This window comes from Bidens hawaiensis, unplaced genomic scaffold (assembly GCF_021521415.1).
Source record: "Bidens hawaiensis isolate Kalapana, Puna unplaced genomic scaffold, B.hawaiensis_p1.1 tig00023286_1, whole genome shotgun sequence".
Taxonomy (NCBI): domain Eukaryota; kingdom Viridiplantae; phylum Streptophyta; class Magnoliopsida; order Asterales; family Asteraceae; genus Bidens; species Bidens hawaiensis.
Window position 1 is genome coordinate 107,930 of NW_027493654.1, and position 72,089 is coordinate 180,018.

The 72,089-nt window shown below is 36.9% G+C and overlaps 5 protein-coding genes and 2 pseudogenes across 9 annotated transcripts in view; 6 read left to right on the top strand and 1 right to left on the bottom strand.

The window, feature by feature from the left end:
* Nucleotides 1-22,732: 22,732 nt before the first annotated feature.
* Nucleotides 22,733-25,487, top strand: LOC143567256 (cytochrome P450 CYP749A22-like). The gene is made up of 5 exons (XM_077053721.1): nt 22,733-23,032; nt 23,128-23,351; nt 24,281-24,513; nt 24,607-24,988; nt 25,059-25,487. The coding sequence occupies exons 1-5, from the start codon at nt 22,759-22,761 to the stop codon at nt 25,485-25,487; spliced, it is 1,542 nt and encodes a 513-aa protein (XP_076909836.1). The 5' UTR covers nt 22,733-22,758.
* Nucleotides 25,488-39,514: 14,027 nt separating this feature from the next.
* LOC143567273 (cytochrome P450 CYP749A22-like) lies at nt 39,515-41,357 on the top strand (annotated as a pseudogene). Its single transcript, XR_013141384.1, has 4 exons — nt 39,515-39,663; nt 39,888-40,120; nt 40,202-40,580; nt 40,670-41,357. The product of XR_013141384.1 is annotated as a cytochrome P450 CYP749A22-like (transcript).
* A 665-nt stretch (nt 41,358-42,022) lies between these two features.
* Nucleotides 42,023-44,215, top strand: LOC143567275 (uncharacterized). The gene is made up of 5 exons (XM_077053740.1): nt 42,023-43,191; nt 43,270-43,451; nt 43,565-43,773; nt 43,854-43,899; nt 44,096-44,215. The coding sequence occupies exons 2-5, from the start codon at nt 43,380-43,382 to the stop codon at nt 44,213-44,215; spliced, it is 447 nt and encodes a 148-aa protein (XP_076909855.1). The 5' UTR covers nt 42,023-43,191; nt 43,270-43,379.
* On the top strand, nt 42,175-43,319 carry LOC143567274 (receptor-like protein kinase FERONIA). Its single transcript, XM_077053739.1, has 3 exons — nt 42,175-42,373; nt 42,463-43,191; nt 43,246-43,319. Exons 1-3 carry the CDS (start codon nt 42,175-42,177, stop codon nt 43,317-43,319), a joined length of 1,002 nt encoding a protein of 333 aa, XP_076909854.1.
* A 2,930-nt stretch (nt 44,216-47,145) lies between the features above and the next one.
* Nucleotides 47,146-54,510, top strand: LOC143567276 (ACT domain-containing protein ACR4 pseudogene; annotated as a pseudogene). The gene is made up of 3 exons (XR_013141385.1): nt 47,146-47,244; nt 47,327-47,925; nt 53,691-54,510. The product of XR_013141385.1 is annotated as an ACT domain-containing protein ACR4 pseudogene (transcript).
* Nucleotides 54,511-55,764: 1,254 nt separating this feature from the next.
* Nucleotides 55,765-59,335, bottom strand: LOC143567257 (ACT domain-containing protein ACR4-like). The gene is made up of 9 exons (XM_077053722.1): nt 58,506-59,335; nt 58,098-58,143; nt 57,951-57,996; nt 57,696-57,871; nt 57,568-57,613; nt 57,367-57,481; nt 56,607-57,271; nt 56,417-56,521; nt 55,765-56,292 (listed from the first exon to the last, which is right to left on the bottom strand). Exons 1-9 carry the CDS (start codon nt 59,209-59,211, stop codon nt 55,939-55,941), a joined length of 2,259 nt encoding a protein of 752 aa, XP_076909837.1. The 5' UTR covers nt 59,212-59,335; the 3' UTR covers nt 55,765-55,938.
* Nucleotides 59,336-71,476: 12,141 nt separating this feature from the next.
* LOC143567266 (uncharacterized) overlaps nt 71,477-72,089 on the top strand; it is a 4,714-nt gene continuing 4,101 nt past the window's right edge. For all 3 annotated transcript variants that reach the window (XM_077053731.1, XM_077053729.1, XM_077053732.1), the window contains exon 1: nt 71,477-71,866. The gene's annotated coding sequence lies outside the window, so the exon portion shown is untranslated. The remainder of the gene's footprint in view (nt 71,867-72,089) is intronic.

Below are 72,089 nucleotides of genomic sequence, written 5' to 3' on the forward strand. Positions count from 1 at the left end.
TCATCTAGACGGGTGCCTAGTGCACTTTGCAGCGACTTCCAAAAGTTCGAAGTGAAACGAGAATCTCGATCAGAAATGATTGAGACAGGCACTCCGTGTCTAGACACTACTTCCTTCATGTAAACACGAGTCAGTCTTTCCATTTTGTCCGTTTCTTTAATTGCTAGGAAATGTGCCGATTTAGTCAACCGGTCAACGATCACCCAGATGGTATCGCATCCCGTCGGTGTCTTAGGTAAACCCGTAATAAAATCCATTGAGATGTGTTCCCATTTCCACATTGGGAGTTCCGGTTGTTGCAGTAGACCAGATGGTTTCTGGTATTCTATCTTGACTTTGGCACAAGTCAAGCATTTGCTCACGTAGGTGGCAATGTCGGCTTTCATGTTCGGCCACCAGTAAAGTGCCTTTAAATCATGATACATTTTATCTGAGCCAGGGTGGATAGAATATCGGGACTTATGTGCTTCGTCCATCACTAGAGTTCTCAACTCTCCGTATCGTGGAACCCAAATCCGGTTCTCAAAATATCGGACCCCGTCCGATTTGGTTTCAAGTTGCTTGTTCATGCCCCGCATGAGTTCCGATGGAAGATTGTCCTTTCAAAGCTTCAAGTTGCGCATCGCGAATCTGATCGGGTAAGCTGGCATGAATCGTGAGTTGCAATGCTCTCACCCATCTGGGTTTATCTGTTTCTTTTCTGCTGAGGGCGTCGGCCACCACATTGGCCTTGTCAGGGTGGTACTTGATGGCACAATCATAATCTTTGAGCAGCTCGACCCAACGACGCTGTCGCATGTTCAGCTCCTTCTGATCGTAGATATGTTGGAGACTCTTGTGGTCGGTGTAAATGGTAAACTTGGTACCGTACAAGTAATGCCTCCATATCTTAAGGGCGAACACCACAGCTCCAAGTTCCAAATCATGGGTCGTGTAGTTCTTCTCGTGAACCCGTAGTTGTCGAGAGGCGTAGGCTATAACCTTCTCGAGTTGCATCAGCACACAACCGAGACCTTGTATAGATGCGTCACAGTGTACCTCAAAATTTTCCGTTCCCTCGGGGAGGGCTAAAATAGGGGCGCTGCAGAGTTTGGTTTTCAATAGTTGAAAGGCGGATTCTTGCGCGTCACCCCAATTGTACTTAGTGCCTTTGTGAGTTAAAGCGTTGAGGGGTTGAGCAATCTTTGAAAATCCCTCGATGAAACGCCGGTAGTAGCCGGCCAGTCCTAGGAATTGTCGCACCTCAGTCGGAGTCTTAGGTGCTTCCCAGTTTTTGATGGCCTCTACCTTACCGGGATCGACATGGATACCATTCTCGTTGATCACATGCCCTAAAAAGTGAACCTCGCGAAGCCAAAATTCACATTTCGAGAGTTTAGCATACAGTTGTTCCCTTTTCAATAATTCCAGAATTACCCTTAGGTGCTCTTCATGGTCAGCTTCGTTCTTGGAGTAGACGAGAATATCATCAATGAAAACAATCACAAACTTGTCGAGGTACGCCTTGCATACTCGATTCATGAGATCCATAAATACAGCTGGTGCGTTGGTTAGGCCAAAAGGCATAACCGAAAACTCGTAGTGACCATACCGTGTTCTGAAAGCCGTCTTTGAGATATCTTCTTCGCGCACTCTTAGTTGGTGATAACCAGATCGCAGATCGATCTTCGAGTAGTAACTCGATCCTTGAAGCTGGTCAAATAAATCATCGATTCGGGGTAAAGGATAACGGTTCTTGACCGTCACCTTGTTCAACTCCCGGTAGTCGATACACATGCGGAAAGTCCCGTCTTTCTTTCGGACAAACAAGACAGGGGCTCCCCATGGCGATGAGCTAGGTCGGATAAAACCCTTATCCAACAAATCTTGCAACTGAGTGGACAACTCCTGAAGTTCCGCCGGTGCGAGCCGATACGGGGCTCGTGCTATGGGTGCTGCACCGGGTGTCAACTCGATTTGGAATTCGACTTGACGAATAGGAGGGAGTCCGGGCAAATCCTCCGGGAAAACTTCCGGAAAATCTCTCACAACCGGTATATCTTCAATTCGTTTCTCCTCCGCGGGTTTCTCAACAATCTGCGCCAAAATTGCCGGATGACCCTTTCGTAGATACTTCTGCGCCTTCATAAGGGTAATGACGCTGGTGGTCATGCCGCTTCTCTCACCTCGGACCGAAATGATCTCGCCGGAAGGGGTGGTAATGTGCACTATCTTATCGTGGCATATAATCTCCGCTCGGTTCTCGGATAACCAGTCCATGCCGACAACGACATCGAAACTACTAAGCGTAAAAGGAATAAGGTCGATATCAAAGACATGACCTGACAGTTTTAACTTACATCCCGCAAGTACATGAGTCGTTACTATAGTCTTACCGTCAGCTAATTCAACAGGAAACTTAGCATCTAACGGAATTGGAGTTAAGTCTAAGAGTTGACTAAAGGCTTCCGACACAAAACTCCTATCAGCTCCAGTGTCAAACAATACAGAAGCAAAACAATCGTTTACAGGGAACTTACCAGTCACCACGTGCGGATCATTGCGGGCTTGACCCGACCCAATCACAAACGCTCTTCCCTTGCCATTGCTTCCACCATTACCGCCACTTCCATTACCCCATTGTTGTCACTCTGTTTCAGTTTGGGGCAATCTTTTCTGAAATGACCTTCCTGCCCACATTCAAAGCATCCCTTCGTCGTCATAAGTGGCTTAGGAGCACCCTTTGCCGCAAGGTCTCCTCTACATTCTTTCGCATGGTGACCCATCTTTCCTCATCTCTGACACTTGGCACGGTCACACTGGCCAACATGATGATAGTTGCACCTGTTGCACTTTGGATATTTCCCAACATATCCGCTCGAAACCTGCCCGCTACCGTTGTTGTTGTTGTTGTGATTCTGAGTGTTAAAGCTCCGAGTGAATTCGGGCTTACGGTAGTGTTGTTGCGGTGGGAGGTTCGAGGATGAAGATTTGGTGTTGTCAAACTTCCTCTTCCCGCTGTTCGGGTTGCTGTTGTTGTCATGAATCGGGTTGTCACGGGCTTTAACGGTCGGACCCCTAGGTGGTAACGCACCTTGGGTCACAGCCTGATCCGTCAGTTTGTGAGCTAAACGGATCGCTTGTTGTATCGTGGCTGGTCTGGAAGACGTCACCATGCCCTGAATCTGCGGTGCTAATCCATCAATGTACATTTCTATCCTCTTGCTCGGCGGATCCACCATCCGCGGACACATCACAGCCAACTCGTGCGAACGGGTAGTGTAGGCTTCGATTTCCGAACCCACCATCTTCAGCGACCAAAATTCTGACTCTAATTTTGAAATTTCTTCCCTCGGACAGTACTCCTCTCGCATCATATTTTTGAACTCCTCCCAGTTCATCGCATTAGCCAGTTCCAATCCAAGGATCTGGATGTTCGAATTCCACCAAGTGAGGGCAGAATCCTCAAGTGTTCCAGCAGCGAATTTGACCCTACTGGCAGGGGGACAATTACACATCTCAAAGGCCGACTCGGCCTTCTCAGCCCAACGCAGGAAGCCTATAGCTCCCTCAGTGCCCTTAAACGTACTGGGCTTGCAGTCAAGGTAGTTCTTGAAGGTACACGTTCCACTTGGACTTCCAGTTTGGTTCTGAACGTGTGCGGCTAGAGCGGCTGCCGCATGGTCGTTCAGCAGAGTTTGGAGTTCAGCTGCAGTCAAGCTGATGTTACCACGTCCTCGTCCAGCGTTTCTTCCAGCCATTTCCTAGTATCACAGTATAAAGTGTTAAACATGAATTTTTCTTTCATATACAACCCACCATACATGAAATAAAAAGATAGGTAAGAAAGAAATAAGAAACAACATCACATCACAACCACATATTAATCTAAATAAAAATTCATGATTAAAACCATTGTATTCGCTACAAAGTATTTCCAATCAATCCTTAAAATCATAGAAAATTAATAGTTCGGATGGAGACAACCCCTCCATCTAAGTGTCATCATCACTAGATGTCGTCATCTGAGGACACCTCCGAGTGTGCCTCCTCCTCAGCCGGTTCCTCCTCCGGTTCTTCTTCGGGTTCCTCCTCGGGATCTTCCTCGGGATCCTCCTTAGGCTCCTCTTCGGGGTCTTCTTCAGGTTCCACTTCAGGCTCTGCCTCAGGCTCGGCCTCAGGCTCTGCCTCAGGTTCGGCTGCGTTCTGAGCAAGTTGCATTTGTAAGACATCGCAACGCTCTAGAGCTATCTCGGTTCGGGTCCTTGCTTCTTGGAGTTGCTCTTGCAAGTCTATCATCTCAGCTTGCATCTTCATCATAACTTTCATCTGTTGATCACTAGTCTCCTGCATCTCTTTCATTGCCACTGCCATGCGGGCAATCTCCTCCTTAGTCTCGGTTCCGTCCTTCAATAGTCCGGAAACGTTGGATCTCGTATAGCGCATGTAACCCACATCACGCTCCAAACAAGAAACGACAGCTGCGAGAACTCGCTCTACAGGTTCGGTTATGGGTGGTAGGGTGTTGGGATAAGCAGGGTGGTTCGGGTGAGGTAACGGGGAACTTGTTCGCGATAGACCATACGTCTGATCATGTTAGGGTACCAATCCCAGCTAACGTCGTTTTCGTATATGCCTCCGGATAGGCGGTACCTCTTCGGTGCGGGAGCTTCGAGTTCCGGGACTACTCGGGGTGGTGAGGCGGTAGGTAACTGCGGTTCCTTCCCTTGAGCATGCGTCATCGAATCGGATGATGATGAGGGTGGCGTCGACATTCCTACAGGTAAGCCGTGTATGCGCGCGCGTATGAGTGAAAGAGGTAAAGAGATAAGATTACAAGACTACACAAATCTATGCAGTGCGTATCATTATAACTAATGGGTCGTCGCGGTTATAGTCTAGTATGCATGCAGCTTCTAGTTCGCTATAACCAATGGCTCTGATACCAATCTGTCACACCCTCAAAATCCACTAACGGAGTTTTACCGTCAGAGGGTGTGAACTAACAGGATCGGAATCATCAGTTATAATCAAACCATAAAATAAAGTTTCAAAACCATGAAAACGTTTACGAGTAATTAAATGCGGAAGCGTAAAAACCTTTAATCAAAAGTTGCGTCACGCAGGACGACTTAAAACCAATGGTAACCGTTAAAATAAGTTTGCATAACAAAAGCGTTTTCAATCAATGCATGTTCCTAAACCGCGCGCCCGCCTCGGCTACCTGAGAATAACATACTAAAAGTGTCAACACAAGGTTGGTGAGTTCACAAGTTATATAAAGATAAATCGTTTAGCGTTTGCGTTCAGCGTTTTGCGTTAAGCGTTTTGCGTTACAGCGTTACAGCGTTTTGCGTTACAGCGTTACAGCGTTTTGCGTTACCAGATAGTGTTATGTCAAATTATATATCGATAGGTAGCTAGTCTATACAACAAGTATTACTAAGTGTTCGACACCGAAGCTGACTCGTTTAATAAGTGCCTTGTCACCAGGTCCTCCAGACCATGGTACGTGTTAGCCAAAATTACACCCGCTCGACCTCCAGTCGAGTTTAGCGTTGGGTGGGGTTTGTCAAACCCAGTAGTACTACTCAACAGTGACTCGCTATTCTAAATATTAACCGGTTCGATGTGTAGGACTTCAAATATTTCGTTTGCCACTTAGCCTTTACAAGTGATATATAATTTATAACAAAATCTTAAGTGCGTTGTGGAGTATGTTATCTCCCCCAAGTGAAAAACGTTTGAAAACAGTTTAAAGAGGGGAAAGTGAAACTCACTGTTTGCGAAGAATTTCCCAAAATAAATCACCAAGATGCGCGTCACCGAAAAACTCTCTCTAACGTTCTAAAACAACAAAGAGATTTTTCTAAGTGTCGGAATATTATCGAGTCTCTAGACCCGGCACATAATACCTATGCACATAACATGTTTCGTGTTTCGTTTGTGAATCGTGGGTGACTTAAACAAGTGTTTTTGTGACACATTACATGTGTAAGCAATCATATACGTGTCATGTATTCATAACGTATGTTACTAGCAATTATTCCCCGTAAGGGCATTTTGGTCAACAATAACAATTAACTAGCCATTATTCCCCATGAGGGAAATTTGGTCAAATCATGGCAATCAATTAGCAATTACACCATTGTAAATGAAGTTAAAACATAAAACATGAAAAGAAACAACGCTTTCAACAAAGATTAACAAATATATAAGAAGACATACCAAAGGTGCAGGTGCGTTGAGCAAGTCGGTCCCTGTAGAGAAAACAAAAAATCCAAGAAACCATTAGAAATAATGAAGTTTAAAACCCAAAAAAATAAAAGAAACGAAATAGTCCGGCAAAATTTAAATTGTGTCATAAATTGAGAAAATGTGTTTAAATTTACCAATATATGTACACTCTATTTCCCTTTTATGGTCTCTAATTTTGGTAATCTTAACAATAACAAATAAAGATTATTCATAAATGCATATAATCTATTAATCAGTTTTCTGGTCAAATTATTAAATAACTTACAATACTAATTTAAGATTCCTAAATAATGATCTTTGATATCATTTTAAATTTTAAGGTTCATTACATGTGTTGCTGAAAGTATGCAAACCACATTAATTAAACTCAAAACATATAAAGATATTGAAAAATCACAAAATACTCATATTCACCTCAAAGAATAACAGCTAAAGACAAAATTACGAACACAAAAACAACACTTTTATCACCGTTGTAAAAGCACAAAAGATTAGCACAAACAACACTTTTCACACTAAAATAATAAAATTAAGTGTTATATAAGAAACCATACCGATGATACATATGGCTTGAGCAAGTCAGATCCTGTTCAGATGACCTAAAATTAGAGAAGCATTAGGAAATTAATGAAGTTTAAAACCATAAAAATTAAAAGAAAAAAGAAACCCACACAAAAACCGGCGGATAGACTACCTGATTTCATGACCGGCGGTGCCTCGGGACAAATGAGAAGTGAGGAGACAAAATGTAATCAATTTATAACTATATTTGGATTTTTTTTTAATTTACAAAACTTATTTAATTTTTTGTATCTTATCTTTTCATGAAACCCGTAGAGTGCACTTAACCAAAACAACAACAAATGTAGTAACTTATTATTGTATATTTTTTAATTATGTTATACACTACTGTACAATAGCGTCTCTTAACAATGTATGTTAAATTTATAGATTTTTGCATATTGCTTAATCATTAATTAGTATTATTCTTTCTATCAATTACTCACGTAGTATACTACACCGGTCTAAAGCAAGTAAAGCAGGAACAAATCTAATTGTTGTTAGAGGCTGTAAGTTGAGAAAATGTCTGACTTCAAGTATCATGTAAGATTGTAATCTAATTTTCATCTCAAACTCAGCCTAACAAGGTACAATCTTGTCATTACTAGAGAAGAGTAATGTTTCCTACGAAAATTTTCAACACATTTCATACAAGCGGTGTTTCCTACACATTTCCAACGAAATTCCTACCACAAAAGAGAACCCATAATTTGCAACGCAATTGTGACAAGATAGCAACAAAAAGAAATTGTGTTGGAAATGCGTAGCAAATGTTCCAACACATTTCCAACAAAAAGATAGTTAGACTCTTTTGTTTAACATTTTTGTGAGAAATGTGTAACAAAAAACTAACCAAATTAATGGATAATAAATTTCGTCACAAATGCGTAGGAAATGTTCAAACGTAATTCTTATGATGTTTTTTTTTAACTATGCAGGTTTTATTTTTTTTTTTAAAAGAAATTATTGTAGAAAAACTCATGATTTTTTTTTTAAGTTTTTGTAATATTTTTCGTCATAAATGTGTAGGAAAACATAAAAAATAAACAAATAATGTTTTTTTTAAATGCGTTGGAAACTTGAAAAAATAAATAAATAAATGTTTATAGTTATTATCAAAAATGTCGAGCATGAGTTATGCAATGGTAGTGGAAGAAGATCAATGGTCTTTGTACATCGCGAGTATGGGATTGTGAGCGCCGCCATAGTCCAGTGTAAGTGAAGCCCGCGTGTTTGTGTTAAAACTCTAAGGTGCGGCATGCCGTAACCAGTTTAAAGTCTCATAACTAGGAGAATGTGAATGTCGGTGTCACCAAGTTATTTCTGACGAATATTAGACTCGTGTAATAAGTTTACATTTACGTTGTTTCGATTACGTTTTTTTCGTTTATTTTGTATTGGTCCAAGCCAAGCCCATTGGACCATTATATGAAAAAGTAGAGCCTAGGGGTCACATCAAACCCTAACAACTCTTGGCACTCTTGAAGGTAATTTCCAATATTCTACTCGTTTTTGCTCGTTCTACCAAACCGATTTGAGATTCGAGTGATGTCATTGCATTATGTGTTATTGTCTAATAATTTGATATTTATTTGCTAGTTTGATCTTAATTTGTTAGTTTGATACTTGTACGAGCAGAATTCAGTTATGGGCTTAAAAATTGAAGGTAACGTAGGGAAGACCGTGCCACCACAGGTAGATTCCGTGTCTTTGTCGCCGACAACCAAAGGGAGGGGGTTGAGGAAGTGGCGGAGGATTCACGGGGGATTCGGTTATGGTGAAGCATATGGAACATGTTGGTGTGTAGCTTATATGATGAGGAGTTAATCAAGGTTTAGGATTTGAGAAAAGGGGAAACGATTAATGAGGTGTTATAACCCATATAAATAAAGCTAAAACGGGTAAAACGAACGAGTGCTCATTATAAAGATGAAGAAATCTAGTGGTGCGATTGTGTGTGGGGGTGGGGGTGGGTGGGGGGGGGGTTGACTAGAGAAGCAGTAAATCATATAGAGTATAGATATATTAAATTTGTTTTATATTTAAATAATCAAAGTATTATGTGACGAAGATCATACCCAAAAAGAGAATAAAACGATCACCAACAGAAGGACCATCGGGGGTGACATGGTAGAGAACAAACTGAATAAGAAGAATTCCCACGAAAGAACCGATTGCTATCAAGTCGTTAAAGGGTGGACCAACAAAATATTCCCTTCACCTAGTATAAATACGATTGTACTTGGATACAATGTGGCATGACGTGAGGAGTGATTTTATGATTAGACTGAGTGAGAAATCATTTGTGCAATGCATTACCATTCAATATAAGATCATAATAATTATTATGTATATCTACTTCGTGAGCTTTACTAGCTCTTCATTAGCACCATACATACTATAACCCACCAACGATCCCTTGTTGGGACAAGTTAGAAGGGATTAATAAAAAGAATTGAATTGAATTGAATTGAATTTTAATTAAATGTATTTGATCATAATTAAATTTTTAAACCCAAAATTTATTCATCTCCCGCTCAATTTTCACTTTCCCTCATAAAAAATAATTTCCAAACCCACCAAAATCACATCCCTCCCAATTTTCCCTCCTCTCGTCCCTAAAATTATCAACTCCTCACAGCCGATTAACCACCACCACCAAAATCGTGTCTCAAACTGGCTACACATTGTAAACGAGGTGTGATATTGCAAACCTCGTCTTCGCTGACCTTCTTTACTCACTGAACTGCACAGCACCGACGCATTTTAGACCTCCGTCACCACTCTGGCAGCACTTACATATATACTTTTTTGCTATAGTTTATGCGTTGTCTACCACCGTTTGCTAATTGCTACTTATGCATCTCAAATTAATCGATTTGTTTGCCAATCTTCATAATTTGAATGTTTTAACTCATATTTCATATTCTCTTTTAATTCAAGACCTTGGCTAATAGACAAAAAACCTGGATGCAGGCTATGAACAGATGCTGACAGATCAAGAACTACTCTGTACTAGTATATGATATATTTAATTCCGATTCGTTAAAGATAAACCGAGGGATGGCTAGGTTGATCTCATGGGGAGGATAAGGAGGAGATCAAAATTCAAATATATTTATTATTTAAGTTTTATTTATTTAAATGTTTATGTTTATCTTTTCAGTTTCCTAGTTCTAGTTAAAGTGTGATTGTTAGGTTTATAAATACTTGAGTTGTTTTCATTATATTAATAAGAGAAAAGAGAGAAAAGTTTTAAAGAAGTTGTTGAGGTTTAACAACCACCTGCTTCCGATCTCAGTTATTAAAAAGCATCATCATCCTGTTAAATATTCTTTCACATAACGCCACAATTCCTAGCCGATTTAAAAGTCCATCGTCGACTTCGACGTTTCCGTTTTCATTATTATTCAAAGAACACAATTTAGTTTTAAGGTTTAAATCCATTTGTTTCCAACAATTGGTATCAGAGCGTAGGCAATCTACGATCTTTGGGAAAGAGCGGGGTGAGGCGAATAGCCACATCCGACCAACGGGAAATAATATAACCGTAAGGAGTACGGCTCACGTTTTTCCGATCAATCAACGAAGAAGACGGTGACTATGGGAGACGCGGTATTGGGTGCGAACCAAGTTGTGCAACCAAGGGAACCAAGTTCAACTTCGTTGTAGTGTCCGAAGTTAACAAAAACTAACTACAACACGTGGGTTGTAATTATGGAATCGATCCTTGATGCTCAAGGATTATGGGAGGTGGTGTCCAGAGAAGCCCTAGACGATAGAAAAAACAAGGTGGCTAGGGGCTATTATTTTTCAAGCCTTGCCGGAATACGTGTTGATGCAAGTTGCAAGAACCCGTGATGCTCATGAGATTTGGGAATCACTACGGGTTAGATTTCTCGGTGTTGATCGAGTGCAACAAGCTCGCTTACGATCGTTAAAGCGAGATTTTAATCAGTTGAATATGGGAGAAAAAGAATCCGTTGAAGACTTTGCCGGGAAGGTAACGAAATACGCCTCGCAATTTGATAGTTTGGGTAGTCCGATGGAAGAACATGAACTCGTAAAAAAATTGCTCGATAGCGTTCCGGACCATTTTATTGCTATTGTAGAAACTATCGAACAATGGGCCGATCTTATAACACTATGGTGTTTGAAGATTGTATAGCAAGGTTAAAAGCTTTTGAAGAGAGAATCAAAGGCAAGGAAGCTATGGCCGAGATGGGAAAATTATTGTATGCCAAAAACGATAATCAAGGAAAAAAGGACACCAATCATGACCGGAAAAATTATGCTCGGGGTCGTGGCTCCTCGGGTTATGACTTACGGGGCCGTGGAAGAGGCCGTGGTCGAGGTTCGAGTAGAGGACGGGGTCGGTTTAATCAAAACAGTGATAACCGAAGAGACGGTAACCAACCGAACACGAACAACCAAGGCAGAGATGGCAATCAAGGTAACAATCAAAATCATGGTAGAGATAAAAGCGGTGTTCGGTGTTGTAATTGCAATGTTTTGAGCCACTTTGCGTGGGAATGCCCGAGTCCACCGACTCAAGAAGCGAATCTTAACCAAGCCGAGGCTAAGCCGCCAACTCTTGTGATGGCGTCGGTTGAAGTTGATAAAGAACAAGTTATGTTAAACGAAGAGAAGGTTCATCCAATCCGTTACGCAAACGACTCGGTAAGCGATTCAATTTGGTATTTAGATAATGGGGCGTCTAATCACATGACCGGTTGTGAAACCCACTTTGCCCAAATTGATTATTGAGTTAGCGGTTTGGTGAAATTTGGAGACGGGTCCAAAGTGAATATTAAAGGGAGAGGTTCCATTATTTTCGATTGCAAGAATGGTGAGCAGCGGGTTATGAATGATGTTTATTACATACCCGACTTATATAGCAACATATTGAGCATCAGTCAGTTAACCGAATAAGGGTGTAAGGTTTGGATAGCAAACAACCACTTGTGGTTATACGAAGAAGGAGATCGCTTGCTAATGAGAGTCCCGAGAAGTCCAAACCGTCTTTATAAGATCGAGCTTAGAATCAGAACCCCGGTATGTCTTTTAGCTTCTGTTAAAGACCAAGGATGGTTATGGCACGCTAGACTTGGTCATGTTAATTTTGAAACATTAACTAACATGAAGTCTAAAAATATGGTACGTGGTGATATTCAAAATTTGCATGGTAAGCATGTTTGCAATGCATGTATGCTAGGCAAACATAGTAGAAACCCGTTTCCTAAAACCACCATGTTTTGTGCCACGAGACCATTCGAGTTGGTTCACACTGATTTATGTGGACCAATCTCACCTCCTACCTTGGAAGGAAATCGGTATTTTATGCTTATTGTAGATGGTCATACGAGGTAATGTGGGTTTATACCATTAAAAATAAGAATGATGCTTTGGGTATTTTCAAAAAGTTTAAAGAAGAAGTGGAGTTAGTGCATTCGTTAAAGGTTAAAGCTCTAAGAAGTGATCGAGGTGGCGAGTTTCTCAACAAACTTTTCACCGAATATTGTGATCAAGAAGGAATAAAAAGAATGTTTACGGCTCCTTACTCTCCTCAACAAAACGGTGTAGTCGAAAGGCGAAACCGAACTGTCCTAAATGCAACAAGAGGTATGATGAAAGTTATGGACCTTCCACAAAATTTATGGGGAGAAACGGTGAGACACTCGTTTTACGTATTGAATCGGGTACCAACTAAAGCGTTGAAGACGGTAACCCCCTGTGAAGACTTGATGGGTCGAAAGCCCAACATAACACACTTACGAGTGTTTGGGTTCTTAACGTACATGAAGATACCCAACGTCAACTTTCAAAAGTTAGATGATCGGAGTATGGAGGTTGTACATCTCGGAACCGAACCGGGATCAAAAGCTTATAGATTGTACGACCCGGCTCAAAACCGTATTTATGTGAGCCGGGATGTCTGTTTCGAAGAAAGTCAAAAGTTTGACTGGTCTCGACATACCGACTCGTTTCAAGTCGGAACCGGACCTGAATGGGTTAAATTTATAATCGAGCATGTTCAAGAAGAAGTTCAACAAGAAATTCCAGTCGAAAACGAAGACCCAACGAGCCTGAATTTGAAGACCAACCGGAAGAAAATCCCGAACCTGAGTTGCGAAGAACTGGTCGCCAATCGGTCCTACCGAAAAGATTTGAAGATTATGTAATGTTGAGTGAAGGAGAATCTTCTCCTAGATGAAGAGCCAGCTACCTTTAAAGAGGCAAAGAATTCAAAGAAATGGCGAGAAGTAATGAGATCTGAATTAGTCTCGACTGAACAAAACAATACGTGGGACTTATGTAACCTACCAGTGGGTCACAAGGCGATTGGTTTGAAGTGGGTGTTTAAAACCAAACGTGACGCAGACGGGTCAATAACAAAGTACAAAGCACGACTAGTCGTGAAGGGGTACGTGCAAGAGCACGGGGTAGACTTTGATGAGGTTTTTGCCCCGGTGGCGAGAATGGAAACCGTACGCTTGATTTTAGCAATTGCAGCGAATTATGGTTGGTTCGTTTACCATTTGGACGTTAAATCAGCGTTCTTAAATGGCGAGTTGAAGGAAGAAGTGTACGTAAAACAACCTGGTGGTTTTGAAGTTCCCGGGAAACACAGTATGGTTTATAAGTTACGAAAGGCTTTATACGGTCTTCGCCAAGCCCCACGAGCTTGAAACGAAAAACTCGACAAGACGTTGAAAGGTTTGGATTTTACTCGATGCCCAAGAGAACCCGCGGTGTACAAGCGGAATACGAGAACCGACATTCTCATTGTTGGTGTTTATGTCGATGATCTTATCGTGACTGGTTCGAGTCAAGCCGAGATTGAGAAATTCAAAAGTCAAATGAAGAATGAGTTTGAGATGCAAGATCTCGGAATGTTATCATATTACTTGGGCATTGAAGTAGCCCAAAAGAAGCATGAGATAAAGTTGAAACAAGAAGCTTATGCTAATAAAATTTTAATGAGTGCAGGTTTAAGCGAGTGCAACCCGACTCGATTTCATATGGAACATCGGCTGCAAGTGACGAAAGATGAAGAGGGAGAACCCGTTGATGCAACCGAATATCGAAGAATAATCGGTAGCTTAAGGTATTTGACACACACAAGGCCCGATTTGAGCTACTCAGTTGGAGTTGCTAGTAGGTTCATGCAAGAACCAAAAAAATCCCATATGCAGATTCTAAAAGTATATATTAAGATACGTACAAGGCACGAGTGGATATGGTTTAACGTATGGATGCTGTAGTAGAGACTTGATTGGTTTTTGTGATAGTAGTTATGGTATGGATCAAACGGATGGACGAGGTACCACCGGAATGGTGTTTTATTATGGTGGTGCATTGATCTCATGGCTCTCACAAAAACAACAAACCGTAGCCTTGTCATCATGTGAATCTGAATACATGGCAGCAACAACCGTAGCTTGTCAAGCTATATGGTTAAGGGGATTGTTAAGCGAGTTGACCGGGCATGAAGAAAAGGTGGTGACTTTACATGTGGATAATAGATCTGCTATTGATCTGATGAAGAATCTCGTGTTTAATGGAAGAAGTAAGCATATTAATATTAGATTCACTTCATTCGTGAATGTATTGAACGTGGTGAAGTCCAAGTTGAGCACATTAGTGGAGAGAAACAAAAGACGGATATTCTTCCAAAAGCACTACCGAAGATAAAGTTTGAAGAGATGAGGAAATTACTCGGGATTGAAGACCTGAAAGGAACGAATCAAGATTAAGGGGGTGAATGATATATTTAATCCCTATTCGTTAAAGATAAACCGAGGGATGGTTAGGTTGATCTCATGGGAAGGATAAGGAGGAGATCAAAATTCAAATATATTTATTATTTAAGTTTTATTTATTTAAATGTTTATGTTTATCTTTTCAGTTTCCTAGTTCTAGTCAAAGTGTGATTGTTAGGTTTATAAATACTTGAGTTGTTTTCATTATATTAATAAGAGAAAAGAGAGAAAAGTTTTAAAGAAGTTGTTGAGGTTTAACAACCACCTGCTTCCGATCTCAGTTATTAAAAAGCATCATCATCCTGTTAAATATTCTTTCACATAACCCCACAATTCCTAGCCGATTTAAAAGTCCATCGTCGACTTCGACGTTTCCGTTATTATTATTATTCAAAGAACACAATTTAGTTTTAAGGTTTAAATCCATTTGTTTCCAACAGTATATCATACTCGTAATTCTATAACTTTAAAATTAAATCTTTATTTATATATGTCCATAATCATCCTTGTTGGTGTCTTAAAAAGAATTATGACTTTTCATTTATTATCACTTTTACAATTTCATGCCTGCTATTGTTTCCCCTTGCAGTCAATTGTTGTTGGATTGAAAGTTGTACAAGAAATATGTTTGAGAATTCCTTTGGTAAGCCTTTTGTTGTATATTCTTGCTCATGTGTTTTATATAGGTTATATAACATGTTCGGTTAAACAAAAAGAAAGTTTATTAGCTTTTCTTCTTGTTTTTTATCAGCTAATGATAGAAGACTTGCTGCAAGTCCTTGTGCTGTGTAAAAAATTACATGAGAACGCCTAACCCATGCTGGTGCGAGCGTCTGTGGCTTTGTTTTCTTAAACAATATGACTTGTTGACTTGTATTGAAGAAACAACATTCTTAATTTAACAAAATTTTAACAAATGTTTAGGTACAATTGCACAAGTAATTCAAGCACAGATGGAAGAACATTCGGAAAGGGAACGAAAGACAAGAGAATAGTTGAAACAATGACCAAAACAAATGGAAAATGAGCGTATGGAAAATGAAGAAATGATGCAAAATTGTGATGAGTTATTAGGAAGTTTTAGGCTCCTTCAAATTAGTATGACCTTCTTAAGATTAATACTATACTGTAAAATTGTTTATTTAAGTTGTATTTATAGTTGATTTGTAAACACGTTTTGAATTGTATTTACCATTTTTTGCATTAATTTAAGTTATAGTATTTATGATTTATTTTTTGAATTTTTGATTTTTTAAATATGCATAAAATAAAAATAAAAATAAAAACTAATACTAAATCGATGTATTGAGAATGAATATAAAATAAAATAATTACAGTAAAATAAACCTTTGTTTTGGAACGGGTGGGAAAATAAAAACAAAATATATCTGGAAACGGGTGGGAAAATAAAAGCAAAATATATTTGGAAATGGGTGGGAAATGCTTAAGAAAATATATTATATGCGTTGGAAATTCGTAAGAAGATGAAATAATTTTATTAATTATTTGTGTTGGAAATGCGTTGGAAACTTCCAACGACATATTTTTGTAGGTAACGTGTTGGAAAATGTGTAAGAAAATATTTCCCGAGGCTTTTTCCCACAAACTTGTTTTTGTTGGAAACAATGATTTCCAACGCATTTCCAACAGAAATTGATGTAGGAAGCCGGGCAATTTTCTAGTAGTGTGTCCATTTTGCTACTAGAAATAAAAATCGTTTGAATTTGAGATACAGTTATCTTTGATGTTCTTGCTTGAAAGAACAGGAAGAGTTCTAAAAATACATGCAACAATACGTTATAAACCGTCACATTAGTTTTATATCATATTCAAAACTAGCACACATTTTCCCACAACAACGAACATTCATAAAACCGCCACATCACCTACTTCAACAGTTAATTTTTATTTGATCAAATTAATTTATGACATATTCACATATAACTAGTATATATTTAAATAACAAAATATAATTAAAATTAAATAGAAAATTAAAATAAAATATTAAACTAAATATAAAAGTTAAAAGTAAAAAATAAAATGCTACATGAACTAAAAAAACAATACATATTTAAGAATAAAACGTTAAGCTATTGAAAATTTACAAAACCCTGATCTGGAGAGAAGTTGTAGTTCCATAGAAAACCATCGCCATCCTGAGGACACTGTGTATTTTTTTATGTTTTTGTTGCACTTCTAGAATTAACCATGGTTCGGTATAATGTCATTTGAGCGTCAAATATATCTTCTTGGTGTTATCAGACATCAATTCCTCAAACTATTATGTGGTTAATACCTAAATTCAAGTGTATGAGGAATAACAAGACATGAGGTGGAGATTGAAAGTTTTTGTCATCAGTAGAGCTCATGCTTGAAGTATGTAGACATGTTTTGAATGAAATATGGTTAGGAGGTTTGAAGTATGTACGATTATTTATTTATAGTACTGTGTTTATAATTTTTTTTTAAATTCTATAAACTAGTCGTTGGAGAGATTTAAAAGTATTTATTTATCATTTGTTAAAAAATAGGGATATAACCATTGGACGACGGGGAGACTTGCCCACCTTGCACATCTACCCATCGACCCGTCAGCCAGACTTTAAGCCCATAGCGGGCCTTTTTTCACTTCTTCTCATCCACTCATGGCTAGTTTATCCTAACGTCACCCACAAACGCCTTGCTATGAGTGCGCTATAAGGAGAAGAGAATGTTAAGGAATAGGAGAAATATATAGTGCTATTTTTAGGGAGTCTTTATAACAATATGGTGTTTTGGCAGGCCGTCTCTACGGACATAATTGTACATTTTTATTTCAGATTTGGATTAATATGTGTGATTTGAGTGATGTTTAAACTGAATTTGATTTGAGAAGGTGCGAGGAATTGAATTACTTATGTATTTATCACAAATGATGATAACATCTTGATTTATTTGAAGTGAAAATAAGATATTTTATTTACAACAAGGCGTCATTTTTTAAATATCGTTTTAAGCCACTAATATGATTGAGCGACCTTGTGTTTTGGTTAATAATAAAGTTAACGATTTTAGTCCTGAGACTTGATGAGACTTGGGTGGATTTAGCATGCAGGCCGGGCCAAAACCTATATAGGATGATATAACAAATAATAGATATTAGTTTTTATGCATTTTTTATATTAATAAATAACTCATTATCACCTGGTGTCGCAAGAATTAATTATTGGGGCATGAATCGAACCTAGGTCATATGAAACACCACCATTATCATTAAATCACCAGCTCATTCGCCTTAGCCGAGAGTTTTCCCGGACCGAAAGACGATTGTATGGATATAGTGAATTTAACATGTAACACATTTAAAGAATTCATCGAAGGTTAAAAGAAAAGTTATATCTAAGCGTGACGATCAATCAATTCGACTTTTCAAGTACAACATAAATTATTAAACAAACACATGTGCACATGATGCATACATATCAGAATCCATCAATTTTTTAGCAAAACTATGGGTGATTGATACAAGCGGACTAAAAAAATTAAAAAAAAATTACATACAAAATACAAAATAGTACAAGGTATAAAACCCAAAAAAGAGAGATTAATAAGTTTATATAATATAAATGAAAAAGAAAAAAAACAAAATTTAAAGAAATTAAATATTGTACCTCATCTTAATGCATAAATTAACAAATAAATATATAAATATACTCACAAAATGAAGGTATATGAGACTAGACCATAGTGTATTGTCGTTTGTAAACTTTATCGATCTTCTTAGAGTACCAATAAACCACCACCACCACACCCTCGAACACATGACCAGAGGGTTGACATCTAACGTATGAACCACACAAGCCACGAATTGAGTATGCAAACAATAAAACAACAGATAATTAATAGAATATGCAAACAATAAAACAACAGATTTTATAGTTTGGGCTTGAGAAATAAAGTTGGATCTTTCTTTATTAGAGTGTGTTTGGGATTGTGTTTGAAAAATGCTTATTTGCTTATTGGTTTTTTCAAAAAGTCATTTTAAAAACCCAGGATTTTGGGCCTTTTGAAAACTGTTTTTTAACTCTTTCAAAAAGCTAAAATAAAAAGATTTTTGTGATTGTCAAACACATTTTAATTTATTAGTTTTTTGAAAACACCAATAAGGCAATAAACATTTTTCAAACTTAATCCCAAACATACTCTTATTAAACTTTCAAAACCGTTCATGAGAATCAATCACTTTTGTGACGTTCAAAATAAATCATATAATAGTATTTACAACAACAATATAATAGTGGAGCGTGTCTAAGAAGTGTAAGAAGTATTCTGGTGCGTTAGATATGTTGATCTGATGGTAGATATGGAAAGTATATTTATTGTGCAGTGTGTTTTATTTTAGTTACAGTGTGTTTATTGTGCGCTGTGGTTTATCATATCTAATGGTGAAAACACACATTCTACACTTCTTAGGAAGTGTAGAATTGTGATTGTGGGGTGAAAACACACTTCGTGTTCCATATAACCTAGGTTCGATTAATATATGTTGTGGTGAGGGTGAGTGGAGACAAATAGCTGATTTTAAATGGCAGACGTAGTAGGTTGCGGTGCGTTATGATGAGTTTAAATGAGAATTGTGATTGTAGGGAGAGTGGAGACAAATAGCTGATTTAATAACTATATATTAATTAATCGTTAAACATAAAAAAAATTCTAAATCATCGTCTCGTCTCATGCCCGCGAGACGCTCAACGCTCCCGCTCTCGTGTCTTCCTTTCTCCAGTGTTGACGTCCGCTAGCTGTGTCACCGCGCATCAGCACAAAGCCCTCTCTCGAAAACCATGACACATGGCCTTACAATCCATCAAAAGCTTAATGCTATAAAGCAACTTTAAAAATGTAAATATACATGCAGCTAGTACATATAATAAACAAAAATAACATTATTAAGTTTATTATGGTTTCTTGAGGTAACGATTTTCAAAATTTAGCAAAAGTTTTTTGTTAGCCATTTTAGTATAATTTGATTAGTTACGCTCATCTGTTGTATAAAGAAATATTATATTAAAAAAAAGATTATCGGATTAAAATAATCTCACCTTTAATGGGTTGACAAATAATAATCTCACATGAGTTATTTCCCTCTGGCAGTCCCACATTTTCCATGTTTTTTTGTTTTATGATCATCCGTTAAAGATATTTAACGGGGTTAACTTTTTGCTGATGTGGTTAGATGAGTTGGCACACACACACCCCAAAAATCCTACATGGCTTTTCAAATCGCACCCCCCCCCCTAAAAAAAAAACACATGACTGCTCCGACGTCGTTTTGCACCTCACCATTTCACACCGGAATATCCTCTAACCACCATCGGAAAACTCTACCGTCTTCAACCTCTATCATGACCTTCACTGGCCGCTCACCTACCTCTCTCCGGTTATCAATACATCGCCCGACGGTGGTTGCGGCAGCTTCCAACGCCGTAGAAGTCGAGAAACCGGCGGTTTCGAATTAGGGTTTAGATGACATTAGATCGTTTTCTTCGAATTAGGGTTCAGATAACATCAATTTGTTGATCATCTTCTTCGAAATAGGGTTTAAAAGATATCGTCTTCAACCTCCATCCCGACCTTCACCAACCGCTCACCTACCTCTCTCCAGTCATCAATACACCGTCCGGCGGTGGTTGCGTTAGCTTCCAACGCCGTAGAAATCGAGAAACCAGGGGTTTCGAATTGTGGGTTAATAAAATCAAAGAAAGAAAGAAAGAAAAAAAGCCATGTAGAATATTTAAAATGCCAACTCATCTAGCCACATCAGCAAAAAGTTAACCCCGTTAGTTATTTTTAACAGGGGATCATAAAACAAAAAAACAATGAAAAGGTGGGACTGCCAGAGAAAAATAACTCAGATGAGATTATTATTGGCCAACTCATTAAAGGTGGAATTATTTTAATCCAATAATCCTAAAAAAACAAAACAAAGCAACGAGATAACAAATGGGGTGGATTCACATGTGAACAATATTGGTTCCCATACAAATTCAACAGTTTTAGATGTGAAGTCGTGAACTGATATTAGTTGAATATGTAAATCAACGTTATAAATTTGCGTTGAGTTAACACTAAGAACATATTAAAGCAGGAAAAAGTAATAACGTGAATTTACTAGAGGTGTCAAATCCTGACACAACCCTAAACTCGACATGGAAAATATAGGTTTTGAGTTGGCTGACGCAACCCGTTTTCTTAAACAGATCAACTCGAACCCAACACGTTTAAAACACATGTCAACGCGAACCCGACCCATAAAAAAGATGGTTGTCATGTTAACCCATTTAACAATTTTAGAGAAGTTAATATTTTTAATTTAGAGATAAGATGTTATAATTAAGTTCAATATTTAGTTTGTTAAATTTTCATATATCAATTAACTTTTAAAAGTAAAATAATTTCTTTTTACACTACTTCTATCTATTTTTTACTTCGAATAATTTCATTTTATTAGTTATAACTGTATATTCTCTGGTTATTTCATTCATTTGTTTTTATTTTGAGCCAAATATGCGAACCTAAGTTAATTAACTGAGAATGAGAAATAGATACACAAAAACAATTATATTTATCACAAATTATTAACAAGTTTTATATGAATAAGAATAATTATTTGTTTAATTTTTTACTAAGCCAATAGATATTACTCATGTTTGTATATGAACGTAAAATGGGTTGACCCGAAACACAGCCCGAACACGACACGAATTTAATGGGTCGACACGACCCGACACGAATAAAAATATGGGTTGGGTTAGGATTGAAGAATCTCAACAAGCTAACCCGTCAACCCGACACGTTTGACAACCCTAGAACTTACACTGTTTCAACAACATAAATATTATTTTAAAAAATATAGTTTAACCTACAATGTTAGTTTACATATTTGCGAGTCATGCTTTAGTTCAAATGTAAGCACTTAACCGATGATATTATAAATAAATAATAGCTTGATTCTGTGTTTCACCACACATATTTAGTTCTCTTCGTGAAGGAAGTCATAAGGTTTGTAGAATGCATGAACCAATCGTATAAATTCGTATGTTAAATTGTAATAACTCAAAATATCAAATAATAGTTCACATGTGAATTTGTATTAAGTTTCAACTAATTGCAAATATGAAAAGTTTAGTTGAATATGTTAGAGTAATCTTGTGTAAGTTCAAGAATCTAGTTGTCGTATTTACAAACCTAATGATTTTTTAAGTTAGCTTTTCTCATAGTTTCAGTATAATAAGGATTTTTTTATGTTAAGAATTAGAGGGTTTAACTATGGGTTATTTGTAATCAAGTTATAGTTAACATCATCACTAATACAAACGAAATTAAATTCATAATTTCTGATTAGCTTGACTACCTTTATGACCATGTCCTTGATCATTTCATAAGATGTACGAACTCGCATATCCACTTATTTGGTTATGATTTTTTACATCTAATCAAGTGAATATCATTTTCTTTGATCATATCTTGTTCTCGCTTCTAGAATACACAATGTTAGTTATGTGAGCCAAATGTCAATTCTTGAATCAGACTTTTAAATATTCAAATAAAAAAATATATTAATTGAATAGGTACAAAAAAAAAATATTTTCTTTTGGAACGGCAAATTAGGATCACTCATGGACTACTGGAGTATCAACGTGTCACAGCAGAACCGCGCGATCATATCCATCTCCACTAGGCAATAATGCCTAACCACCAATTCAGGAGGAAACTTAATAAATCTTGGGAAAACCCCCTTGTGGGATTCGAACCCATGACCTTATGGCCCCTAAGCCTTATCCCACCATTAAGATGCCACTAGGCTATAAAGCCATGGACCAAATAAAAATATATTAAATAGATATCTAGTTAAAATCAAAATAAAAAATGCTTTTAAATGCCTATCCACTTCATACGTGAAACACTTCACGTGATTTTTCACTTTGTACAAAATCTATTGTGTCCATCAACATATAGCATATGAGTGTAAGATGTCAAGCTTTTACGTCAAAACAAAAATGATTCAACAATACGATTAATTAATCAAATGGCTAGATTATTTATTAAGAAAAATTTGGTTTGAAGTCTCTTTCAATTCCTTGTTGTCATGATTATAAAATTCATCATATGCACATAATTAAATTTCTACACTGCATACCAATACACCATCTACTCCAAAATGATAACTTTCTTGGGAGTTTGGATAGGACTACTGTGTTCTATAGTCCTCTTTACTCTTTTCAAGTTCTTTCACAAATTTTGGTGGGTTCCAATGCACATAAAGTATGTAATGAACTCACAAGGAATAAGCAGACCTTCATATCGTTTTATCTATGGCAATACCAACGAAATTTCCGATATGATAAGGAAATCCACGAGCTCGCCCATGGAGACATCTCACTACATATTTTCACAAGTTCAACCTCACATTGATTCATGGCTCCGCATATATGGTTGGTTGCAAATACTCAGTTTTGTAGTAGTGTTAATATATCGTCTAGCAGTGTTGGTAGTATCATGCGCATTTTAAATGTTTGTCTTTATGCAGGGAAGAATATTTTATATTGGCATGGTCCTCAAGCTGAGTTACTTGTCACAGAACCGGAGCTTCTCAAAGAAATAATGAGTGTCAGAGAGATCTCGATGGAGAAACCAGGCGTAGGGCCTATATTCAACAAGATACTTGGAGGTGGTTTAGTTTTGTCTCAAGGTGATAAATGGGCAATACAAAGAAAAATAGCAACTCATGCTTTCAATGGCCAAAGGTTGAAGGTAAGTACACACCATACATTGGCAATCCATTAATCTTGACAAATGAATGTCTTGTTTAAAAAACTATCTCTATAATAAAAGTTAAATTTGAGAAATGAAAGTACACTTATGCCACGTATCGATCCCTTGTCAAAAGGATTATTGATTTTAAATACTCTCAATTTTCACCATTTGTCCGTGAACACTCTCAATTAACGAAATGTCACCTACCATTTCCAACTATCATCTTATTTTCTTCTGTCACTCCCAAACTAACGGAACACTATCTCCGTTAGTGTTCTTGCTGATTTGACATTATTCTTGTTGACTTGGCATTTTCTAATGGAATACTAATAATAATAAGAAAAAGGTTCCATACTATCACTAACTCCATTACACCACCACCTAACCTTTCAACCCTTGAGGTTCCACGGTGTCCGACATTAAAGTATATTTGAACTTTGAAGCGTGTTTAACACATCCTAATACATATCAATGGTTATTTCAATTTCCCGCTTGGTTAATTCAGTTATACTAAAATAGATTTGATGATGCTAAAATCACCAATAATAACCATTGATATGCTAGTATCAATGACATTCACTTGGTTAAGGCATATCTATTTTAGTATAACTGAATGTACTTAAACGTTTAAGTAAATATAGTTATACTAAAATAGATTTGATGATGCTAAAATCACAATAATAAGCACTCCAGTTCCAACTTCAAAACTGGAATTAGTGTATCTAGTTCCTGATGAACTTTTCTAACCAAATAAAAGAACTGAACACAGTAGCTTTGAAATAAAACAATGATAGGGATTCATACTGATTTTGAATTTGGTAGCAAAATTAATTCCGGAAAATGGGAAAGGAGACTTACTTGTTTAGGAAGAAAAAGGGAAATATAATGGGACTAACAGTCACTTTCTCTTATTCATTTGGCTATAGAACATGGTTCCGACGATGGTTGAAAGTGCCAAAATGATGCTGGAAAGGTGGAAAAAGATTGAAACGAAAGAGATGGATGTATATAATGAGTTTAGAATATTGGCATCGGAAGTCATTTCAAGGACCGCATTTGGCAGTAGTTATGAAAAAGGGATGCAACTTTTCCAAAAGCTTTGGGCGTTAACCCAATTAGTTTCCAAAACAGCATACAAAACTAGGCTTCCAGGCATTGGGTAAAAATATAAGTAATCTACCTTTAGTGTGTGTGCGCACCCGGATAGAAAAATACAACTTAATAATGATCATGTATGTTTTAAACTTCACAGGATAATATTCAAAGATAAAGATGATGAAGAATCTGAAAAATTGAAAGCAGGTGTTCATTATCTCATTATGCAGATGATAAAAAACAGAGAAAAGATGATACTTTCAGGATCAAATGAAGACAACTCCACTACTGATTACCTCGGATTGCTTTTGAAGGCACATCATGAAAGTGATGGCAGTTACAAGCTCTCCATACAGGATATTATTGATGACTGCAAAACTTTTTATAGTGCGGGCCATGCAACAAGCTATCTGTTACTCTCGTGGGTTACTTTTCTTCTAGGAATCCATACCGATTGGCAAGAGGTAGCGCGAGAGGAGGTTCAAGAAGTATTTGGTAATCGAAATCCATCTTTAGAAGGAATAGCAAGACTCAAGAAAGTAAGATTATTTATAAAAGGGAAACCTAAATTTCTAGTTTTATTTAGTAATTTTTTTACATATCATACAGATAGGCAAGATAATTAATGAAACATTACGATTATACCCTCCTTCAATATCTACAAACCGAAAAGTTTTGAAGGAAACGAAAGTTGGAAATCTGGTTCTTCCAGCAAAATTAAATTTACATATACCAATATTAGCACTTCATCAAGACCCTGGGATATGGGGAGAAGATGCTCATCTCTTCAAACCAGAAAGATTCTCGGAAGGGATTGCTAGTGTTGTTAACAACAATCCTGGAGCATTCCTCCCTTTTGGTTATGGACCACGAATATGTGTTGGTTACAATTTCGCAATAAATGAAGCTAAAATAACCCTCTCGATGATCTTACAACGTTATATATTCACCCTTTCCCCAAACTATGTCCACGCACCGGTTCAGTATATCTCACTCCGCCCAATGTATGGTATTCAGATCATGTTTCAAGCCCTCTAAATCTCAAAATTATTAGGGCCAATGTGCTTCTTGGGAACAAGATGACAACTTTCTACGATTTGTATCTAGTGATGGCGGATATAATGGCTACTAGGTTAGTATCGTAGCTAGAGCCTTAGCTCGTGTACTACAATACTATGTAAAAGATATTAGAATAATATATGAATGTTGTGATTGCAATTGAGGGGGGTCCTCAATGAATGCGCAGAAACTAGAAACCTAGATATACTTAAGTTGGGCCCGTGGGACAAGGGCTAGCGGCATAGCTTGTTGCCCATTTACCTTTTGTCTTGATGTAAACACTATTTTGCTATATTAATTGAATAACCTTTGAAATATTTGTTAGCTGCAAAATATTCACTAGTTGGAATTACATTGCTGTATGGAATGTTAAAAGTGTCCAACACCAAATCAGATTGATAACTCTTAGAATCTCGGAGAATATTTAATATAATAATAATTAGTTTATTATTATAAATAAGTTAGTCTTATCTTTAGTCCTATTTGTTTTGGATTCAAATTGTGTATTTAAGTTAGTATAGGATTAGTATCGTGGGTTTATATATACCCTAGGTTTAATGTGTTAGATAAATTATTAAGTTTTTCTCGTTTGTCGTTTTCTTAATAAAAGAGTCGATCGTGTGTTGATCAAATCCTCGTGTCCGTGTTCTTGATTCACCCGCTCAAAGTTTAACAAGTGGTATCAGAGCTTAGGGCTCGTACTGGGAAGCGGTTTGAAGATTCGGGGCAGCCTCCGCCGACGGGTGTGTCCGTAGGTGGAGGGCATGCGTAAAGAAAAGGCTTGGGTCGCAACCAGAAGAATTAACAACTGTAGACGGACACGGTGAGCTGTTTCGGGTCAATTGTTGTCATGCGGGAGTGCTGTTTGGAACTACGGTAATGAACGTCAAGGTCATTGGTTGTTAGAAGAGATATATGGTATTGCAATTATTATGTTTGCAATTCAAATTTGTTTGTCACTTATCTTCTTCGGATTGGTGATCAAAAAGGTCAACCATAATCCACAAAGTTATTTTTGTGATTATATCGGAAAAAAAGAAACAGCTACATAGTCTTATTTTATCATCGATTGGTAGCAATAAAATATTTTATTGGGTATTGCTAGTGCCGCTGCTTAAGAAAACAAAGGAAGCAGTTTTCTAGTGTGTCTTGTTTCGCCATTCCGATTGTAGTTAAGAAACCTATCGAAGGAAGGTTTGTCGGTGTTCCAATCATGGTAAGTTTCCTATTGAAGGTGTGTCCGTGTTTCAATCGCGGTAAGTTTCTGATCGAAGGTGTGTCCGATCGTGAATGATTTGCGACCTGTTTTTCGGGTTAGTGATGGAATCGATCAAACGGAGGTGTGTCCAGGTTTCGATCACGGTATGTTTCCGATTGAAGGTGTGTCCAGGTCTCAATTGCGGTAAGTTTCCGGTCGAACAAGGTGTGTTCGGTTCTGATCGCGGTACGATTGAACGAAGGTGTGTCCACTTCTGATCGCAGTGAGTGTGGGTTGCATGGTAATGCGTTCTTTAAAGTGGTGAAACCTTTTCGAGTTTTCGGTGGCAAGATGGTAATTGTTGAAGAATTATTTTGTTTGGCAAAAAAATAATAATATTCTAGTTCCTTCTGTTTGTTATTCATGGGTCGAAGTTACCCAAAGAAATTATTGGGTTTAGATTCAAACCAAAAGAGTGTAAGTGGGATTAGTTCCTTGAAGCCAAAGTTACAATTTAATTCGTTCTTGTTCGTACATAAGAGGTGGATCAAGTGAGGCTCTGGTTCTTGTTTGTCTTGTAATTATCACTTGTGATAGGTACTTGTGAAACTCTCCTTGGTTTAAGTTTGAAGTTGTTTTTTGAATTTTCGAGAGATGTATAACCGATTCATAGCGGTTCAGCGGCTGACCACTAGCGATGAGGGAGTTACAAGGTGGTTCGGTACACCAGTATAACGGAGTGTAATAGGGTTGTGTGTCAACTTTGTTTTGGTGTTCATCGAGTTAAAGGTTTCAGTGATGACGTGCCGTCACCTTGTGTCGGGGTGGTTAAATCTTCGTGTGTTGAGCAATGATGTTGTGCCATGATCGTGTGTCGGTATGGTTAAATCTCCGTGTGTCGGGATGATAACATATCCGTGTTTCGGGGTAGTTTAGTGGGCTGAATCGATGACCCAATAGTCCGAGTGGTTGCGTTATCAAGCTGTCTAAACGAGACAACATCATCATATGTTCGGGGTTTGGTTAGCAGTGGTTCAGGATGTTAGACAACAACGAGGTATAAATTTCAGAGCTGGAACCGGTGGATAAAAATGGCCACGAAGTTATGGTTTTGGGGATGTCAAAATAAAAGATAGCGGGCTCGATGTTTTTGGTTTCGGTTTGTACTAACAGTGGGTTCGTAGGAGATCACTGGAGTAAGGCATGCAACAAATGTGTTTAGAGGAGGTGAGTTGAATGGTGTCCTGGATCTTGTGTAGATTAAGGACCAACGAACCAAGATGCAACTTTGTGTGAAGACGTGTGATGAGTCCAAGAATCAAGTTCAAAGAGACGAGGGTTACAGGGCTGTGAAAGACCTTAAAGGAACCAGTATGAATCTAGAGGGAGTGTTGGAATTCAACATTTGAGCCGATGTCGAAAGACGTGACCGGTTGTGTTGAGTCGCGGGTTGTTTCGAGTCGAGGTACGTTCTTCATGTGTGTCATGGTTAGAAGAAGTTTGGTGTTGAGAGGGAGTGTTAAAAGTGTCCAACACCAAATCAGATTGATAACTCCTATTGTTTTGGATTCAAATTGTGTATTTGAGTTAGTATAGGATTAGTATCGTGGGTTTATATATATCCTAGGTTTAATGTGTTAGATAAATTATTAAGTTTTTCTCGTTTGTCGTTTTCTTAATAAAAGAGTCGATCGTGTGTTGATCAAATCCTCGTGTTCGTGTTCTTGATTCACCCGCTCAAAGTTTAACATGGAAGAGTTGAAGTTTAAAGCCAAGTATGCAAACCTTACGTCAGAAGCTTCTGTTTTTTGGAAGAGAGATAATACCATGTGTAAAGATTTCTACTTTTACCATTATATGAGTTCAAACTATTTTAAGTTTTAATTATGATATAACATTTTTTTTTCTGTTTTTTCATGTATGTATTAAGTGAACAGAGTCTTGAAATTGTAATGATCAAAAGAATAAAATCCGAAATATAGAATAATATTGTAAGTCTAATCGATTAATTAAGTGTGCCAAAAGCAAAGATTTCCTATGTATGCAAATGCAAAGATTTCTGTAGCGAGTGACTCGTTATAACTAACACACGTATGAGGTTCTAAGTCATAAGGCAAAAAGTATTTCTGAAGTGTTTATCAAAGGTTTTATAAGTCTTGGTGAGTCTATAGCATTGTTTAGGTTCTCTTTTGAGACTTTAACTAAAAGGTCATGGTCTTTATTGTAGTTGATATTTTGGGTAACCCTTCATATATAATGTCTAGGAAGTTTCATTTATCATCTCACCTGTGTTTCACTCTAGAGAGGGCATAGCTAGTCTCACTACCAACATAACCAGCAGTCATTCATCATGTCAAGGGGATTGTGGCTTGTGGGCCTAGATGATATCAATAATATCATCTCTATCTATGATTACTTGTTATAACATTGTTGTTTTGTTTATTTACTTTTCTTTTATTATTTCGGAGCTGCCAAACCTTGTGCCTAGAGGACGATATTGTTGGTTCTTACCAATAGTATAATGTATATACGATAGATGCACTTGCTTGTGTTTATGTAGTGAATTGGTAATTACCATTTTTATAGATTTGAAAAAACTTGACTATGAGAATAGTTAGGATTTAACTATCCCAATCCGAACAAAATTGATAGAAACTTATGTGTTGAAAACTTGAAATGATAAACAGGTTTTGAATGCTTGAGATTGTGTGTTAGTTACATGTTGACAAAGGTGTATTTGTGAAAAAAATCTTTTAAGAAACATAGACTTTTTCAGATGGGTCAAATTGATAAGAAGATGCAAGAATGCATTAAGTATAGATTAAACAAATATGTGTTTATAACTTGTGGGTTTGATGATGCTAGTGGATATAAGAACAGTTTGTCAATCTACCTGAAATTGCTTAAAACAAAATTTTGGGGAAAAGACCTATAGACTACGTAACATACGCCATTTCCATGTGTATGATACATTGAATGAGTGAATGCAGGTAATATGCCACCGAACATTCTCAATAATATTTCACTCATAATTATCGTTAACCTAGGCAAGTTCACGGGACTTGAGATTGCTGAGTGATCAAAGCAATTGCATCAGGATACTCAATAAAATTTCACTCATAATCATGTTATTGGTAGGATCTTGGAAGGGTGAAATGCAGTCAAACCATGAAACCATACCTGCCTCTATTTCAAATTAAGGTTGTTCCGAGTGAAACTCTCGGCTCTAGAGAAGACATGCATACAAAGGTTAGTACAAAAATAAAAAAAAATGCATGTATAATGTTTAAATAGACGTTGATCACATATTTGAATGCTTCACGTTTACAAAATAAAAATAATTAGCTAAGATTATCAATTCCGTTCCCTTGCGCATTGTCGTTCATAACTAAAATTTTAATTCATGATCAAATGTTTGTTAATGATCCAAAAATATATGTTTGCACAATTGCATTAGATTAATACATTCACAAACACCGATATCATTGAATTAATCAAAGCTCATAAGATGTGTAAGTTCCAATAAATTTATATAAAAAACAATAAAATTGCATTACTACACAACCGCCCTGGCCTACATAAAAATAAAAAAATTGTCAGCGATTTTAGTGTCACCATTATCATTTTAGTATAACAAGAAGTTAAATGATATCAAGTGAGATAAGACTATATATATTGAAGTGATCATAGCAGTTGTGGCGTGCACATTCGTTATTGACGATTTTTATTTCATACACTCGCAAACCTTAAGTTTCAAGGGGAAGTGCCCCTTGATATGGTGGTGCAAAGGAAGCATGACATAGGTTCAGCCACCCACTTTGGCAAATATGTGCATTCTTTCCAAGCATCCAATGTAAGGCCCCGAACCCGGTAGCCCTACTTTAGTGTCGGATTTACTCATAAACACAGTCCTTCAAATCAGAGTTTATTAAAACTTTTCGCGGAATATAAAACATCAATCATTTGTTACAAAACATTAAATCTTTTCTTTGATACCATAACACAAAACTTTATATTCAAAACATCTTTACTTCTTTCTTCAGATGCCAGCCGTTCAATCCATGCCATGCGTCATCCTCTTGCTAGCTCTGTAATCGGCTCACCTGCGTGCATACTAAAAGTCAGCTACGCTGAGTGAGTTCTAGTTAATCAGGTATCATACAATTTATTCCCATATATTACTTCCCGTATCCGAAGACACATATTACTACCTTAACCTTGTATAAATATCCATAGGAGGATCGTCACGTAATATTTATTAAAAGAACCATTACCATTACCCTACCATATATAATTTCCATAGGAGGAACACTATACTATCCATAAAAGGAACACTATACCTTCCATAAAAGGAACACTATACCTTCCATAAAAGGAACACTATACTTTATTATTTAATATCCATGTAAGGAGCTAGTCACTTCCCTTGACGATACGTGCAATATCCGAAGATCGTTCACGTACCGTCAAGCAATCATTCATATATTTCACATTATCCATATAAGGCATACACTTATCTCTTAGGATAAGTGTATTAACAAACATATTGAGTATGCACACAGCCCCGAAAACGTAACACATAAATGGGGCTAGAAACTCACCTGAATTCTGCTTCTTTTTCTGATAGCTGTAAATCCCTTCTCTAACTGAGCTCGGCTGACTGTACAAGTTACACGTATCAATACTCGTCTGATCTAATCTGGTGGCCTAGTATGCTTACTTTAACTTATCGCTTTATAATTTATTTTCTAATCAAACTTGGCTTTAGGCGAAGTTAACCCTCGGGCGAACTTAGCTCTAGGCGAAGTTAACCTTAGGCGAACTTAGCTTTACAGCGAAGTTAACCTTAGGCGAACTTAGCTTTACAGCGAAGTTGCCATCAGGCGAACTTGGCTTCAGGCGAAGTTGTACCTTAGGCGATCTTAACTTTACAGCGAAGTTGCCATCAGGCGAACTTAGCTTGCAGGCGAAGTTCATCAGGCGAACTTAGCTTGCAGGCGAAGTTCATCGCGTTGAAGGCGAAGTTTCCCAGATGAAGGCGAAGTTGCCCAGACGGCCGCTGTTTGGTTTCTTTCATCATTTTGAGCGATTTTAACACCCTTGCTATGGTTCAATATCACCCACTACGCTTCCCGGCCATTTTTGGTCGCTTATACACTAAAAAGCTTGGATCTTTAAACCTCAAAGATCAAGAATCATACCTTTTTGAGCTTGTTTGGATCTCGTTTAACTTGTTAACACAACTAATCGCTCTCTCTCGGACCTGCCCGATTCTTCCCTTGGCTCAGCCGGTTCCGGCAAAGTTAGTTGGTATGTGTGTGTTAGGGAGTTTGGTGAAATATGAAAGATATTTTGGGGTTTATGGGATATTTATATCCCTGAAATCCCATGGACCTAAGGCCCATTCTTATTTAACCCATCTCTATTAATCCAAATCCATAACCAACGTCCATTACCCGACACTAGCCCGACCCATACCAACTCCTATTCGTTTATTTATTTCCTGATAACCCGAGTAAACTTTCCCTCTATTATTAAGTAATATAATTAATATTATCTTGAAATTTCGGGATGTTACATCCAACAACGCAAATTTTCAACTTTTGACCGTTGTACCCCCACCATTTCAACCATTCACACTCAGCACCATAATACCGCCACACCACTTGCCACCTGGACTTTAACGTCTCGGCATGGTGTTCAGTACGTTAAAGTCGTGCCACATGGACTTGTCGTCCTCCAATTCCACCCACAGCAACAAGCCTTATTGATTGACTGTGAAGTTTAGCCTAACCATCATTCTTTTGGCTGACTTAATTAATTATCGTTTGTGGAGTATCTTTTTTAGTTAACAACGTAGACTAGGAGCAATTTAATATTAAAATTGAACTATAAATATCAATACTAAACTTTAAGTTCAAATTAAACTAACATTTCCCAACTTGAATGTTTTTATTTCTAGTTAACATATTTGCATATAATAATGCTTTTGGCTTGATTCTCGTTTTAATTAATACCCTTTTTTTGTTTTTCACGATTAATAATTAATTACTATCTTGCCATAACATTTTGATGGTTAGTGAAAGTTTTGTTAATTGTTAAAAAATATAACCGATACTAATAATTTTAACTTGTTTATACTTATTAATGCATTAGGGGGGGGGGGGGGGGGGGCGGGGCGGTGCGTGATGGAGCTCCCATCACGCGTGGTGAGTTTTTCCACACCGTCGCCGCTACCTTGTCACGCGAAATCGAGGAGGTTTGCGTGATGGCCATCACGCGTGAGATGGGGTGGAAACCAAGAAATCTATCCGTTGGGAGGGGGTGGTTATGACCGTTGGGGGGAGCCGTCGCGGGGAATGATGGATCGCCGGAAGTGATGGGTCACCGGAAAAATAACACGGAAGAAGGAGTGGGTCACCGGAAGTGATGGATCAAAGGAATCGATGTCGGAGGTGGGTCGCGGTGCGTGATGGAGCTCCCATCACGCGTGGTGAGTTTTTCCACACCGTCGCCGCTACCTTGTCACGCGAAATCGAGGAGGTTTGCGTGATGGCCATCACGCGTGAGATGGGGTGGAAACCAAGAAATCTATCCGTTGGGAGGGGGTGGTTATGACCGTTGGGGGAGCCGTCGCGGGGAATGATGGATCGCCGGAAGTGATGGGTCACCGGAAAAATAACACGGAAGAAGGAGTGGGTCACCGGAAGTGATGGATCAAAGGAATCGATGTCGGAGGTGGGTGTGGGGCGTTTGTTGGTGGATTGAATTGGGGTTTTGGATCTGGGTTTGGTGGGAGTCGGGTCGGGTTGATCGGAAGGTGGTGGTGGTGGTGGTGGTGGTGGAGGTGGTGGGTCGGATTCGGATCCGTCGAATGAGTGTTCGGCTTCGTCACCGGAGGATGAATTGGCGGGTTGGATCTCGGATTCGGATCCGGCCATTGGTGGTGGTGGTGGTGGTGAGATTAGGGTTTGTGAGAATTTGGGGGAATTGGTAGAAGGTGGTGATGGTGAGTGTATGTATATGTATATATATATATATATGTGGGTGTATATATGTATATGTGTGTGAGTGTTAAGACTAAAGGTAAACACGATAAACATGAGACATCGGACAAAAACAAAAAAAAAACAAAAAAATTCCATCACACACCATCACACCACACCACCACCCTTAGTAAAAAACCATCATATGTGATGGATTTGAGATTGGTAATGTGACATCATTTGATTGAGTGGGGTGTGTAATGAATGATGCCACCACATCCACCACCCCTTCCCTTATGGGTAATCACTAAAGTTAGAAGTACAATAAATAGGTGGAGTAGTGGACGGGTTAAACAAGAGAAAATGACTGAGAGACAAACTAGGAAAAATGAAGTGTCGGTTAAACGGCCTGCTTATTTTAACGATTTATTATTTATTTTTAGAATATCATAGCTTGGATAATACATCTATATTTATAATTATTATAATCATTTAGAAAAAAAAAAAGATTATACAATACTATAATTATTAATGCCTAAGTTATTTCTAAACAAGATGGAACACCAAATGTTTGACAAAAGAGAGCTTAATTAATTTAAGCAAAAAGGCCGGTTTGAGAAGTCTCTTTCAATTACCGGTCATTAAAGCTTAATATCCTTATAAAATTCGTCATATCACATATGCACATAAATTTCCACGCTTCACTACTCACCTTCTATTATCGATCAATATGATGAGTTTCTTGAGAGTTATGGTAGGACTACTATGTTGTATAGTCTTCCTAGCACTGTTCAAGTTCTTTCACAGATTATGGTTGTTATTAAAACACCAAAAAACGATGAAATTGATGTAATCGAATGCTTTATTATCAATGGCGATTACAAGAACGAAACAGAAATGAAAGGAATTGTAAAACAGAAAAGTAATCTAACCTATTCTAATTAGGGTATATATCTGAGCCCTAACCCCCAAATCAACAAAAAACCGTTAGTAACAAACTTCTAAAGAGATTAGGCACAAGTAGTCCCTACACTTTTGTGAACTTGACACTTTTGACCGTTCAACTATTATTGACTGAGTTGACTAAAACCAATTTTGACTTTATCATAACAATTCTCCACCTAAAGTCATAATTGACTTTAACCAAGCCCCAACTTATTAACACAAAACTCCAATTTAGGCCCTGAAAGAGTTTTGGTAAACATATCTGCAGGATTATCATCAGTTTTGAGCTGCAACACTTTAACCTCCTTATTATTGACCACTTCTCTAATAAAGTGCAACTTGACATTTATGTGTTTTGACCTCTCATGGAAGATACTATTCTTTGACAACTGAACACCCCCTGATTGTCACAAAACACCATTGTATCATCCAAATTAACACCCAAATCTGATACAAACCCCTTTAACCAAATAGCTTCTTTAACCCCTTTTGTTAAAGAAATATATTCTGACTCAGTAGTTGATGTAGCAACAACTTTCTGCAACTGAGCTTTCCAGCTAACAATATTGCCAAACACTTGAAATGCATAACCAGATATAGATCTTCCTCTATTCAAATCCTTAGCAAAATCTGAATCAACGTAGCCAATTACCAAATTGCCCCTGTCTTCAGATCTTTGTTTAAACACAATACCAAGATCTTTAGTGCCTTTAAGATACCTAAGAATCCATTTTACTGCATCCCAGTGTCTTCTTCCTGGATTGGCCATGTATCTACTCACCAAACTAACTGCATAGCCTATATCCGGCCTGGTACGCACCATAAGATACATTAAACTACCAACAGCATTTCCATATGGTATCTTTTCCATATCAGTTATTTCCATTTCATCTTTTGGAGAATCATTAGCTGAAAGTTTGAAATGTGCAGCAATGGGAGTTGTTACAATTTTCACATTATCATCTGACATCCCATAGTTAACCAGAACTTTCTGCACATAAGAACTTTCTGACAGTTTTAATACTTTCAAACTTCTATTCCTTTGAATCTCCATGCCCAAAATCTTCTTTGCATCCCCTAATTCTTTCATATCAAATTCCTTCATCAGAATTTCTTTAGTAGCTTTAATCTCTTTCTTATCTTTACAAGCCACCAACATGTCATCTACATACAAGAGCAAATAGACAAAATTACCCTTGCACTATTCCCTATGATATACACAACTATCATAAGCACTTCTTTTGAACCCATTACTTATCATACATTCATCAAATCTCTTGTACCACTGTCTTGGGGACTGCTTAAGTCCATACAGAGATCTCTTCAATAAACAAGCCTTTTCCTCATTACCCACCACCTCATACCCTTTTGGTTGCTTCATAAAAATCCTTTCTTCCAAACTTCCATGAAGAAAAGCTGTTTTGACATCTAACTGTTCCAGTTCCAAATCTAAAGAAGCAGTTAAAGACAAAAGTACCCTTATTGAAGAATGCTTTACTACGGGTGAGAAAATCTCATTGTAGTCCACACCAGCCCTCTGTGTAAACCCCTTGGCCACAAGTCTTGCCTTATACCTTGGTTCTTCTCCAGGATTCAATCCTTCTTTTACTTTGTATATCCATTTGCAAGACACCAACTTTTGATCTTTAGGCTTATCCACCAGTTCCTATGTACCATTCTTATATAATGAATCCATCTCTTCATTCATGGCAGCATACCATTTATCTTTGTCCCTTGAACTGATAGCCTCATTGTATGACAATGGCTCAAAAATACTTTCATGCTCAGCAGCCATAAAAGCTACTGCAGATATGTCTTCAGTATCTCTAAATCTCAGGGGAGGTATAATAGTTCTTCTAGTCCTATTTCTGGCTAAACTAGGACTATTTTCAACAATACCAGAACTACCCCTTGTCTGATTTTCATCGGTATTCTTTAAGGTTTCCTCCACCTCAATCTGAACACCTCATTGATTGACAGAAATACCCTTAGATGTACTTTCATCCCTATACATCACATCTTTATAAACCATATCTTCATTAAACTTGACATCCCTACTTACTATAATCCTTTTACCATTTCCTTCCAGTTTCCACAACCTATACCCTTTCACACCTTCTGGATAACCTAAAAATATACACTTTAGTGATCTAGGCTCTAGTTTCCCTTGGCTTATATGTGCATAAGCTAGTGACCCAAAAACTCTAAGATTATTATACTCTTGCTTTTGACCAGACCAAGCTTCCATAGGTGTCATCATGTCCAAGGCTGCTGATGGTGACCTATTGATTAAATAGGCTGCAGTAGTCACTGCCTCAGCCCAAAAACTTTTTGGCAAACCAGAACTTACTAGCATACATCTCATTTTTTCACCAATAGTTCTATTCATTCTCTCAGCCAAACCATTTTGCTGAGGAGTTCCCGGCACTGTTAAATGCCTAGCTACCCCACTTGACTTACACAACTAGTCAAACTCCTTATTACAAAACTCTAAACCATTATATGTTCTAAGTTTCTTAACCTTCCTCTATGTTTGTCTCTACCAATGTTTTCCATTCTTTAAACTTCTCTAAGGCATCATTCTTGTTCTTAAGTATGTAAACCCAAACCCTTCTAGAGTAGTCATCTATGATTGATAGATAGTATCTTGCACCACCCAATGAGTCATGTTTTGCAAGCCCCCAAAGATCAGAGTGAACATAGTCTAAGATTCCCTTTGTAGGATGTTTACTCCTGCTAAAACTAACCCTTTTATGTTTTCCTAACACACAACTTTCACAAAAACTGATGTCACAACTTCTTAGTTTTCCAAGAACTTGTTGTTTGTTTAACTCAACAAGTCCTTGTATACTAATATGACCTAGTCTTTTATGCCAAAGTAATGCATCATTTTTAACATTATTAGATGCAAAATTCACAGAATCAGCCTCTTTGACCTTACCATCTAATAGATAGATGTTGTTATCCTTTCTAGATCCTGTTAACACAACCATAGACCCCTTTACTACTCTAGCCTTTCCATCTCTTAAACTAACATGATACCCTTCCTTTTCAAAGTACCTAAAGATAAAAGACTTCTCTTCAAATTAGGAATATACCTCACACTCTTGAGATCAACCTCCATTCCATTCATCATTTGAAGAGTAATAGTTCCCATACCAAGAATTTGACAAGGTCTGTCATCACCAAGTTTGACAGAACCAAGATCTTCATGCCTAATTTCTTTAAAGAATTCTCTCACAGGTGTCATATGAAATGAACATCCTGAGTCCAATACCCATTGCATATTGCCTTCAAGATTATTTACACAATACACGTCAGCACCATCATAGCCATCCGAACCATCTTCTTGTGAAATATGACTATTTTGCCCCTTAGATGAATTACCTTCACCCTTCTTTTTCTTGAACTCTGGGCAGTCCCTTTTGAAGTGTTTTTCTGAATTACAAAAGAAACACCTCTTCTTGGTTCTTGACTTAGATCTAACTTGATTCTTAAACTGGTTCCCCTTTTGATCAGAACCCCTTTGATCAGGTCTCCCTCTTACAAATAACCCATCTCCACCATCTTCCTTATGATCTGTTCTCTTCTTCAACTCTTTCGAGTTTAATGCAGCCAAAACTTCCTCCATGGACAGAGTTTCTCTACCATACATCAATGTATCGACAAAATGTTCATAAAATGAAGGAAGGGATGTCAAGAAAATTATGGCCTGATTTCATCTTCTAATTCCACCTCAATGTTCTCTAAATCCAAGATGAGTTTATTGAACTCATCCGTATGATCTTCAAGTGTCTTCCCAGAGGTCATATGAAATGTATACAATATCTTCTTCAAATACAGCCTATTTGCCAAAGACTTAGTCATATAGAGTGACTCAAGCTTGCCCAGACTCCGGCTGCAGTTATCTCTTTAGACACTTCCCTTAGAATTCGATCTCCTAGGCTGAGAATGATGGCACTATGGGACTTTTCAAGTATATCTTTCTTTTCTTTATCATTCAGAGCCTCTGACATATTTGGTTCTCCCAACAAGACGTCAGAGACACCCTGATGAACCAACAGAGCCCTCATTTTGACTCTCCAGAGACTGAAATCATTCCTCCATTAAACTTCTCTAACTCGAACTTCGTAGACACCATACCATTCACCAATTGCGGAAACCACCGTTGAATTCTTCGAACAATCAAGAGCCAATGGCTCTAATACCAATTGTTATTAAAACACCAAATAAACGATGAAATTAATGTAATCGAATGCTTTATTATCAATGGCGATTACAAGAACAAAACAGAAATGAAAGGAATTGTAAAACAGAAAAGTAATCTAACCTATTCTAATTAGGGTATATATCTGAGCCCTAACCCCCAAATCAACAAGAAACCGTTAGTAATAAACTTCTAAAGAGATTAGGCACAAGTAGTCCCTACACTTTTGACCCTTCAACTATTATTGACTGAGTTGACTAACACCAATTTTGACTTTAACATAACAATGGTGGGTTCCAATGCGTGTCAAGTATGCTATGAGCTCATAAGGAATAAGGGGGCCTCCTTACCGTTTCCTCTTTAGAAACTTTAACGAAATCTCCAACATGATAAAGAAATCCACGTTCTCGCCAATGGACATCTCACACTATAACTTATTCCCGCGAATTCTACCTCACATTGATTCATGGTTCCATATATATGGTTGGTATATATTATCCATAGTTTATTCAACACTTACATATCCACAGTTCGTTCAATGTATGTATGCTTGCGAATACGCTTCAAATGTGTTTTAAATGTGTGTTTTGATGTAGGGAAAAATATTCTATACTGGCGAGATCCTTATGCTGAATTAGTGGTGGCAGAACCAGAGCTTCTCAAAGAGATAATGAGTGTTCGAGATATTTCCATGGGAAACCAGACGTCGGGCCTGTTTTCAAGAAGATACTTGGAGATGGTGTAATTTTGTCTCAAGGTGCTAAATGGCAAAAACAACGAAAAATAGCAACTCATGCTTTTCATGGGCAAAGGTTGAAAGTAAGTTTATACAAACCACAACTATTAAGGATTTAATAGTTGAGTTATTGCTGAGTCAACTCATTCATTCTTGAGTAGAGAGTGATTGATGATGTGGTAGTAACATTCTAGGACAAACAGTATTCCAACTTATGTGTACTCAATTTTTTATGGAACGAAACATACGTTGGAAATAACTATTAAGGTTTCTTCAGAACATGTTTTTCTTGTTTATCTGACTGTAGAACATGCTTCCGGCGATGGTTGAAAGTGCCAGTATGATGTTGGAAAGGTGGAAAGATGCTGGAACGAAAGAGATAGAAGTCCATAAGGAGTTCAAAATATTGGCATCAGAAGTAATTTCAATAACCGCTTTTGGCAGTGATTATGAAGAGGGGAAGCAACTTTTCCAAAAGCTTTGGGCATTACGCCAGTTAGTTTCCAAAACGGCGTACAAAATTAGGCTTCCCGGCTTAGGGTAAAGTTAATTAATCTACCTTTAGTAGGAACTAGGATGATACAACTTAGTAAAATGATAATATATGTTTAAACTTCACAGGATGATATTGAAAGATAAAGATGATGCAGAATCTGATAAACTGCAAGCTGGCATTGATTATCACATTAGACGGATGATAAGAAACAAAGAAAAGACCATAATTTCAGGAAATCAAGACGACTCCACGATGGATTACCTCGGATTGCTTTTGAAGGCACATCATGACAATGATGACACTTACAAGCTCTCCATACAAGATATTATTGATGACTGCAAAAACTTTTACAGCGCCGGCCATTCAACGATCTCTGTTTTGCTTTTGTGGGTGACTTTTCTCCTAGCACTCCACACCGAATGGCAAAAGAAAGCACGACAGGAGGTTCAAGAAGTATTTGGTAATCGAAATCCATTCGCGGAAGGAATAACAAGACTCAAGAAAGTAAAGATTATTTATCAAACTCTCAATTTCTAGTTCCTTTTTTCTATTTTTATTTCATAATTTTGTATCTTTTTTCCCTATTCATACAGACGGGCATGATAATCAATGAGACATTACGACTATACCCTCCTGCGGTTTACACTATCCGAAGAGTACCGAAGGAAACGAGAGTTGGAAATCTGGTACTTCCGCCAAACATAAATTTACAAATACCAATAATAGCGCTTCATCATGACCCAAGAATATGGGGAGAGGATGTTCATCTCTTCAAACCAGAAAGATTCTCGGAAGGGATTGCCAATGCAGTTAACAACAATCCAGCAGCATTCATCCCTTTTGGTTATGGACCACGAATCTGTGTAGGCTCCAATTTCGCGATAAATGAAGCTAAAATAACCCTCTCGATGATATTACAACGCTATAGATTCACCCTCTCCCCAAACTATGTCCATGCACCAATTCAGCATATCGCGCTTGAACCAAAGTTTGGTGTTCAGATAATGCTTCAAGCTCTCTAAAGCTCCGCTTCTTGTGGCTAGTGTGCACCTAATTATGAATTGTTTGAATTTAACAAATTTAGTGAAAACTTGATACCCAATGTTGTTCACTTGTTCCTTTCACTATATAAAATTACAAGATACAACAATAAGATATAAGTAATGAGAAATATATGGAAGAGATGCCTAAATGCCGATCCAAGATTATTCATCAAATTAGTAAAGAAATCGGGCAGGAGATTCCCAAAGTGACTAAGTTTTTGGTTTGGGTAGTCGGGTTACTCTTTTCTGGGGTTCGGGTTAGTTCATGTTCAGGTTTTCACGAGTTAGGCTTCAGGCGTCAGTTAAAAGTGATAGCCCTAATTGATTATACCAGTGAGTCACATGAAAGTCAATTATTCATAGGATTTAGACATTCATTGTCCAACATTCAACATCATGCGTATTCTTACATGTATTCTAAACATTTCAAAAATAGTTATATATATTGAGAAAATATACATATGTTCTAAACTCTTTTTTAGTAAAAGATTCAAAATTACCAACCATCCGCCTTATTCAGGAAAGGCAACCGAGGTTGACATCTGCCTGATCAGGAGTCCGCCAGACAGAGCATCACATCTGCGTAAACTCAGCTTTAGGAGAGGTATATGGATATATACCTGGCTTATGTAGAGGCATGTCACTGAGCCCGAATACCTGTCGTTCCAAAAAAAAGGGGGTAGGTTGACGTGGGTGGGAGTAGGTGTTATTTTAATACAAAGGTATAGCTGTAATCATAAAATTAGAAAATTAAAAATATATATAAAAGGTTGACTTCTTGTAATTATTCTTTAGTTTATTTGGTTTTCAAATATTTCTTAAAAAGATATTAGTTGAAAAGAAATTTGATTGCTGTTTCGTAGAAGGATGTTTAAAATTTTAAATAAGATCCAGTAGCTTCTCTCATTAAATTAACTAACTAAAATATTAAACTTCCAGGTATGTGATTCTTCATTGTTTTGATGTAGAATGTATAGGCATATGGTGTTTTGCAGTTGAATCATTTATTTATTTCGACTCAAAATATTTCACATTGTATATGTTAATTATTCAAAATGCTTCCACCGTCGTTACCGGAGACTCTGTGCCGTGAATTTTCACTTTCCGAGATCATATCCGCCACAGACAACTTCTCCCGGGACCTAATCATTGGAAAAGGTTCCTTCGGAAACGTGTACAAAGGCACAATTGTTCTCACACCTGGAAACAAAACCATTGTTGCCGTGAAACGAAGGAGTTCAGACTCGAAGCAAGGTTTAGACGAGTTTTGGACCGAGGTAACGTTACAGTCACGGTGCCAGTACGCTCATCTCATTTCTCTTATCGGTTATTGTGTTGATCAGACGCCAATGAAATGTTGCTAGTTTACGAGTACATGCCCAATGGAACACTAGCTGATCACATTTACAAAAAGAATGAGAAATCTGTTTTATTGAGCTGGGAGCAACGGCTGAAGATTTGCATAAGCGTTGGACGTGGATTGGATTACCTGCACACAGGAACTAGAATCAATCATATAATTATTCATCGTGATTTGAAAAGCTCTAATATTTTATTGGATGCGGATTGGGCTCCTAAAATATCGGATTTTGGTTTGTGCAAAAAGTGTAGCGGCAACCTGCTGCCTGGTATGCGGATCATTCCACTCATTGCTGGCATAAAAGGCACGCGAGGGTATATGGATCCTCACTATTGTAAGACTCACGAATTGTCGACCAACACTGATGTGTATGCGTTCGGTGTAGTGTTTTTGGAAGTGTTATGTGGGAGGCGGTCACTGGATTTTGAAGCGGCCGAGAGGGAAAAGAGGCTGGTGTTGTGGGCAAAGCAATGTATGAGAGAAGGCGTTGCGCACAGGCTCGTTGACCCCGGTCTATGGGGGAGCTTGACTGATGTCGGTTTACATGTTTTTCTGGATATTACATTAAAATGCTTGCAAGATCAACTGAAGAAGAGACCTACACTGGCCGAAGTGGTGGGGAAGTTGGAAATTGCTTTGGCATCACAGTTTGCCACCACGTATTCATCGTCTTCGTCTGTGGATAGTGAAATCTTTAAACATTTTAACCAAGGTACGGTTAAATCTTTAAACATTTGTCTGGTATTACTTTGTCTCTAAAATGCAGGATTTGTTGTTGTTGTTTTATCAGTGGCGTACTCGAGCACTTCTGCAAGCTCAAATGTCGACGCGTCCAGGTAATTAATCTTGCTTTCAATTTCGTTAATATTCTCGACAATTTTCCTGAATGTCAAGTTTTTTATGATTCACCCTATGATGTTTATTAGAAAGTCAGTTGAGACAGGGTCAAGTAAAAGTGATACCAACAAACAGGCATGTCTTTCCTAATTAATATTATATTATTCATGTCTCATCTTTGTTTTGCATACAAATTACAATGACAACAATTTTTTTTATAAAAAAACTAGTTGAATGATTTTGTACAGGATCCTAGCTCAGATTCCACAACAATTAGGAGACATAATGAGTTGAAATCATCTTCCGTAAACAACGGTTTAGAAGTACCTATAGACTTGCAAAGTACTCAGGTGAAAACTACTGTGTCCATTCCTGTATCTTCCGAAACAAATGTTATATTGCCTAATGACAAGGATGATGAATATGAGAAACTTTATAAAAGAATGAACTCGCTCAGGTACAGACATTCGTCTCGTTTTATTCAAGAAAGGTGATTCCGTTATCCATCCTTAAGTATCTTCAACTTTTCTTTGTCAGTGTTGTGATCGATAATAACTCTTGCCAGAATGCTACAGTCATACAGGTATGTGTACGTTACGTCCATGAACTCAGGGGTATTTATGGTCCGGATTTGAGCAGTTTCACTGACCAAGTAACTAAACTGAAACCAATGACTGATTTGAGCAGTTTCTCCAGTTTGAATGGGGTCCTAAAACACGCCATGATGCATTTTGGGTCGCAATTTCATCTAACTTGTTTTTTGTAACAATCTTTTGCAGATTAATGGTATAAACAGACAAGAAGTACTATTAGAAGTTGTCCAGGTTTTGACCAATATTGATTGCATATTTACTAAAGCTTCAATAACTTCAGATGGATCCTGGTCCATGATGGTATAAAATGTTCTAATCTGTTTCCTAAATGTTATTTGATGAGCTTCTTAATTAGTCCAACTGCTACTAATAGTTTGTATTATTTTAAAATTGTTTGATTTAAGTATACACATGGTTCCATCGGTTTTGCCGTCCCTATACATAGTTAACTACACAGATGGTCCTTGTGGTAAATAGATAAAGGGTAAAATCGTCATTTCACACAAACTTAACGTAAGTTAGTCCATAAGTTAGTTAGACCACAAACGTATTATACTTGTAAATTAAAACCACAGCCACAAACTCGTAACTTTTAAAGCATAGACCCCAAATGTGTGACTTGAACCAAACCACATGCACCATTTGTGTAATCAACTCAAATAGATGGAAATCAAGTTTGAAAATCTCTTATGTAGATTGATGAGTTGTCAAAACTTATTGTTGCATAACCGAGTATATTCATTTTGACAGTTTTCACTGTCATACCCCAACCTACGGCGGAAATGCCAGGGCGCGAACTGATTGCCACAGCTCTCAAGGTACTATCATGCAATATTTAAAAGTGACAATATCTATTTAATTCGATTAAATGATTCAAATAATTCAAGTATAAAGTACAAAATCCATAATCATACAACAATACAACTTATATCACAAATGATCTTGATTAATTAGTTTTAAGTTAAATTCTTCTAACTAAATTCTTCACTAAGTCTTCACCAACCTGCATTAAATTCTACGATAACCTGCATATGCGTATAAAATAGAATATTTGTCAACAACACATGTTGAGTGAGTAAAACACCAGTTTAAGACACAATGGTAATATTATATAATACATAAAGAAAGATGCAAATTGTTCCTGTGAGAATAAACAGTTAAGCCATAGCACATACACAAATAATCAACCATAAAGAAAGGGCTCAACCAATCCATATAAATGGACATTGGTTAGCAAGCAAGGACTAAACCATGCCAAAAAAATGGACATCGGTTGCCGAAGTAAGCAAACAACATTCAAGTAAAGCAAGTAAGCAAATAGCAAGTTAAGCATAAACTGATATACACACAAGGATTAACAGTTGCGGTTTTGAATACTAGATAATAGTTAAATATATAATATACGCACATGCCCCCAAAAAGGTTTAAAAAAATAAGTAAAAAGGGAGTGATTACTCACCTGATCGGATGAACGAAATACAAACGAGGATGATGAGAGAAAAGTACGCCCTTCAGGATATACCGTTAAGGATTCCTAGTTAAATAATTTTAATATGAATTAATTAATAATGAGACAACACGTATAATTAATTAAAGCGTCGAAGTGATTTGAGTTATGCTTGGGATTAGGACGTTAATGATTGAACGGTTGATTTCTTACGGTTATTATTATTGCGAATTCAATATTATTAGTTTAACTAAATAAATACGAATTGAATATAATATAATTATATAATTAATCAAAAAATACTTAAATAAGCAATTATAAGTGAATACATAAATAAATACATCTTGTAATATATTACATGATTTTAAAAATATATATTTATCATACAATTTATATCTTGGAATACTTAACGAAAATCTAATTTTTTAAATATAACTAATACGATTGTTACAAATTTTAAAGAATGATACATGTATATAATATATATTTTTATGTATAAAATTGAAAAGAAAATTTACAAAGACGTTTCAAGGACGAGAAAACATAAATAATGGTTTCGGGTTTTGATAAGTATTAAGGTTTACTTATAATTAATAAATACTTAAAATCATCATCATCATCATCGTACTCAGTATATCCCACCACTAGTAAAGCTATGGTTGGGTCAGAGGAGGGTAAGATGTAGGCAGCCTTACCTCTACCCCATAGGGATAGAGAGGCTGCTTCCGGTGAGACCGCCGGCTCGATAGTAGTTTTGCATCAAGCCTTGGACATAAGGCACATAGCACTCAATCATCAGGACACCGGCTGATCGGTGCATGTACCCTTATCTTTCAGCTATCAACGCCACTACATGATGCCTGATTAACCGTCCGTCCCTTTTAACGTTATTTTCACGAGATTAGTAAAATAACGTCAAAATTAGTGCAATTTCACTTTTGCCCACCCGAGGGTTCACACATATATACATCATATGTGCGCACCGCAAGCAGGGCTAAAATACTTAAAATACATATATATGCGTAATCAGTGATGAATCCCAAACTGATTAAGAACCCTAGATCTCTAAATCGTTTAACCCAATTGATTTCGTTAAAGATTATGTTAGGGCTTTTGTTGTATGTTTAAACCGATCATAAACATGAATTAATTACCTTATAAGGGTGACGGATTGACGATGATTGAGGACGTTACAGTCTCGGCTCAATGTTGATCAAAATCAGGTGCGAGACGTCATGTACGGGGTAATTGACTTAGGGTTAAGGGTTGCGAGGTCACCGAGGATATACGGCCAAGTTTAATTGGGTTTTTATCGTCTGCAATGGGTATAAACCCCAATAGGTATATACGGCACGTTAATTAAACTAATACGTATCATATGAATCTTTGTTTCCAAATTCATTATGTCGGTGTAATCGTTTAGATCTAAAGAAATAAAAGAATAGATCAATTTCAATAATAACGAAGATTAGGGCTCAAGAAATTCTATTCGGGTCTTGGTTAAGCATGAATACGAGTTGGACTTGGATCCGGGTTTGGTTAAACGGGTTAAATGGGTTAAATGGGTGTTATAACACAATTTCATCAGCTTTGCAAATAGGTCCCTACTGTTTCAAGATGGATACATAAATGGGTCATATTATTGATTAGGGTATAAGGTGTATAAATTTCAAAGTTATAAATATATAATAAACAAATAACTAAACAATAATATTTTAATATCATGTACTTGATAAGTGCGGCATATATTTTATTTTATTTTTTTTCGATAAAACTTCCCGAATATAAAATGAATCGGGTAATATGGTATTTGAAAACCCGAGTTGTTACATTCACCGTAACTGATCCAGAGGGAAACAAACTGACACATGATGTAAACATTCACAAGGTAATATTTATATTCTGTTCATAAGACAGTATTTACATTGTCCCTAAAACAACCTGATAGTTTAGATAATATATGGTCTCAGACTCTTGGCACGGGCACCAGCTTTACTGACTTGATAAAATCTGTTGCGCTGCCAGCCTCAGCAGACTTCACGGTTATCGAGTTAATAGGAAGTGATAGACCCGGGCTACTCTCGGTAGTGTGCATGGTTCTATTAGACTTAAGGTGCAATTTCATGAAGCTAAATTTATGGACTCACAACACAAGGGTTGCCTTCATAATTCTAGTAATTGATGAGGAATCAGGGGCGGCTGTTACCGACCCCATGAGACTTGATAATATAACGAAAAGGCTTTTCTGCGTGCTTACATCAAGTATTCACGACGATAAAGAAGCCAATTCCGTGGTCACTCATGGTGCAAGTGTCCAGACCGAACGCCGGCTGCATCAGATGATGCTTGCGGATGGTGACTACGAGAGAGGCGGTGGAGTTGATTTAGAGGAATCACAAAGGCCTTATGTGAATTTGTTGTTAACTGGTACGACAAATATTGTTTGGTAGTCACTATTCGATGCGCAGATAGGCCTAGACTATTGTTTGACACAATATGCACGTTGACAGACATGAATTACATTGTTCTTCATGGGCATGTAACTGTCGAAAGGACAGCAGCTTTCCAGGTTTTTTAACTTTTGGTGGCTTTTGTACTTTTTTTTCATTATTTATGAAGGGTTAATCTTGAATATTAATAAAGTTAAGGGTTTATTATGTTATATTTACTTAATTGAATTGTAGTAGTTTTAGGAAAAGTATGTCTTGGAGAACAAGTTTAGTGGGTCTATATAAAGGGTCTAGATTATTAGTTTTATGAGAGAGTCAAGTGAGAGTTAAGAGAGGGTCAAAGAGTTTCATCTCCATGTTCGTTTGATAAGTTCGTGAAGTTCGTTTGATTATATGAAAAGAGTCGAGGGTTATCACCTCAATATCGCGTGTTCGTTTGTTTGATAAGTTCGTTTGATATGATTGTTTGATCCGTCCTGGCTAACAATTGGTATCAGAGCTTAGGCTCGTTGTTCGTAGAAGTTTGCGGGTTTCTTGTTTGAAGAGTTTGGAAGAATTGTTGTGTGAAAAGAATCCAGTTGAGTTTGCGTGCAAAGAGTAGCATATTGATTCATTCGGAATTGTCGGTTAATTCTTATTAAAGTCGTCAAACATAAATTAGCAATTGTTTGTGTTCGGGAGATTACATTAAGTGGGCATAGATCAACAAAGTCAAAGCATACACCTCAATTGTTGAAGCCAACTATTGTTAGAGATAATTAGTCTTGAAAACAAGTAACAACTAGAAGAGACTTATTCAAGAAAGCTATATAGTTGCTTTCGAGAATATTAGTAAACAAAAAAATGGTTTGTTTTTGTTTGGGCAGAAGCTTACGAAAAGGTAAAATTGGTGGAAACTGAATTTATTGAAGGGACAAGAAACCAATTTTTGGGAAAGTGTTTGGGTTTTTTTTTTAATCTTTGTTTTAAAAGAAAGTTTGTGTTTAGCAAGATTGGTTTCGGATAATCAAGAATGTTTTTCTTGATTAATTAAAGAAAAGATAAGTTTGTAGTGCTTGTTTATGTGTTGGAGATTGGTTTCGGGATTGGGAATCAATTCCAACTGAAAGAGCAAATCGGAGAGGAAAGTAAAGATAGGAAAGACACGATGGTGAATGAGGGACTTCCAGTATTGACGAAATCGAACTATGAAGTATGGTCGACCAAGATGGAGGGATTTTTAAAAGACTATGGCTTTTGGGATGTTGTTGAACCTACAGTCGGCGTAGCCGTAGATGAAAGGAAGATGTACACAGCGTTAGGGTTCATATGTCAAACCTACCGGAAGACATCTTGGTACAAGTTGGCATACTCATGAATGCTAAGGAAGTATGTCTTGCTTTGAAGATTCGATTTCTAGGAATTGATTATGTACGAAAAGTAGATGAAAAAGCATCTCAAGAAGCCGCTGAGAAAGAAAGATTGGATAAGATCGTTGAGAAGGAAAGGTTGGATGTTGTTGTTCAAGAAGAACAAGCACGTATGAAAGAAGCTCGTGAAGCTGCAAAGAAAGAAGAAGCTTTGCAAGCTGTTTTAAGAAGTGAAGAAAAAGAAATGTTGAATGAAGAAAAAGAAAGAATTTCTTCTTCAGAAGAAGAGAATATGGAGAATCTTAAGGTATGTTTTTATGACTCAAACAACCTTGAAGATGAGAAAATTGATAAGATAAGTGAGCAGAAAGGAAGCAAGAAATCTGCTACTGATGATGATGAGAGGAAGGATATTGTACTAAATGAAAGGAATGATGCAGCTAACAGGTCTGTAGATTTAGAAGTGTGTGTGAAAGTCAACAATCGAGCATTTGTTGATGACAAGTTAGAACCAAATGAAAGGTTGAGAAGAATTGCCATAATGGAAGGTACAGTAGGGTCTGATAAAGAAGGAATGAATAACCCATCTGCAAGTTTTGATGATCAAAGAAAGAAAAGAAAAGTGAGAAAGAAGAACGTGGAGAACGGAGTTGTATCTGAGATCAATGTGGATGGTTTGAATGATGAATGTGAAGAACTTGTTAAACAGGCCTGTTACAAACAACTGAAAAGAAAGGGTAAAGATGAACCAATGATTTTTTTTTAAAGAGTTAAATTATATTAAAAATAGTTCCAATTACAATAAAGAGGCAGGTAAGCGGGCAACAAGCTGCGCCGCCACCCCCCTTTTGAATGGCAAAACCGATCCTACTGAAAACAAAATTATCGTTCTTCGGCGTCGATGAGTTACTGTGCACGACCCGCTGAACTCTTTTTAGAAACGCAACTGCATCGGGGCAAGAGACCCAAATGTGTCAAAAGTAAAAGGAATGAAGGCGTGTTGATTCTCCACACACGCCTTCTCGTGCTTAGCAATTTTTCCTACTTCTGCCTTTATCACGGCATGACTAGCAACAAACTCGGTGTCCCTAAGCCCGACAAGAGGGGACACCCCAGTAAGGTCCACACAAGCATGCTTCCCCCCACCTATCCAAACACAAGAATGTCCGCTGGTCGGAGAGTAGACCTTCCTTCACGTGGATCAGACAAGAAATTCACAAGAGCCTCTTTTCTTGCCGAGATTCCCGCCAGTTTTAACACATCACAAAGGACATCTCTGACCAAATCATGTCTATATTTGAACCCAGGGAGTTCTTTGCAATGAACCGCGTGTTCACCAAAATTATCTAAACAAACCTTACAACAGACCGGGCATGGCTCATCAACTGGGAACAGTGGGATCATTAAACGATATTTAAGAATGGCTCGGTACTCCACTGCTGACATGTGCTGGCCTAACCCTTCGATTGGGGTGACAGTCAAAAAGTCTTGAGCATGAGGAGCCTGAAGACATTCTAATACCGCTCTTTGACGAGAGGACATGCCAAACTTTTCTCCCAAACTTTGGACGGTTTTACTATAAAGGACACTCGCCAAAGCATTTTGGGCTTTAGGGGGGGCGGTGTCCTTATTAGCGAACCCGCCAAGATCAAAATCGGGAATAGAGTTGTGCTAATAACCCATCGCACACCCAAAATCGGAATCCAACCCATCACCACCACAATCACGCAAAATGTGGTCCTGTAACTTCCAAGATTGTGCTCCAGATGTGACGAAAGCATAGGTAGAAACATCCTCAGCTGAATATAACCCTAAACCACCGAAATGGATAGGGAGAGAGGCTAGTCTCCATTGAAAATCCCCAAAAAACGGACCCCCACATACCACAATATTCTCAATCGCCGCTCGAAGCCCTTTGTCAAAAACAGAGACAGCTTCCTTAACAAACATAGGCTGACATGTTCGGAGTCCAAACAACAATTTAGCCACCCCCATACATGAGCGAAGCAAGAGAAGCTCACATTGAGGGTCACGCAGACGAGTAAGACATCTCATTAGTTCCACGGCTCTTAAAGCTCTGGTAATGGCCAAACTACTGATAAACCCAACATCCCGGCTAACCGCACCTCTAAGGAGTTTTACCCCTAACTCCGGTCTCTCAATCCCTATAGGAAATATACCAATGACTAAAATTGAAGATTTGAGAGTGTTATGCGGGATTCATGTAACATCCTAAAATTTATAATGTTAAATAAAGAAAGTTACGTTTAGTGATTTCGCGTTATTAATTAATTAATGTCGAGTAAAGAACGGATCATGGACTTAGATTAATTAAGATGGGTTAAATGAGAATGGGCCTTAGGTCCATGGGCTTTAAGGGATATAAATATCCCCTAAACCAACCTAAAACCCTAAACCCTCATTTCATTTCCATCATAATCTCTACACACTCAAAAACACACACTACACCATATTCGGCCGAGAGAGAGAGAGACATCCGAGACCAAGAATCAACCCGACCATTATTAGATCTTCAATATACGAGATAACCAAGCAAACCGCGACCACACCGAACGTATAAAAGGTATGTTCTTGACCTTTAAAGTTTACGTAGTATTGAACGTTTTTACCTTAAAGGTCCAAGCTTTATAGTATATACGGGATATATATACAAACGAAAACGGTTAGGGAACGTATGGGGTGATGTCGAACCATAACAAGGGTATTAAAATCGCCAAAATGCTTGATAAAAATCAAACCCGTAGCTGACCTGAACAACTTCGCCTGCAAAAGCTTAACTTCGCCTTCAAAGCATAACTTCGCCTTTAAAGCTTAACTTCGCCTACGGCCAAGTTCGCCTAACTGGTAACTTCGCCTAAGGACAAGTTCACCTAATTGATAACTTCGCCTAAGGCCAAGTTCGCCTAAGTGATAACTTCGCCTACGGCCAAGTTCGCCTAACTGATAACTTCGCCTACGGCCAAGTTCGCCTAACTGATAACTTCGCCTAAAGCCAAGTTCGCCTAACTGATAACTTCGCCTAAAGCTAAGTTCGCTTAAGGTTTAACTTCGCCTAAAGCTAAGTTCGCTTAAGGTTTTAACTTCGCCTAAAGTTAAGTTCGCTTAGAAAATAAATTAAAAACCTAATGGAAAATGTGTTAAGACAGTTAATGTAAATAAAATTTTTCCAAGCTGACCTGGCAGCTCGACCCCAGCCAGGGGCTCTGCCCCTTGGACCCTGCTAGGGGCTGCCGCCCCTAGACCCCGCTGCCAGGGGCGCTGCCCCCGGACCCCGTTCGTTGTGGGTAGTAGTTAAGACTAGAAAGATGATATGAGTAGTGATAGTTAATTGATACGTATACTTGTTATACAGTCAGCCGTGCACAACTGAAGAAAGGGATTACGATTAACGGTGAACGTAACCGTGTTCAGGTGAGTTTCTAGCCCAATTATGCGTTATGTTTTCGGGGCTGTGTGCATACTCGATATGTTTGTTAATACGCTTATCCTGAGAGATAAGTGTATGCCTTATGTGAATGATGTGATATGTATGAATGATGGCTTGACGGTACGTGAACGATCTTCGGATATTGCACGTACTGTCAGGTTGTAACGCTAAGTATAAGGTAAGTATGATATGTATGCTTATGTGTATGAATGTGATAAAGTTAATAAAAGAAGGAAAGGATGGTTGTATGGTTACGAAGAGGGTACCGGGCCCTAATAATACTCGAGGAAAGAGGGTACCGAGCCCTAATAATACTCGAGGAAGGAGGGTACCGAGCCCTAATAATACTCGAGGAATGTAGGACGTAATGCTCTTTATAACGTAAGATATGAAAGAAAGTTAATACAAAAGAAAGTATGAAAGTATGAATGAAAGAATATAAGTTTATGTGTATTGTATATTGTATGATTAACTAGAACTCACTCAGCTTAGCTGACTTTTAGTATGCACGCAGGTGAGTATGATGAGGCAGCTCGCTTGAGGAGACACGTGGCACTGAATAAGAGGCTGGCATCGGAAGACTCAAGACATTTAAGTTTAATGTTTCGTTTATTTTGAAAGACAAAATGATGTTTTAAGACAAGACGTGTTTTGTTATGAAATGTTTTATGAAAGCTTTTATATTCCGCGAATGTTTTAATTAACTCTGATATTTAGAACTGCGTTTATGAGTAAATCCAACACGAAAGTAGGGCTACCGGTAACGGGGCCTTACAATTCAATACCTCGGTGGTACAAAAGAGATGGACAATTCAAGATTAAGGGGGTGAATGAAGGATTAATCTTGAATATTAATAAAATTAAGGGTTTATTATGTTATATTTACTTAATTGAATTGTAGTAGTTTTAGGAAAAGTATGTCTTGGAGAACAAGTTTAGTGGTTCTATATAAAGGGTCTAGATTATTAGTTTTATGAGAGAGTTAAGAGAGGGTCAAGGAGTTTCATCTCCATGTTCGTTTGATAAGTTCGTGAAGTTCGTTTAACAATTTATTTGTATCAAGCGTAATGTGTTTTTGTGTTCAAAGGAATATTGTATCAGAAATGTTGATGGTTCAGCTGAGATATCAGACGCCGAGAGGCAAAGAGTAATCAAATGTATTAAAGCAGCCATTGAAAGAAGAGTGTCCGAGGTAAGACATTAATAAACTTGTATTATCTACTACACAAAATTAATATGTGAAACGGTATAAAGGAATGGACGCTGCTATTCTGTTTCATCGAAAAGTTGGTTTTCATTAGCTGCTCAACACCTCCATTGATTCACTTAAGAAAGAAATAGGGGAGACGATTCTCGAAGTGAAACACAACCTTCAAGACTTGATCCGAACTCCTCAAGAATCTCCCAGCAGATTCCACTTTGGTGGTCTATTCAAGTTTCTGCTTTGGCAGTTTAATAAAGTAATAAAACTTCTTTTTGCAAATGTTTCTAAATCCACTTTATAAATCAACTAGTTGGTTTACACTGCAAGCTTCATTTCTGTAGAATATTTCAGAAACATATGCTGTTTGGAAGACACTAGTGTAGGTGTAAAGATCGACTTTATTACTTTTACCATTATATAAGTTTAACTATTTTAGTAATCCTAGCAACCTTAACCGGAATGTTTAAATTTCGGCTGATTTCGACTTCATATTCGGTGTAATGGCTTGTTTTGGGTTAACTACTTTTCCTAGGGATCCGGATGGGCAGATTAATAAGTAGGGCCGAATGACCTGAACCAAAATAACCATTTTCTAAAACAGCTTGTTCCGACCCATACCATTTTATTTTGTTGTTGTCAAAAACCCTTTATGACCTGAACCGAAGTGATCATTGTTTATAGTTAAAAGAACCCATTCTGACCTGTTAGCTCACCAGGCCCACATTTCCATGTGAAATTTTACTCATTTAGGCTATGTGTAGTGGATTGGCTACAAAATGGGGCGTTATGTGTCATGTCGGCCAGTCAGCAAAGGGGTGGTTTTCGTTTTAGTGGTGTAGTGGTGTGGTAGCCCAATGCATATATATATCCCACAAAATAATTGTTTTTTATTTAAACCCTTTTATATATATATATATATATATATATATATATATATATATATATATATAGGGGTGGGATCTAGAGAGAACTCCTTTTAAAGAGAGAACTAGTAAAGAATTATTTTTAACTATTTAAAAAAAAAATTATTTTGTGATTTTTTTTTCTTTCCTCATTCTAGTAAAGTGATATTGATACTAAAAAAAAAAAAAAGAAAAAACTTGTCGTGTAGTACTGTAGTGCATATGTGCACTAATGTCTATTGCATATATACAATAGTGTTTTATTGCATATAATACAACACAATTGCATTATCCAATACACACTATTGAATATATGCAAATACGACACTAATAATTGTATGCAAAACACATTATCGCATATATGTAATACAACACTAATGCACATATGCACTATATCGATTTTTTTTAATTTTTGTATATAATATAACACTATTGCAAATAAACAATACAAACAACTATATATATGCTATTCAACACTATTTCAAATATCAAAATGCACACTATTGCGCATATGCATTATAAAAAAGTCGGTGTATTGCATATAAACAATTATTTTTTTGTTTTTTTTAATTTTTATTTTTATTTTTTTTTGTGGTGAAGAATAAAACATATAAGAAGGATGAAAAAAAAATTTCAAAAATATTTTTTTAATTAAATTAAAATACTTCATTATTAGTTCTCTAGTTCTCTCCATAAAATGGAGTTCATTCATGATCCTTTCCCTATATATATATATATATATATATATATATATCACACACACAAAAACATATAATAATAATAATAATAATAATAATACAATAACACACACCGGCGACAACTACATACCCTCCCCCCCCCCAAACAATTGCCCCTTTGTTGCCGGGGGGGGGGGGGGGGTAGTGTTCTTGCCTCCAAATCAACTTTGTCGCCCCCACTACACAGTACACACACCCTTATAACTATGATATTAACTTTTTTATTGTTATTTTTCTATGTATGCATTTATCAAACAAATAGTCTTGAACTTACAATCATTAAAACAGTAAAGGTCTTAAATAAATAGTGGTATATATACACATATATCTATATCCATTATTGAAAGATAGCATCACCTGAGATGCCTGATATGTTTGTTATGTACAAAAACATTTTATATTACAGTTAATCAAATTACTAGAAATGTAACATATATGCATCATATTCCTAAACTACACATACAACGATTTACATGCAGCATTATCATATGCCTAATCTGAAACAAAAGACACCTGATGTTCAGAGAATCTCAACCAACCAATAAAAGCTTTCAAAACATCCTTAAATGCAAACCGAGTGGAGGATTCCTCGACAACTTGATAAGAACCTCTACGGTTGCCTTTTACTTGAAGTATATTCTGCCCGATTTCCTTCTTGACATAATCTATAATCTTTCGATCTACAGGATATCCCAAGTTATCATCCAAGTAAAAGGAAAACACAGCCTTGTCACCTGTTGTTGACACCTCGGCTCGTGTGATGTTTAGACTGTTCTCGCGCATGATGCGAGTCACATCAGATAATAACCCGACTCTGTCTTTTGTGCGTATCTCTATCTTCAAACCCTGTGTCGTGAGTATAATCTAGTTTAGCTCATAAAATTACTTCTGGATAATAATAATAATAATAATAATAATAATAATAATAATAATAATAATAATAATAATAATAATAATCAATCATTCTTACCGCAGAAACTCGTCTCTCTATTGCTGCTTCAAGATATTGGATCACTTTCTGTCTCTCTTCATCTGATTTGAAGGTTGATCCATCAATATGTCTGATCCAAAGATCCTACATATAAGGTCAAGAATCTTATCAAGCCTCTAGACTTTTATACAACAATAAAAACAACAACAACAACATTAATATGACTAACCATTTTATATGTTTCGGCCGCATCAGCATTAAATTTTCCATGAAAAACAGAATACCCGAGGTCTGTCAGTGTGCAAATCGTATCAAACAAAACCTTGGGAGTATGTTTGCACAAAATACTGATTGTTGAATAATTACTATTATCGTTCCAACTATCAACATCTAGTTTATGTCTTCTTTTATCGTTTAATGTTGGTTCGGGTTCATAATATTGATCAGCAAACATTATTTGATGAAGCTTTCTGTCGATCCACGTGCACCCGTTAGAGTCTAGAATCATTGGTTCCTTGTTATCATGACCTCCTTGAAGAACAATCCGCAGGATGTTCTTAATTTGTAAAAGCTTCTCCGGTTTGATAATGGACGATTTAGTTTGTTTATCACTGACATGCATCACTGCTGCCAGCCTGCCGTTGTGAGTCCATATTTCAGCAGTCACCACATTACACTGCAGATCACCTATTATAGCAGTTAGTTCTGAAATCAGCCCGGGCCGGTCGTTTCCTATTAACTCGAGTGTCGTGTGGCCAGATGGTATTGGTCTATCATTGCACTTTCGTCCCATCGGTGACGTGGCGCTTGAATACACTTCAAGAGCCTTTTGTATGTTCTGTTTTTTGACTTCATCTGTGACTTTTTTCCCTTCATGATCAATAACATGGAAAACTGTAGGACCAATAATGTGATCAAATTAAATGCTAAGAATTAATAACATTAACGATAACCGATCGATGATTTAAGACAAAATAAAAATGTTATACCATCCATAAACCAGGATCCGTCATTAGTCCTGGAATACTGAATAACTTTGAGATCATAATCAGTCAGAACCTGAAGAAGTTCTAATAATACTCCTAGTGTGCCAGTTCCATTAACCTACATAGCAAATAAAACGTGCGCTATAAGTTACAAAATAATATATTTATGAAAAAAATTGATTAAAGTCACATATTATCAAGTACCTCTATGACAGTGGCATTCTCGGACGAATCATTATCAAAAACAACACTGACAAAAAGAATTGAATATATTTAGATGACTTCAAGGATATGCGACAATAATGGAAGAAAGTTTATACAAAAGTCCATACTTGGGAGGGTTTATTCTCCGGGCCAGCTTGTCTAACTCAGAAATGCCATTAGACGTTTCAGAAATGTTGTTAATGTCAGAAGAAACATCTAAACCGTTTAAGTTAATCGATGATTTAGACCTCCGATGTCTCCTAACAGTGGTGGTGGTGGTGGTGTTTGACTCCGAGTCAGGATCCTGTATTTTTCAATCACTATATACATAATGCAATATACAGAAATGAATGTGGACCGAGGAGGTGATAGGGAAGACGTACGTGTTTGGTGGAGTCACTTTTACTGGACCCTGTCTCAACTGCGCGTCTGTATAGATCAGGAGAGTGAAATTTTAATAAAAATATAAGAAGTTACAAATTCAAGATACATATAAAGAGAATATTGAGGAGTGTTGAATACAAGGATACCTAAGTGAGTCTGCATCTGAGGTTGAATAAGAACTTGACTTGTCCACTGATAAAAAAAACAAAATCAAAATTAATTCAACATATCTACACATCTTGCACTTCCAGAATGGTGTACACTGTCTGGTCTGTCACATCATATGGGTCGTATGATGTCAAATCAGCTCTGCACACCAGAGTCTGTCACATCATACAGGTCATATGATAGTGCGAAAAATGGTTTAAGATCATATGACTTTGTCAGTGGTCACATATGTCATTTCTCTGTCAATCAAAAGCATCATACTGGTTGTATGACATGGCCTTTTTTCCATGCCATACAACCAGTAGGACACGTCAGTGGTGTTTGTTTAGCTATTAAAATACCAAAAACTAAAATATAACAAATTAATGTTGTTCATTGATTCTCACCTTGACCAAAGTATATCCTTATAAACTCATCACCCTCATCAGGAGAAGAAGAATATGTGGTATACTGTGATTTCAAAGCATCTTCAAGTCTGGCCACCACTGCCTCCATGATAGGTCGTTTATCCGGTCGTTCTTGCAGACACTGCAGAGTAATTTCCTCAAAAATAAGTAAACCATCATTAGAAATTTTCCCACTGAGACCACGATCCATGATCCGATGTGAAACTCGTTCTCTGATACACTGTCGTGCCCATGGCACGAACCGCTTTGGCCGACCTTGCACCACAAAATCAGATGACCGCCGACCACAGAACACTTCCAACAACACCACACCAAACGCATACACATCAGTCTTAGTTGATAATTCTCGCGTTTTATAATAATGAGGATCCATATACCCTTTAGTGCCTTTCACGCTAGCAATAATCGGCGTACCAGCCTGATTACCAATACACTTTTTACACAAACCAAAATCCGATATTCGTGGCTCCAAATTCTCATCCAGTAAAATATTAGAGCTTTTAATATCACGATGAATAATAATCTGATTAATTCCAGTTCCCGTGTGAAGGTACTCTAAACCACGACCGACGCCTATGCAGATCTTCAGCCTTCGCTCCCAGCTCAAAACCGACGAACCTCCAGTCTTTTTGTAAATATGATCAGCTAGCGTTCCATTAGCCATGTGCTCATAAACTATTATCATTTCATTCGCGTCTTGATCATCGCAGCAGCCTATGAGAGAAATGAGGTGCGCGTGCCTGAACTCCGAGAGTAGCCTCAACTCTGTTTCAAACTCGTTTCTACCTTGTTTAGACTCGTAATCCTTGCGTTTTACTGCAACGAACGTCCCAGAAGCAGTTTTGGCTCGGTAGACATTTCCGAATGAGCCTTTTCCGATTATTAAGTTACTAGAGAAGTTGTTGGTGGTGGTTTTGATATCGGAGAGCGAGAAATGACGGCACGAAGCCTCCGGAACCGATGGAGGGAGCATTTCATAGGTTTTTTTATTGAGAAAGTAAAGACAGACATCATAGATGAATGCAATACTTAAGGTTTTTTGGTTAGGTAGCTTGTATAGCAAGTAATTGACAAAATTGTTTAAGGTGGTTCAGGTTGGAAGTTGTCAAGCATTGACTGAAACTACATGGAAAAGAGAAAGAAATTGAAATGAAAATTGGTGGTAATTTTGTAAAAGGTGGATTTGAATATAATATAGGATAGACAAGTACGAACAGTCTATAAAGTATTTAAGGAAGATAGAGGCATGAATATGACACCATTGACCATTGTTGGTTTATAAATTACAAGTGGTAGTAGATATGACTTGGTGAGAATACTTTTGTTCTTGATGAATAAGGCGAAGGGGCGCCTTCTGTTAGAAAGGAGAGTATTAAAAATTGTTATTGTTTTGTAATTGTATTCATTGATTTACAAAAGAAATGGGAATACATTATATAATTGAAACAAATAAATTATACAAGGAAATAGAATAAAGAAAGGAAAGGAAGGAAATCTCCTTAATAATGCTCCAACGGTCTTGAATTGTTTTGTTACCATAATCTTTAATATGGAAATTATATTAAATTTGATCATATAATTTTGTCTTTTTCTAACACTCCCCCTCAAGTTGAGTAGTCGGATTTCCGATGCTTAACTTGCTAAGACAATTGTTGAAAATCCTCCTGTTGACGGCCTTTGTTAATATATCTGTTAATTGGTCTTCTGAACAAACAAACGGCAACTCTATAATTCTTGCTTCAAGTTTTTCTTTAATGATGTGTCTATCAACTTCCACATGTTTTGTACGATCATGTTGAACTGGATTTTCTGAAATTTGTATTGCAGCCTTGTTGTCACACATGATCCTACTAGCTTCGGTTTGGAGAAACCCAATTTCTTTTAGAAGCATACGTATCCATAGAACTTCTGACACGCCCCGTGCAATTCCTCGAAATTCTGCTTCGGCACTAGACAATGCTACCACCTTCTGTTTTTTACTTCTCCATGTAACTAGATTTCCACCGACCAAGGTAAAATATCCTGACATTGACCTCCCATCATCTTTATCTCCAGCCCAGTCTGCATCAGTATACAACTGAACTTTGAGGTGTGTATTTGGTTGAAAGAGAACCCCGTGACCTGCTGTTCCTTTGAGGTATCTAATAATCCTCCACACTACTTCCATGTGAGTTACTTGAGGTTGATGCATAAACTTGCTAACTACCCCTACTGCATATGCGATATCTGGACGAGTATGTGAGAGGTATATCAGTTTTCCTACCAATCGTTGGTATCTTCCTTTGTTTGCCAATTCTCCTTTTTCTTCCATATGAAGTTTATGATTGACCATCATCGGGGTGTCGACCGGCTTGCAGTCAATCATTCCTGTCTCGGCTAAAAGGTCAAGAATATATTTCTTTTGACAGATAAAGATACCTCGTTTGGACCTTAGTACTTCGATTCCAAGGAAGTACTTTAGTCTTCCTAGGTCCTTCATTTCGAATTCTGTAAACAACTTTGTCTTTAACTTCTTCATTTCTTCCTCATCGTTTCCTGTAATGATCATATCATCAACATATATAATTAAACATGTAATAAGTTTACCTCTTTGTTTAAGGAAGAGTGTATGATCATAATTGCTCTGTCGAAATCCATATCCTTTCATTGCCAAGTAAACCTGCCAAACCATGCTCGAGGAGATTGTTTAAGCTCGTATAGAGATTTCTTTAATCGACATACTTCTTTTCCCTTAAAATTCATTGTGAATCCTGGTGGAGCTTTCATATATACTTCTTCTTTTAGCTCTCCATGTAGGAAGACATTCTTAACATCAAATTGATGAAGAAGCCATCCTTCATTCGCAGCGATCGAAAAAAGTACCCTAATTGTGTTGATTTTGGCTACCGGCGAGAATGTCTCTGCGTAGTCAATCCCGTATGTTTGGGTGTAACCTTTAGCCAATCGCGCTTTATATCTTTCAATAGTTCCATCTGGTTTGTGTTTGATTGTGAAGACCCATCGGCATCCTACTGGTTTCTTTCCTGGCGGACAATCACACTTTTCCCATGTGTCATTTTTATTAGCGCCTTCATTTCTATTTCCATTGCGTCCTTCCAGTTTTTTGATTCTAGGGATTCTTCGATAGAGGTTGGAACTTGTTCAGCATATAGGGAAGAATTAAAGACTTTAGCTTCTTCGGTTAAATTCCCCTCGGCAATGTTTGCTATGGGGTATTTGGACGATCGTGCCTGCTTTTTTGGAGAGTATCATTTTGGCGGGACTCCTCTGTTTGCTCTTTGTGGTAGAACATATCTCTCGGTCGTTTCTTCTTGTATTGGTATGTCTTGAATTTGTTCATCCTGCACTGTTTGTTCTATTGCTGTCTCACAGTTATCAATATTTTGATTTTCACGAGACTCGGTATTTTGTATGTCTTCATGTGTTTGAGAATTACTTACCTCGGACACTAGGTCGGGAGTATTTTGGTTACATGGAACACTGATTGTTGGGCCATCAGGTTGTTGTGAAGCTCGTGACTTATCTTGGGTACTGTGATTGACTTCTTCGGATGATGAGATCCACTTTGGAACCCATTCTAACCAACTTAGCGTGTCATACTCTGTCTCCCCCTGACCATTGTGTTGGGAGGCATAAAAAAATTCGGTTTCAAGGAAGTCACAGTTCATGGTTGTGTACATGTGACGTCTTTTTGGGCTATAGCATCGATATCCTTTCTGGTTGACACCATAGCCTAAAAACACACATTTCTCGGCACATGGGCCAAGTTTGGTCCGGTGGATTTTCGGTATGTGGACAAAGACGGAGCACCCGAATATTCGTGGTTGTAATGTAAGTGTGGGTGGGAGTTTGGTAAATTCTGAAAGGGTTTGAAGAGGCGTTTTTAGGTCAAGAGAATTGGTTGGTAGTCGATTTATAAGGTATGTGGCAGTGGCGAGGGCTTCAGGCCAAAAAGATTTCGGAACTTGAGATTCAATTAGAAGAGCTCGATTAATTTCTAAAAGTATGCGGTTTTTCCGTTCGACTGTGCCGTTTTGTTCAGAAGTGTATGGACAAGACGTTTGGTGAATTATTCCTTTTGTTTGACAAAATTGTTTCATTGAATCATTTATGAACTCTCCCCCATTATCGGACTGAAGAGTTTGAATGTTGGTTTTAAATTGTGTTTGTATCATGGTATAAAACATAGTAAATTTGTCAAAAACTTCATATTTATTTTTTAGAAAGTAAATCCATGTCATACGAGTGCAATCATCAACAAAAAGCACGAAAAAACTAAAGTTTTGTCCTCCAAGAACTTCCGCTGGTCCCCATACATCCGAATGTATGAGGGAAAAAGGGAAATCAACTTTTGTGTTATTTGGTTTAAATATGTGTCTATGACTTTCAGCCAAAACACAAGTTTCACAATTTAAAGTTTCATTAAAAGGAAATAATTTAGGAAACAATAAGTGCAAATAACCGATAGATGGGTGTCCTAATCTTCTATGCCATAACCAAGCTTCTCTATGTGTTGTTCCATGAGCTAACATTACAGTACCATGTTGAGCCACTTCTTCCACATAATACAACCCTTGGCGTTCAGTGCCACGCCCAATGATCGTCCCCGACCTGATGTCCTATAAAATACAAAAAATGGGATGCATTAAGACAGTACAGTTCAATTCTTTTGTCACATGACTAATAGACAACAATTTATGTGATAAAGATGGGACATAAATGCAATTTGAAAGTTTTAATGTTGGAGAAATTTCAATAGTTCCTCCTCCTTTAACAGGAACAACTCCCCCATTAGCAGTTTTGATGTGATCAATTATAGGTTTAGAGCTTGAAACTATGTCCGATAATTCTAAAGTCATGGTATCGGTAGCACCACAATCGAATATCCATGATTTATCTATTTTTTCACAAGTATTAGCCATGTTAGCTTGCCTGATTGGTTCCAAGTTTATATTTTCAATTCTAGAATCTTCACAAACTTTATTTTGGCTAGATTTAAAAATAAAATCTTGTGAATTTTTATGTTTTATATTTTTTGAAAACTGACCAGTATCTAACTTATTTGAATTATTGGGAATGTTATTTAATACTTCAAAAGAATTAAAACATTTAATATTATTTTGAGCAAAGGGAGAATCTTCATGGGCTATTTTAAAATCTTCAAAAGTTTGACAGACTCACATTTTTTGAAAGAATCATTTATCAATTCTATATACGAAGGATTAAAACAGTTAGGACGTAATAAGCAAGGGTTTGAGAATAGTTTCTCAAACCCGTTACCTCTATCTTCACCGACGCTTCCTTCTCCAGCCGATGCGATGCCACCAAAGCCGCCATTCCTTTCTCCGGTAGCATGTGGCGTTGAGGAATTGAAATAGCTTTTGTTCTGACCGGATTTTGTTGTATGTTGTTATGTCGGGCGAACACGTCATCGGGTTTGGATCTCGCCTTTCAATTTCTCCCCACACTCCTTGCATAACGATCCAGAAATCTTCTAGAGGTGAGCCGTTTTGTTTGATTCCGTTTGCCTTGACATGTAAGTCGAAGGTTTGTAGTTTATCTTTCCCGCTACTGTAAGTAACCACCAACGCATCCCACAACGCTTTAGCTGTAGGAAATTCGGTTAGGTTGCTTGCAAGAGCGGGTTCAATAAATCAACCACGAGAACACAACTAGATCGTCTTGTTCCCATTGTTCATACTTTTCATCTCTTGGTTCCGGTGGTGCCGGGTTTCCCGACAAGTGATTCAAAAGGTTATTTGATTTACCCCCTATGGCTACTCGAATCATTCGAGCCCATAAGGCGTAATTTTGACTGTTAAGCTTGAGACTAATTTTCAAACTATCAGAGAGGCTTTGTTTTTGGGTGTTAAGGCTGTTTTTCAGGAAATTGGTGATTTGTAAAGCAAGGTCGTCATTGTTGTTGCTATTATCGGCGGCCATGGTTTGCAGGTTTGCAAGTTTTTGATTAGGTTGGTGAGTAGAAGATGAAAGTGAACAAGCAGTTTGATCCTAAGATCATATGACCTGCTCTGATACCATGTTAGAAAGGAGAGTATTAAAAATTGTTATTGCTTTGTAATTGTATTCATTGATTTACAAAAGAAATGGGAATACATTATATAATTGAAACAAATAAATTATACAAGGAAATAGAATAAAGAAAGGAAAGGAAGGAAATCTCCTTAATAATGCTCCAACGGTCTTGAATTGTTTTGTTACCATAATCTTTAATATGGAAATTATATTAAATTTGATCATATAATTTTGTCTTTTTCTAACACCTTCGAGGATCCCTGATCGGTGGTCGTGGTTGAGCGGGTACACTGTCGCCACCATTGCTAGTACCCGCTGAAATCAACATTTTCGAGTATGGGTAGCCGAGGAAATATGGATTTGAAAGTTGTACAACGGCATCAAAGCCTTGAAATTAAAATTAAAAAAAAATGAATCACACTTTTCTCCCTTTTATGCATATCTCACATTTTATTTTTCTTACAATTCTCGTTATTTTTAACCATTTCCGTTTCACTGAAAATCACATACTAATGACTAGAATACCATCAAGTTTAGACCGTTGATGAAGAATCGGTCTTTGCAATGGCTTTGATGTTGTAGGGTAGCAACATGTGCGTAAACGAGGGCTTTTGGACGAAAACTTTAGAAGAACTTCAACAAATTTTTGGTGTGGTAAATCGTCATAACACCAAATTAGCTTAAAGTTGAGGGATTTGAAACCCAAGATTACCATATTCAACAACTCCAGCCATGCATTTGATGGACGAACGGATGCTGAAGCAATTGCTGAGGCGCTTCGCGGGTACGAAGTGCGTACAACATGTATAAATGGACTTAACTACTTGGAAGAATGGTTCGTTTTAAATCATCAAATCATCACGTGACTATCCAGAGTTGTTGATTTAAGAAATCACACACTAATTTAGTATTTTATTTTATGTTTTATAGAATATAGAATTTAATTATATGTTTTAATGAATTTAGTTTTAAAAAATATTTATGTTATTTGTCGTGGGTCTAAATCTAGGCCTAAGATCCTAAGGGATGAGTTGTCATCCAGGATTCCTAACAGGTTCGGTATCCTAAACTAATATATATTATGCTGATTAATTATGCTTGCAGGTTACTTTTTTATTTTAATACAAGTTTAACGGCAAGAAAACTCGGAATCTCAGTCAATATACACTAATATATATTATGCTAATTAATTATGCTTGCAGGTCTCACATAAAACTCGGAATCTCAGTCAGTATACATATGAAGGATCAGTAACGAACTCCACAATGGTCACAACTCACAAGATGGAGGTTGTTTAGGTGCCAGATTTATCTCATAATGTTGTGGGTCAATTTTATGATCCACCTGATCGTTCAGACTCCCTCCCGGGATCCCTAATTTCGACTTTCTCTAGTATCCTGAGTGTTGACGATAATTAACCATTTATATCGGTTTTGGTTACGACTTATTCTTGCAGATGACCGTGATACCCCTTCTTAGCTGCGCACGACTAACCGTGTAATAATTATAAGTATTAATTATCTATTTCCAAATATATAATACTTCTAGGTTAGTGAAACCCCTAGCTAACAGGGGTCCAAGGGCAGCGTCCCTGGCTGCGGGGTTCTAGCCGCAGCCCCAGCATGGTCCAACTGAATCGAGTTTTCATTCGATTCGATTCGTTTTGTTTTTCGATTCGATTTGTTTTATCTTCTCATCGAATTGAGTTTCTCAATAACTCAATTCGATTCGTTTTACAATGTTCTTCCATTCTAACCTGTTATCCCCATTTTACATATGAAACGAGTTTTAGGCTATAACAACTTCGTTTTCTTACTCTAACTCGGCCCAAAACGTCACCCACTGCCCCAAATCGCACCCACTAACTTTTTTATCATAAAGTTTGTATTTTTCTTACATCTTAAGGCCAAATTTGCCTTAAGATGTAAGAAAAATGAGGGTTTTATGAATGTTTATGGTGCTTATATAGATAAGCCTATGGACCTTAAGGCCCATAACTCATTCCCCTAATCCATCTTTTATTTTCTAATACCACACTTAACTTATTATTATTCTACATAATCAAATAACATCACGCAATTAAATAAATAAAACTCTTTTATTTATTATTCGAAAGATAGGATATTACAAGCACACCGTAAAACAACAAACAAAAAAACATAAAAAAAAATGTTTTTGTATTTAAGTTGAGTAATTGATCAAACATCAAGGGTGAAAATGACACTTTAACTTTTATTTATATATTAACAATTTAAAAAGAAGAAACAATATTTATTAATTATTACTATAAATTTATAACACGTATATACAAGTACAACAAAACGTTAAATTTATTGTCAACATAACTCACGCGTTTGTTTGTGTGAAATAGAAAGTGAAGTCATTTTGTTGTTTTCATAAACGCCATAACATAAGATTTTGATTGTTATTTTATGACATCATAAGAATATAAAATGGAAAATCATCTGCGTTGAATGTTTTGGTATTTTCATAGTGACTTCTTAGTTGTCATTTATTAATATTTTATGTATAATAATTCTAATAAGTGTATATAACATAGAAAATAAACTAACTTAAGTTATCTTTCAAATTACGAGTAGACATCAGGTAACAGTTATAAACAAATTATATTAAAAGTTATGTAAAGTTGTTTTTAACGTTCATATATAAGTTATTTTATTAATTTCAATTTTTTGTAGTGTGATCTATGTGCATATAGTATCTAAATAAATAAGTTAGAAAGAAATCATTGATCAACAAGTGACCGCATAGCGCAGTGGATACTTCGGATCAGAAGGTCGTGGGTTCGACTCCCACTGTGGTCGTTGTTTTTTTTAATTTTGAAAATTAAATTTCTGGACCACAAAGTTACAACATACGTTCGAGCTCTATGTGAGTATGCCTTAATCAATGTTTGACAAACTCGGTATATTCCAATAAACATATTTTATTTTTTTATATGTTTATAACTATAAAACTTAATTATCATAGAGTACGTATTTTTTTAGTTATTTTATGGTAGTTTTATATATGATACTAAACACCTAATCTATCTTATAAACATTAGAATCGTTTGACACTTTCTAACATTTGATTAGATTTCAATAAACTTACGTTGACAAAATTGTGCCTCAATAACACACGGTGCAACTAAATATTAGAAATAAGGGTATAAAAGAGCCGAGTTTAGGCCAGAGGTTATGTAGACTCGAGTTCATGTTTGGCTCGTTTCAAGCTTTATTTTTTAAATCTGAGCTCAACTAGAGAGTAGTTTTTAAACACGGGTCCGGTTTTATTATTTATTTATTATTTAAATATATTTGTAATTATTTTTATATATTTTTATTATAAGTAATATATAGTATCTTTTTGTTTTTATAATATAATAATAATTAATATGGAAACATATATTTAATATATAAAATGAATATATATACATAGTTAATGCTCGCTAGCCTACCTGAGCTCGATAAGTAAAGGTCGACCTCATTCACTAAACAGGGTTATTTTAGGTTCGGGCTCAAGCTCATTCAAGCTCGGCTTGATTAGAGCTTTTAATCGGCCGATCTCAAATAGATCATGAGTTGTTTTTACTGTTTGGCATATTTATACCCCTAGTTAGAAGAGACAAGATGCTGCTGAATTCAACACATCTCTAACTATTCAAGGCAACAAAAAGCAGGTGATTTATATTGATCACAAGATGTCCATGATTATTATTTTTTAGGTATGATTAGTGGCTTCTGATTCTTGTATCTTTTAGGGACCGGTTTTGAGCTTTGACAAGTGTCAACTCGTCTTAGAATATGTGCTAAATGGGGTTGTAATGTTTGTCTATGGTGTCTATGTTAGCTTAATATAGTTAACTATCCTCTAATAAATCTAAAGGACTATTATTGTATGATGGTTTAAAATGCCCTTACTTCTGTTTAATAAACTGACAGTCTTTGTAGTGACTTCCATTCTTTCTATTCATCTAAGTATATATTTTGTTTCATCTATATCAATTAAACAAAAAACATGATCAAGTGATATATACATGATGATGGTACGGTTCGGTACGTGGGCTTAGGTAGGATTGGCGGCTTGGCCCCTCCTTTATATATGAGCGGCTTTGATGAAAATATACTTCCCTATATAAACTTGATTGTCGGAGTGTTCCCTGGAGCTTTCACTCTCAAGACATCTTACAATTCTCCACATCATGTTTGAAGTTTGAACTTGAAAAATGGTAGATTCGATTTCAATCCAGCAAGACATGATTCACAAATCGAAATACATAACGTATAAGTACATAACATATATGATATCGATATCTTATCAAGTACGTTATTCTCTTTTTGGTTTTTTAAGAAAGTACTTTTGACTTGTATAAATAAAGCAAGACTGAGACTGACATGATGTATAAAACAGTTTTAACATGCATGTTACTTATTTTTTTACTAACTTTATATGTTCTTAATTTTACCATATATATGTACTCTAATTTATTGAAAGCTACATATATAAACTAATGTAACATACAAAAAAGAAAAAATAACAAAATTAGAATTTAGAAAGTGAAGAAAGTTCACATGATAAATAATTGGATGTGGCTCAATGATAGAGCACTCACTTTACTAGTGAGATGTAGGGGGTTCAAACCTCACTATCACTAATTTATATGGGAGATATGAGAGATGACCCTGGCCAGGGTTCGAGTTCTGATCTCACCCGGTTTTATCGGCTCCTCGCTGTCGTGCCGTTTGGCGGGCGTGGGAGTTGGGTTTTATCTGGTGAATCCCTCAACAGATGGACCACTAGGGTTCCGTCCGTCCGGACTAGTGGTCGGCTCGGGCTACCTTTAGCTATTGGGGGCCGCGTACGGAATACCCGGCGTTACTTAATCGGCCGTTCAAAAAAAAAAGAAAGTTCACATGGCACTAGTAGAGGGACCATTGGACCAATCTCATTGTAAGTCCTAATGGATGAGAATTGAAGATGGTGCATTGGTGCCGTTGTGGGAAGCCCCACTTAGTCAAAATAGTAGGTGAGGCTTTTACTTTTCATGTTGAAAATCCCATCCAATCTCCTTCGATATAAAACAACATTAATTACTTCATTTAATCATAAAATATGTATAAGATTACGTTAGAAGTCAAATCTATGTGACTAGCATGTAAAAGAAACTAGTTCACTATTTTTTATAAGTTGATTTATACTTTTACATTACTAAATACATTTATAAAGCTGTGAATCAACTTTATAAAAGTTATGACACAATTTACTTATTACCTTTCTCACATCTGTTTGACTTGTTAGTTCATATCTGATGATGATTGTTTACAACTTTATATTACTAGGTTTAGTGGAAATAGATCTGATTGATATATTTACTGGCAAGAGCATCTTCATCGTTGGTTAATTAAATGACTGATCTGGAAGAGAGAGGAGAGAAGATATGTGGATTTGATGTGGCGAGGAGAGAGAAGCGACATGTCGGTCTACACAAACATTTAACAATACGAAATGTGAGAAGGGGGGGGGGGTGAGAGAGGGATAGCCGATTGTTGCGGGTCCACGTAAGAAGAGAGTTGTGCCTTTCCATGGATAGCGATGGAGAAGGTCTTATTGTAATTGAGGATTGTCATATAAACTGAATAACAATTTGATATATTTTGCGCGAATCCAAAAAACTTTTTAGTTGATATTATTAAGAAAGTATTTATTCAAACTTTAATTTTACAAAAATAAGATATGGATGTGAGAACAAACGAATAATCGAAATGATCAAATCTACCATTACTCTTTTGTTTGTTGTTAACTTAGAGATTAAGAATTCTTTAAATATATAAAGTATATATATATTTTTCTTTATTTTAAACACATATACGTCTATATATAAATAATAAACTCATTGATTAAGAAAAAACAAATATGGTGGGTATAGAAATGTATTATTTGTAATTTTATATTTATTATAAAACTATATTGCAACCCGGTTTCATTCTGTCATGTATTTATTAACTATTACACATCGGTTTTACATAACAAAAAAACACACTATTATCGTATATAAGTTTTTAGATTATATAATATATTTAACGTATGTAAACACAGGTAATCATCAAACATCAACTAATAGCGCACCCATTTTAACCCCATGAAAATTCTCATAACTAGTCTCATACCCGATAGGCCGATATCATACAGTCATAACCTATATACCGGTTTCAGATTAGATTACCCATGTGACATTCACTCGATGATCTGCCTATATAACATCATATAACTATTAGAGTGTTATTTAAATAAAACATTATATCATATATAGTATTGTATTATTTAATAAAATTACCGTATAATACCATAATAAAATATATTCTATAAATACAAATATACAATATCATATTATACAAATTATGACAATATCTTAGGTATTTTTGTAATCAAGTTATACGCATTATGGCAAAAAAAAATATTGCACGACTGTTTAGATAACTAACGGATCACTAACTTACCCGGTTATTTTTATTTCACCTTAAAAAACCCTTAGGTCACACGTAGTGGGCGAGAGGTTGGGCGAAAAGAGGGTGAAATTGAGGAGGAACACCCACCCCCCCCCCACCCCCCCCGGGCGAAAAGGGGCGGGGACTTGTTGTCGCCCAGGGTGAGAAAAAATATTATTATTATATTAATATGTGTGTGTTATATATATACATATATATATATATATATATATATTATATTACTATTGTAGCCACTACACCATTACACCCCAAAAACAAATTCTCACCTCTTGCTGAATGGACACCACACGACACAAAACGTCCCAATTTGTAGCCTCTCCACTACGCATAGTCATATCATACCAATTTTCCAAATTAGATCAAGTAGGATTATATGAAACAACACACCGTGATCACCCTATGCCACCAAGGTCCTCAACTAATTCACCAAACCACACCCATATGCCAATGATGGCGGTGAAGGTGGAACATGGACCCCAATTATGAAAACCAACTGGACCCACAGAAAACACAAATCATAAATTACTACATTAAATAACTAAACAAACAAATATAAATATAAATATAACTAAACAAATAAACATTAAAATAATAAGATCCCCAATCCCCATTGACAGGTGATGAATTGGTCACATTCCACTTCTCTGACTGCCTCTCTGTTTTAATTAAAACAGATTCACCTTTTCCGGTCACTTTTCCGGCCACTTTTTCTCCTCTCCGGCCACCTGATTCCGGCCAAAATACACGTTTTCCGATCAATTCCGACGAAACCCACATCAGATTCTTGGTTTTGAGGTAAACCCATTTCGGAATTATTGTTTAATTGATGGGTTTTTAATTTTTTTAATTATTAATGTGTTTTTCGATTGAAAGACTGTTTTTTTTAGTGTAATTAATGCTTAACTTTTGGTTTCTGTATCTGTCTACACACGTGGGTAATAAATGCACTGGAAAGTTAGGTTCTTGAGTTCCGGTTTATAATTTGGTTTTAAAGTTTTAAGTTTTAACGATCTGTTGA

Coding starts and splice junctions, on each gene's coding strand:
- LOC143567256 (XM_077053721.1), top strand. CDS start 22,759: ATGATAACTTTCTTGGGAGTTTGGATAGGACTACTGTGTTCTATAGTC. Junction 23,033..23,127: donor TTCATGGCTCCGCATATATG/GTTGGTTGCAAA, acceptor GTCTTTATGCAG/GGAAGAATATTTTATATTGG. Junction 24,514..24,606: donor ACTAGGCTTCCAGGCATTGG/GTAAAAATATAA, acceptor TAAACTTCACAG/GATAATATTCAAAGATAAAG.
- LOC143567274 (XM_077053739.1), top strand. CDS start 42,175: ATGCTTCCACCGTCGTTACCGGAGACTCTGTGCCGTGAATTTTCACTT. Junction 42,374..42,462: donor GAGTTCAGACTCGAAGCAAG/GTTTAGACGAGT, acceptor TGTGTTGATCAG/ACGCCAATGAAATGTTGCTA. Junction 43,192..43,245: donor CTTTAAACATTTTAACCAAG/GTACGGTTAAAT, acceptor TCTAAAATGCAG/GATTTGTTGTTGTTGTTTTA.
- LOC143567275 (XM_077053740.1), top strand. CDS start 43,380: ATGATTCACCCTATGATGTTTATTAGAAAGTCAGTTGAGACAGGGTCA. Junction 43,452..43,564: donor AAAGTGATACCAACAAACAG/GCATGTCTTTCC, acceptor GATTTTGTACAG/GATCCTAGCTCAGATTCCAC. Junction 43,900..44,095: donor AGAATGCTACAGTCATACAG/GTATGTGTACGT, acceptor AATCTTTTGCAG/ATTAATGGTATAAACAGACA.
- LOC143567257 (XM_077053722.1), bottom strand. CDS start 59,211: ATGATAATAGTTTATGAGCACATGGCTAATGGAACGCTAGCTGATCAT. Junction 57,997..58,097: donor TCAGATGCAGACTCACTTAG/GTATCCTTGTAT, acceptor TGATCTATACAG/ACGCGCAGTTGAGACAGGGT. Junction 56,522..56,606: donor CGGCCGAAACATATAAAATG/GTTAGTCATATT, acceptor CCTTATATGTAG/GATCTTTGGATCAGACATAT.